At 43.3% G+C, this 72,089-nt stretch overlaps 2 protein-coding genes across 3 annotated transcripts; both read right to left on the bottom strand.

Moving 5' to 3' along the window:
* Window positions 1-33,337: 33,337 nt before the first annotated feature.
* LOC119299997 lies at window positions 33,338-38,781 on the bottom strand. Its single transcript, XM_037577088.1, has 2 exons — window positions 37,557-38,781; window positions 33,338-33,592 (listed from the first exon to the last, which is right to left on the bottom strand). Exons 1-2 carry the CDS (start codon window positions 38,779-38,781, stop codon window positions 33,450-33,452), a joined length of 1,368 nt encoding a protein of 455 aa, XP_037432985.1. The 3' UTR covers window positions 33,338-33,449.
* Window positions 38,693-40,119, bottom strand: LOC119302828. 2 transcript variants are annotated; one of them, XM_037579864.1, is made up of 4 exons: window positions 39,888-40,119; window positions 39,340-39,658; window positions 39,043-39,264; window positions 38,693-38,952 (listed from the first exon to the last, which is right to left on the bottom strand). In XM_037579864.1, the coding sequence occupies exons 2-4, from the start codon at window positions 39,656-39,658 to the stop codon at window positions 38,873-38,875; spliced, it is 621 nt and encodes a 206-aa protein (XP_037435761.1). In that variant the 5' UTR covers window positions 39,888-40,119; the 3' UTR covers window positions 38,693-38,872. The 2 variants fall into 2 exon arrangements, with proteins under 2 accessions (XP_037435761.1, XP_037435762.1); XM_037579865.1 differs by having other exon boundaries at window positions 38,693-38,928.
* Between the last annotated feature and the right edge of the window lie 31,970 nt (window positions 40,120-72,089).

The raw sequence follows: 72,089 nt of genomic DNA, 5'->3' as shown, positions 1-72,089 counted from the left end.
GTATCACCATGATCTCTTCCTGTAGCCTTCTGAGTTACCTCATGCCAACCGACTTCCGAGAGATGACGTCGAAAAAGTTGCATAGGCCAAATAGCGTTTCACGGACGTGCGCGTCCATGATCCCACAGATTGCAACTGGAAGTATCTGCGTCATCAGCATGTGACAGTCGTGAGACTTCTGTTGCGTTTCGTAGTAATTTCAAAATTTTCCTACGCACATGCAAGATCATGGTGATGCATAGCAACGAGAGGGGAGAGTGTGATCTACGTACCCTTGTAGATCAACAACGGAAGCGTTTGGTTGATGTAGTCGTACGTCTCCACGGCCCGACCGATCAAGCACCAAAACTACGGCACCTCCGAGTTCTAGCACACGTTCAGCTCGATGACGATCCCCGGACTCCGATCCAGCAAAGTGTCGGGGAAGAGTTCTGTCAGCACGACGGCGTGGTGACGATCTTGATGCACTACCGTCACAGGGCTTCGCCTAAGCACCGCTACAATATTATCGAGGACTATGGTGGAAGGGGGCACCGCACACGGCTAAGAATATGATCACGTGGATCAACTTGTGTGTGTAGGGGTGCCCCATGCCCCCGTATATAAAGGAGCAAGGGGAGGAGGCCGGCCGGCCATATAGGCGCGCCAAGGAGGAGTCCTCCTCCTAGTAGGAGTAGGACTCCTACTAGGAGGGGGAAAGAAGTGGGGAGGGAGAGGGAAAGGGGGGTGCCGCGCCCCTCTCCTAGTCCAATTTGGACCAGGGGGAGGAGGCGCGCGGCCCACCTTTGGCTGCCCCTCTCTCTTTCCACTAAGGCCCATATGGCCCATTACTTCTCCCGGGGGGGTTCCAGGAACCCTCCGGCTCTCCGGTTTTCTCCGAAATCACCCAGAACACTTCCGGTGTCCGAATATAGCCGTCCAATATATCAATCTTTATGTATCGACCATTTCGAGACTCCTCGTCATGTCTATGATCACATCCGGGACTCCGAACTAGCTTAGGTACATCAAAACTCATAAACTCATAATACAACTGTCATCGAAACCTTAAGCGTGCGGACCCTACGGGTTCGAGAACAATGTAGACATGACCGAGACACGTCTCCGGTCAATAACCAATAGCGGAACCTGGATGCTCATATTGGCTCCTACATATTCTACGAAGATCTTTATCGGTCAGACCGCATAACAACATACGTTGTTCCCTCTTTCATCGGTATGTTACTTGCCCGAGATTCGGTCGTCGGTATCTCAATACCTAGTTCAATCTCGTTACCGGCAAGTCTCTTTACTCGTTCCGTAATACATCATCTCACAACTAACTCATTAGTTGCAATGCTTCCAAGGCTTATGTGATGTGCATTACCGAGAGGGCCCGGAGATACCTCTCCGACAATCGGAGTGACAAATCCTAATCTCGAAATACGCCAACCCAACATGTACCTTTGGAGACACCTGTAGAGCTCCTTTATAATCACCCAGTTACGTTGTGACGTTTGGTAGCGCACAAAGTGTTCCTCTGGCAAACGGGAGTTGCATAATCTCATAGTCACAGGAACATGTATAAGTCATGAAGAAAGCAATAGCAACATACTAAATGATTGGGTGCTAAGCTAATGGAATGGGTCATGTCAATCACATCATTCTCCTAATAATGTGATCCCATTAATCAAATAACAACTCTTTTGTTTATGGTTAGGAAACATAACCATCTTTGACTAACGAGCTAGTCAAGTAGAGGCATACTAGTGACACTTTGTTTGTCTATGTATTCACAGAAGTATTATGTTTCCGGTTAATACAATTCTAGCATGAATAATAAACATTTATCATGATATAAGAAAATAAATAATAACTTTATTATTGCCTCTAGGGCATATTTCCTTCAGTCTCCCACTTGCACTAGAGTCAATAATCTAGTTCACATCGCCATGTGATTTAACAGCAATAGTTCACATCACCATGTGATTAACACCCATAGTTCACATCGATATGTGATCAACACCCAAAGGGTTTACTAGAGTCAGTAATCTAGTTCACATCGCTATGTGATTAACACCCAAAGAGTACTAAGGTGTGATCATGTTTTGCTTGTGAGATAATTTTAGTCAACGGGTCTGTCACATTCAGATCCGTAAGTATTTTGCGAATTTCTATGTCAACAATGCTCTGCATGGAGCTACTCTAGCTTATTGCTCCCACTTTTCAATATGTATCTAGATCGAGACTTAGAGTCATCCAGATCTGTGTCAAAACTTGCATCGACGTAACTTTTTACGACGAACCTTTTTGTCACCTCCATAATTGAGAAATATTTCCTTATTCCACTAAGGATAATTTTGACCGTTGTCTAGTGATCTACTCTTAGATCACTATTGTACTCCCTTGCTTAACACAGTGTAGGGTATACAATAGATCTGGTACACAGCATGGTATACTTTATAGAACCTATGGCTGAGGCATAGGGAATGACTTTCATTCTATTTCTATCTTCTGCCGTGGTCGGGCTTTGAGTCTTACTCAATTTCACACCTTGCAACACAGGCAAGAACTCTTTCTTTGACTGTTCCATTGTGAACTACTTCAAAATCTTGTCAAGGTATGTACTCATTGAAAAAACTTATCAAGCGTCTTGATATATCTCTATAGATCTTGATGCTCTATATGTAAGCAGCTTTATCGAGGTCTTTCTTTGAAAAACTCCTTTAAAATATTCCTTTATGCTTTCCAGAAAATTATACATTATTTCCGATCAACAATATGTTGTTCACATATACTTATCAGAAATGTTGTAGTGCTCCCACTCACTTTCTTGTAAATACAGGCTTCACCGTAAGTCTGTATAAAACTATACGCTTTGATCAACTTATCAAAGCGTATATTCCAACTCCGAGATGCTTGCACCAGTCCATAGATGGATCGTTGGAGCTTGCATATTTTGTTAACACCTTTAGGATTGACAAAACCTTCTGGTTGCATCATATACAACTCTTCTTTAAGAAATCCATTAAGGAATGCAGTTTTGTTTATCCATTTGCCAGATTTCATAAAATGCGGCAATTGCTAACATGATTCGGATAGACTTAAGCATATATACGAGTGAGAAAATCTCATCGTAGTCAACACCTTGAACTTGTCGAAAACCTTTTGCGACAATTCTAGCTTTGTAGATAGTAACACTACTATCAGCGTCCGTCTTCCTCTTGAAGATCCATTTATTTTCTATGGCTTGCCGATCATCGGGAAAATCCATCAAAGTCCATACTTTGTTCTTATACATGGATCATATCTCAGATTTTATGGCCTCAAACCATTTCGCGGAATCTGGGCTCACCATCGCTTCTTCATAGTTCGTAGGTTCATCATGGTCAAGTAGCATGACCTCCAGAACAGGATTACCGTACCACTCTGGTGCGGATCTCACTCTAGTTTACCTACGAGATTCGGTAGTAACTTGATCTGAAGTTACATGATCATCATCATTAGCTTCCTCACTAAATGGTGTAGTAGACACAGGAACAAATTTCGGTGATGAACTACTTTCCAATAAGGTAGAAGGTACAATTACCTTATCAAGTTCTACTTTCCTCCCACTCACTTCTTTCGAGAGAACCTCCTTCTCTAGAAAGGATCCATTCTTAGCAACGAATGTCTTGCCTTTGGATCCGTGATAGAAGGTGTACCCAACAGTAACTTTTTGGGTATCCTATGAAGACACACTTTTCTGATTTGGGTTTGAGCTTATCAGGATGAAACTTTTTCACATAAGCATTGCAACCCCAAACTTTAAGAAACGACAACTTTGGTTTCTTGCCAAACCATAGTTCATAATGTGTCGTCTCAACGGATTTTGATGGTGCCCTATTTAACGTGAATGCAGCCATCTCTAAAGCATAACCCCAAAATGATAGTGGTAGATCAGTAAGAGACATCATAGATTGCACTATATCCAATAAAGTATGGTTATGACGTTCGGACACACCATTATGCTGTGGTGTTCCATGTGGCATGAGTTTGTGAAACTATTCCACATTGTTTTAATTGAAGACCAAACTCGTAACTCAAATATTTGTCTTCGCGATCAGATCGTAGAAACTTTATTTTCTTGTCACGATGATTTTCCACTTCACTCTGAAATTCTTTGAACTTTTCAAATGTTTCAGACTTATGTTTCATCAAGTAGATATACCCATATCTGCTCAAATCATCTGTGAAGTTCAGAAAATAATGATACTTGCCGTGAGCCTTAACACTCATCGGACCGCATACATCAGTATGTATTATTTCCAATAAGTCAGTTGCTCACTCCGGAGAACGGAGTCTTAGTCATCTTGCCCATGAGGCATGGTTCGCAAGCATCAAGTGATTCATAATCAAGTGATTCCAAAATCCCATCAGCATGGAGTTTCTTCATGCGCTTTACACCAATATGACCTAAACGGTAGTGCTACAAATAAGTTGCACTATCATTATTAACTTTGCATCTTTTGGTTTCAATATTATGATTATGTGTATCACTACGATCGAGATCCAACAAACTATTTTCATTGGGTGTGTAACCATATAAGGTTTTATTCATGTAAACAGAACAACAATTTATTCTCTTACTTAAATTAATAACCGTATTACAATAAACATGATCAAATCATATTCATTCTTAATGCAAACACCAAATAACACTTATTCAGGTTCAACACTAATCCCGAAAGTATAGGGAGTGTGCGATGATGATCATATCAATCTTGGAACCACTTCCAACACACATCGTCACTTCACCCTTAACTAGTCTCTGTTTATTCTGCAACTCCCGTTTCGAGTTGCTAATCTTAGCAACTGAACTAGTATCAAATAATGAGGGGTTGCTATAAACACTAGTAAAGTACACATCAATAACATGTATATCAAATATACTTATGTTCACTCTGGCATCCTTCTTATCTGCCAATCACTTGGGGTAGTTCCGCTTCCAGTGACCAGTCCCTTTGCAGTAGAAACACTTAGTCTCAGTCTTAGGACCAGACTTGGGCTTCTTCACTTGAGCAGCAACTTGCTTGCTGTTCTTCTTGAAGTTCCCCTTCTTCCCTCTGCCCTTTTCTTGAAACTAGTGGTCTTGTCTACCATCAACACTTGATGTTTTTTTCGATTTCTACCTTCGTCAATTTCCGCATTACGAAGAGCTTGGGAATCGTTTCCGTTATCCCTTGCATATCATAGTTCATAACAAAGTTCTACTAACTTGGTGATGGTGACTAGAGAATTCTGTCAATCACTATCTTATCTGGAAGATTAACTCCCACTTGATTCAAGCGATTGTAGTACTCAGACAATCTGGGCACATGCTCACTAGTTGAGCGATTTTCCTCCATCTTTTAGCTATAGAACTTGTTGAAGACTTCATATCTCTCAACTCGGGTATTTGCTTGAAATATTAATTTCAACTCCTGGAACATCTCATATGCTCCATGACGTTCAAAACGTCTTTGAAGTCCCGATTCTAAGCCATTAAGCATGGTGCACTAAACTATCAAGTAGTCATCATATTGAGCTAGCCAAACGTTCATAACGTCTGCATCTGCTCCTTGAATAGGTCTGTCACCTAGCGGTGCATCAAGGACATAATTCTTCTGTGCAGCAATGAGGATAAACCTCAGATCACGGATCCAATCCGCATCATTGCTACTAACATCTTTCAACACAATTTTCTCTAGGAACATATCAAAATAAACACAGGGAAGCAACAACGCGAGCTATTGATCTACAACATAATTTGCAAAATACTACCAGGACTAAGTTCATGATAAATTTAAGTTCAATTAATAATATTACTCAAGAACTCCCACTTAGATAGACATCCCTCTAATCATCTAAGTGATCACGTGATCCAAATCAACTAAACCATAACCGATCATCACGTGAAATGGAGTAGTTTTCAATGGTGAACATCGCTATGTTGATCATATCTACTATATGATTCACGCTCGATCTTTCGATCTCAGTGTTCCGAGGCCATATCTGCATATGCTAGGCTCGTCAAGTTTAACCTGAGTATTCTGCGTGTGCAAAACTGGCTTGCACCCGTTGTAGATGGACGTAGAGCTTATCACACCCGATCATCACGTGGTGTCTAGGCACGACGAACTTTGGCAACGGTGCATACTCAGGGAGAACACTTTTATCTTGAAATTTAGTGAGAGATCATCTTATAATGCTACCGTCAATCAAAGCAAGATAAGATGCATAAAAGATAAACATCACATGCAATCAGTATAAGTGATATGATATGGCCATCATCATCTTGTGCTTGTGATCTCCATCCTTGAAGCACCATCGTGATCACCATCGTCACCGGCGCGACACCTTGATCTCCATCGTAGCATCGTTGTCGTCTCGCCAATCTTATGCTTCTACGACTATGGCTACCGCTTAGTGATAAAGTAAAGCATTACAGGGCGATTGCATTGCATACAATAAAGCGACAACCATATGGCTCCTGCCAGTTGCCGATAACTCGGTTACAAAACATGATCATCTCATACAATAAAATTTAGCATCATGTCTTGACCATATCACATCACAACATGCCCTGCAAAAACAAGTTAGACGTCCTCTACTTTGTTGTTGCAAGTTTTACGTGGCTGCTATGGGCTTAAGCAAGAACCAGTCTTACCTACACATCAAAACCACAACGATAGTTTGTCAAGTTGGTGCTGTTTTAACCTTCGCAAGGACCGGGCGTAGCCACACTCGGTTCAACTAAGGTTGGAGAAACTGTCACCCGCAAGCCACCTATGTGCAAAGCACGTCGGGAGAACCGGTCTCGCGTAAGCGTACGCGTAATGTCGGTCCGGGCCGCTTCGTCCAACAATACCGCCGAACCAAAGTATGACATGCTGGTAAGCAGTATGACTTATATCGCCCACAACTCACTTGTGTTCTACTCGTGCATATAACATCAACCCATAAAACCAAGGCTCGGATGCCACTGTTGGGTTTCGTAGTAATTTCAAAATTTTCCTACGCACACGCAAGATCATGGTGATGCATAGCAACGAGAGGGGAGAGTGTGATCTACGTACCCTTGTAGATCGACAACGGAAGCGTTTGGTTGATGTATTCGTACGTCTCCACGGCCCGACCGATCAAGCACCGAAACTACGGCACCTCCGAGTTCTAGCACACGTTCAGCTCGATGATGATCCCCGGACTCCGATCCAGCAAAGTGTCGGGGAAGAGTTCCGTCAGCATGACGGCGTGGTGACGATCTTGATGCACTACAGTCGCAGGGCTTCGCCTAAGCACCGCTACAATATTATCGAGGACTATGGTGGAAGGGGGCACCGCACACGGCTAAGAATATGATCACGTGGATCAACTTGTGTGTGTAGGGGTGCCCCCTACCCCCGTATATAAAGGAGCAAGGGGAGGAGGCCGGCCGGCCCTATAGGCGCGCCAAGGAGGAGTCCTCCTCCTAGTAGGAGTAGGACTCCTGCTAGGAGGGGGAAAGAAGTGGGGAGGGAGAGGGAAAGGGGGGCGCCGCCCCCCCCCCCCTCTCCTAGTCCAATTCGGACCAGGGGGGAGGAGGCGCGCGGCCCACCTTTGGCTGCCCCTCTCTCTTTCCACTAAGGCCCATATGGCCCATTACTTCTCCCGGGGGGGTTTCGGTAACCCTCCGGCTCTCCGGTTTTCTCCGAAATCACCCGGAACACTTCCGGTGTCCGAATATAGCCATCCAATATATCAATCTTTATGTCTCGACCATTTCGAGACTCCTCGTCATGTTCGTGATCACATCCGGGACTCCGAACTAGCTTCGGTGCATCAAAACTCATAAACGCATAATACAACTGTCATCGAAACCTTAAACGTGTGGACCCTACGGGTTCGAGAACAATGTAGACAGGACCGAGACACCTCTCCGGTCAATAACCAATAGCGGAACCTGGATGCTCGTATTGGCTCCTACATATTCTACGAAGATCTTTATCGGTCAGACCGCATAACAACATACGTTGTTCCCTTTGTCATCGGTATGTTACTTGCCCGAGATTCGATCGTCGGTATCTCAATACCTAGTTCAATCTTGTTACCGGCAAGTCTCTTTACTCGTTCCATAATACATCATCTCACAACTAACTCATTAGTTGCAATGCTTGCAAGGCTTATGTGATGTGCATTACCAAGAGGGCGCAGAGATACCTCTCCGACAATCGGAGTGACAAATCCTAATCTCGAAATACGCCAACCCAACATGTACCTTTGGAGACACCTGTAGAGCTCCTTTATAATCTCCCAGTTACGTTGTGACGTTTGGTAGCACACAAAGTGTTCCTCCGGCAAACGGGAGTTGCATAATCTCATAGTCATAGGAACATGTATAAGTCATGAAGAAAGCAATAGCAACATACTAAACGATCGGGTGCTAAGCTAATGGAATGGGTCATGTCAATCACATCATTCTCCTAATGATGTGATCCCGTAAATCAAATAACAACTCTTTTGTTTATGGTTAGGAAACATAACCATCTTTGATTAACGAGCTAGTCAAGTAGAGGCATACTAGTGACACTTTGTTTGTCTATGTATTCACACAAGTATTATGTTTCCGGTTAATACAATTCTAGCATGAATAATAAACATTTATCATGATATAAGGAAATAAATAATAACTTTATTATTGCCTCTAGGGCATATTTCCTTCAACTTCATCCCGCTAAACTTCTGCTTCGCTGGGTCTAGGTATCTGCTTATCTTCCCCGCGTAACCGTAAGGAAGTTTTACTCCTACGAGGCAGGTGAAAAACTGCTCAATCTCCTCCTGACTTAGAGTGAAGCACGCGGGAGGGTAGTCATTTCCGGTCTTCTTGGCCTTTTTGCCTTTGCGACGACTTTCTGTGTCCTGCTTCACCTCATCATCATCATCATCATCATCATCATCATTAGCGTGAAGCTCCTGCCTGATGCCCATTGATTTCAAGTCTGCCCTTGCTTTCGGCCCATCTTTGGTCCTCTCTGGCATGTTGAGCAGGGTACCAAGCAGACTCTCGCACACGTTCTTCGTGATATGCATGGCATCAAGGCTGTGAGGCACACGGTGGATCTTCCAGTACGACAAGTTCCAGAAAACAGACCTCGTTTTCCATACCTTCAGCAGCGGCTCTGACGCCTTTCGCTTCTTTCCCGGCTCTGGCGCCTTTTTCTTCTTTCCCGGCAGTGGGCAATCTTTCCAATTTTTTAACAACCCGTCTATTTCCTCGCCGCTCCTCGTACGTGGCTGTCTTCGGAGTTCAGTTTCACCATCGAACAGATCCTTGCGTTTCCTCCACGGGTCATCGTCGCGAAGCCACCTTCGATGTCCCATGAACACGGTTTTCGAAGACCCGGGTTCTCTATCTAGCTGGCGATACGTTGTGTCATCCATGCACCTGACGCAGCCAGAAAATCCGTGGACCACCTGCCCCGCGAGATATCCGTAACCGAGATAGTCGTGCACCGTCGTGAGCACCGGGATAGCCGGACTATCTCCATTGGCCGGACTGTTAAACTATGAAGATAGAAGATTGAAGACTTCATCTCGTGTCCGGATGGGACTCTACTTAGCGTGGAAGGCAAGCTAGGCAATACGTATATGGATATCTCCTCCTTTGTAACCGACCTTGTGTAACCCTAACCCTCTCCGGTGTCTATATAAACCGAAGGGTTTTAGTCTGTAGGACAACAATCACAACATACAATCATACCATAGGCTAGCTTTTAGGATTTAGCCTCTCTGATCTCGTGGTAGATCTACTCTTGTAACACCCATATCATCAATATCAATCAAGCAGGACGTAGGGTTTTAACTCCATCAAGAGGGCCCGAACTTGGGTAAAACTTTGTGTCCCTTGTCTCCTGTTACCATCCGGCCTAGACGCACAGTTCGGGACCCCCTACCCGAGATCCACTAGTTTTGACACCGATAGTGGCCCTCAGGATACAAAGGTTCATGAGTCATTCTACCAGTTCTAGTAGCCACTCCAACAGCATTATCATTATTCTTATTATTCAATTAATTGAGCAAATCATTTTGAGCTTTAAGTACTTGTTCTACTTGAGTGGTAACCATAGAAGCATGTTTACTAATAAGTTTAAGTTCACCTTTAACATAGCCATATAATCACCCAAGTGTTCAAGCATATTTGAATTGTTTTTCAATTGTCTACCAAAATAAGCATTCAAATCTTCTTGCTTAGCCATAAATTTATCAAACTCATCTAAGCATGGGCTAGCAAATTTAGTAAACGGGATTACAGCTTTATCATATCTATAGAGAGAATTTACCTTTACTACTTGTGTCGGGTTATCAAGACCATGAGTTTCTTCAATAGGTAAAGGATTAAGATCATATATTTCTTCAACAGGCGGTAAATTAAGACCATGTATTTCTTCAATAGGAGGTAAATTCTTAACATCTTCAGCTTTAATACCTTTCTCTTTCATAGATTTCTTTGCCTCTTGCATATCTTCAGGACTGAGAAATAGAATACCCCTCTTCTTTGAAGTTGGTTTAGGAATAGGCTCAGGGATTAGCTCCAGAGGTGTCCAATTATTTTCATTTGTCAACATATTATTCAATAGAATTTCAGCTTCATCCGGTGTTCTTTCCCTAAAAACAGAACCAGCACAACTATCCAGGTAATCTCTGGAGGCATCGGTTAGTCCATTATAAAAGATATCAAGTATTTCATTTTTCTTAAGAGGATGATTAGGCAAAGCATTAAGTAATTGGAGAAGCCTCCCCCAAGCTTGTGGGAGACTCTCTTCTTCAATTTGCACAAAATTATATATATCCCTTAAAGCAGCTTGTTTCTTATGAGCAGGGAAATATTTAGCAGAGAAGTAATAAATCATATCCTGGGGACTACGCACACAATCAGGATTCAAGAGAATTAAACCATATCTTAGCATCACCCTTTAATGAGAACGGAAATATTTTAAGGATATAAAAGTAACGAGTTCTCTCATCTTTAGTGAACAGGGTAGCTATATCATTCAATTTAGTAAGATGTGCCACAACAGTTTCAGATTCATAACCATGAAATGGATCAGATTCATAACCATGAAAAGGATCAGATTCAACCAAAGTAATTATATCAGGATCAACAGAGAATTCATAATCCTTATCAGTAACAAAGATAGGTGAAGTAGCAAAAGCAGGGCCAGGTTTCATTCTAGCATTTAAAGATTGCTTACTCCATTTAGCTAATAATATTTTGAGTTCAGTTCTATTTTGGCAAGCTAAAATAGCTAAAGAAGCTTCTTGATCAAAGACATAACCCTTAGAAATAACAAGTGATTCTTCATCATCACTTTCATCAGTATCATCAGATTCAATATTTTCAATCTCTCTAGCCCTAGCAAGTTGTTCATCAAGAAAATCACTAAGTGGCATAGTAGTATCAGGCATAGAGGTAGTTTCATCATAAGTATCATGCATAGCAGAAGTGGCATCATCAATAACATGCGACATATCAGAACGAATAGCAGAAGCAGGTGTAGGTGTCGCAAACTCACTCATAACAGAAGGTGAATCAAGTGCAGAGCTAGATGGCTGTTCCTTACCTCCCCTCGTAGTTGAGGGATGGATCTTGGTTTTTGGATCTCTCAAGTTCTTCATAGTGTCCAGCAGATATAAATCCCAAGTGACCCAAAGAATAGAGCTATGCTCCCCGGCAACAGCGCCAGAAAATAGTCTTGATAACCCACAAGTATAGGGGATCGCAATAGTTTTCGAGGGTAGAGTATTCAACCCAAATTTATTGATTTGACACAAGGGGAGCCAAAGAATATTCTCAAGTATTAGCAGCTAAGTTGTCAATTCAACCACACCTGGAAACTTAATATCTGCAGCAAAGTGTTTAGTAGCAAAGTAATATGATAGTAGTGATAACGGTAACAAAAGGTAACGGTAGTAAAAGTAATGTTTTTGGTATTTTGTAGTGATGATAGCAATAGCAACGGAAAAGTAAATAAGTGAAGAACAATATATGGAAAGCTCGTAGGCAATGGATCGGTGATAGAGAATTATGCCGGATCGGTTCATCGTGTAACAGTCATAACCTAGGGTGACACCGAACTAGCTCCAGTTCATTGATATAATGTAGGCATGTATTCCGAACATAGTCATACGTGCTTATGGAAAAGAACTTGCATGACATCTTTTGTCCTAACCTCCCATGGCAGCGGGGTCCTTACGGAAACTAAGGGATATTAAGGCCTCCTTTTAATAGAGAACTGGAACAAAGCATTAACACATAGTGAATACATGAACTCCTCAAACTACGGTCATCACCGGTAAGTATCCTGATTATTGTCACTTCAGGGTTAACGGATCATAACACATAATAGGTGACTATAGACTTGCAAGATAGGATCAAGAACACTCATATATTGATGAAAACATAATAGGTTCAGATCTGAAATCATGGCACTCGGGCCCTAGTGACAAGCATTAAGCATAGCCAAGTCAGAGCAACATCAATCTCAGAACATGGTGGACACTAGGGATAAAACCCTAACAAAACTAACTCGATTACATGACAGATCCCATCCAACCCATCACTGTCCAGCAAGCCTACGATGGAATTACTCACGCACGGTGGTGAGCATCATGAAATTGGTGATGGAGGATGGTTGATGATGACGATGGCGACGGATTCCCCTCTCCGGAGCCCCGAACGGACTCCAGATCAGCCCTCCCGAGAGGTTTTAGGGCTTGGCAGCGGCTCCGTATCGGAAAACGCGATGATTTCTTCTCTCTGATTTTTTTCTCCCCGAAACTCAATATATGGAGGTGGAGTTGGAGTCGGAGAGGCAACAGGGGGCCCATGAGGTAGGGGGTGCGCCCTAGGGGGGCAGGTGTTGGGGAACGTAGTAATTTCAAAAAAAAATCCTACGCCCATGCAAGATCATGGTGATGCGTAGAAATGAGAGGGGAGAGTGTTGTCTACGTACCCTCATAGACCGGCAACGGAAGCGTTGACACAACGTAGAGGAAGTAGTCGTACGTCTTCCCGATCCGACCGATCCAAGTACCAAACGTACGGCACCTCCGAGGTCTGCACACGTTCAACTCGGTGACGTCCCTCGAGCTCCGATCCAGCAAAGTGTTGAGGGAGAGTTTCGTCAGCACGACGGCGTGATGACGGTGATGATGTTCTACCGACGCAGGGCTTCGCCTAAGCACCGCTACGATATGACCGAGGTGGAATATGGTGGAAGGGGGCACCGCACACGGCTAAGGAACGATCACGAAGATCAACTTGTGTGTCTATGGGGTGCCCCCCACCCCCGTATATAAAGGAGTGGAGGAGGGGGAGAGGGTCGGATCCTATGGCGCGCCCTAGAGGAATCCTACTCCCACCGGGAGTAGGATTCCCCCCTTCCCTAGTTGGAGTAGGAGAGGAAGGGAAGGGGAGTAGGAGAGAAGGAAAGGGGGGCGCACCCCCCAAACCTTCTCCAATTCGGCCTCCTGCCCAAAGGGGGCGCACCAGCCCCTTGTGGGCTGGTGTGCTTCCTTCTTATGGCCCATAAGGCCCATAACTTCTCCCCGGGGGTTCCGGTAACATCCCGGTACTCCGGAAAAATGCCTGAGCCACTCGGAACCCTTCCGATGTCCAAACATAGTCATCCAATATATCAATCTTTACGTCTCGACCATTTCGAGACTCCTCGTCATGTCCCCGATCTCATCCGGGACTCCGAACAACCTTCGGTACATCAAAACACAAAAACTCTTATTACGATCGTCACCGAACTTTAAGCGTGCGGACCCTACGGGTTCGAGAACTGTGTAGACATGATCGAGACACGTCTCCGGTCAATAACCAATAGCGGAACCTGGATGCTCATATTGTCTCCTACATATTCTACGAAGATCTTTATCGGTCAGACCGCATAACAACATACGTTATTCCCTTTGTCATCGGTATGTTACTTGCCTGAGATTCGATCGTCGGTATCTCAATACCTAGTTCAATCTCGTTACCGGCAAGTCTCTTTACTCGTTCCGTAACACATCATCCCGCAACTAACTCATTAGTTGCAATGCTTGCAAGGCTTATAGTGATGTGCATTACCGAGTGGGCCCAAAGATACCTCTCCGACAATCGGAGTGACAAATCCTAATCTCGAAATACGCCAACCCAACAAGTACCTTCGGAGACACCTGTAGAGCACCTTTATAATCACCCAAATACGTTGTGATGTTTGGTAGCACACAAAGTGTTCCTCCGGTAAACGGGAGTTGCATAATCTCATAGTCATAGGAACATGTATAAGTCATGAAGAAAGCAATAGCAACAAACTAAATGATCAAGTGCTATGCTAACGGAATGGGTCAAGTCAATCACATCATTCTCCAATGATGTGATCCCGTTAATCAAATGACAACTCATGTCTATGGCTAGGAAACTTAACCATCTTTGATTCAACGAGCTAGTCAAGTAGAGGCATACTAGTGACATACTGTTTGTCTATGTATTCACACATGTATTATGTTTCCGGTTAATACAATTCTAGCATGAATAATAAACATTTATCATGATATAAGGAAATAAATAATAACTTTATTGCTGCCTCTAGGGCATATTTCCTTCGGTCTCCCACTTGCACTAGAGTCAATAATCTAGTTCATATCGCCATGTGATTTAACATCAATAGTTCACATCACCATGTGATTAACACCCATAGTTCACATCGTCATGTGACCAACACCCAAAGGGTTTACTTGATTCAATAATCTAGTTCACATTGCTATGTGATTAACGCCCAAAGAGTACTAAGGTGTGATCATGTTTTGCTTGTGAGAGAAGTGTAGTCAACGGGTCTGCCACATTCAGATACATAAGTATTTTGCAAATTTCTATGTCAACAATGCTCTGGACGGAGCTACTCTAGGTAATTGCTCCCACTTTCAATATGTATCCAGATTGAGACTTAGAGTCATCTGGATTAGTGTCAAAACTTGCATCGATGTAACCCTTTATGATGAACCTTTTTGTCACCTCCATAATCAAGAAACATATCCTTATTCTACTAAGGATAATTTTGACCGCTGTCCAGTGATCTACTCCTAGATCACTATTGTACTCCCTTGCCAAAAACATTGTAGGGTATACAATAGATCTGGTACACAGCATGGCATACTTTATAGAACCTATGGCCAAGGCATAGGGAATGACTTTCATTCTCTTTCTATCTTCTGCCGTTGTCGGGTTTTGAGTCTTACTCAATTTCACACCTTGTAACACAGGCAAGAACTCCTTCTTTGACTATTCCATTTTGAACTACTTCAAAATCTTGTCAAGGTATGTACTCATTGAAAAACTTATCAAGCGTCTTGATTTATCTCTATAGATCTTCATGCTCAATATGTAAGTAGCTTCACCGAGACTCACTTTCTTGTAAATACAGGCTTCACCACAACTGGAGATCAACTTATCAAAGCATATATTCCAACTCCGAGATGCTTGCACCAGTCCATAGATGGATCGCTGGAGCTTGCATATTTTGTTAGCACCTTTAGGATTGACAAAACTTTCTTGTTGCATCATATACAACTCTTCTTTAATAAATCCTATTAAGGAATGCAGTTTTGTTTATCCATTTGCCAGATTTCATAAAATGCGGCAATTGCTAACATGATTCGGACAGACTTAAGCATAGATACGAGTGAGAAACTCTCATCGTGGTCAACACCTTGAACTTGTCGAAAACCCTTTTTGCGACAATTCTAGCTTTGTAGATAGTAACACTACTATCAGCGTCCGTCTTCCTCTTGAAGATCCATTTAATATCAATGGTTCACCAATCAATGGGCAAGTCAATCAAAGTCCATACTTTGTTCTCATACATGGATCTCATCTCAGATTTCATGGCCTCAAGCCATTTCGTGGAAATTGGGCTCATCATCGCTTCCTCATAGTTCGTAGGCTCGCATTGTCAAGTAACATGACCTCCAGAACAGGATTACCGTACCACTCTGGTGCGGATCTCACTCTGGTTTACCTACGAGGTTCGGTAGTAACTTGATCTGAAGTTACATGATCATCATCATTAGCTTCCTCACTAATTGGTGTAGTAGTCACAGGAACAGATTTCTGAGATGAACTACTTTCCAATAAGGGAGCAGGTACAGTTACCTCATCAAGTTCTACTTTCCTCCCACTCACTTCTTTCGAGAGAAACTCCTTCTCTAGAAAGGATCCATTCTCAGCAATGAATATCTTGCCTTCGGATCTGTGATAGAAGGTGTACCCAACATTTTCTTTTGGGTATCCTATGAAGACGCACTTCTCCGATTTGGGTTTGAGCTTATCAAGTTGAAACTTTTTCACATAAGCATTGCAACCTCAAACTTTAAGAAATGACAGCTTAGGTTTCTTGCCAAACCATAGTTCATACGGTGTCGTCTCAACAGATTTAGATGGTGCCCTATTTAACATGAATGTAGCTGTCTCTAATGCATAACCCCAAAACGATAGTGGTAATCGGTAAGAGACATCATAGATCGCACCATATCTAATAAAGCACGGTTACGACGTTCGGACACACCATTACACTGTGGTCTTCCAGGTGGTGTGAGTAGTGAAACTATTTCACATTGTTTTAACTGAAGGCCAAACTCGTAACTCAAATATTTTACTTCCACGGTCATATCATAGAAACTTTTATTTTTGTTACGATGATTCTCCACTCCACTCTGAAATTCTTTGAACTTTTCAAATATTTCAGACTTGTGTTTCATCTAGATATACTCATATCTGCTCAAATCATCTGTGAAGATCAGAAAATAATGATACCTGTCGCGAGCCTCAATATTCATCAGACCACATACATCAGTATGTATGATTTCCAACAAATCTGTTGCTCACTCCATTGTTCCGGAGAACAGAGTCTTAGTCATCTTGCCCATGAGGCATGGTTCGCAAGCATCAACTGATTCATAATCAAGTGATTCCAAAAGCCCATCAGCATGGATTAAAATGCGCTTTACACCAATATGACCTAAACGGCAGTGCCACAAATAAGTTGCACTATCATTATTAACTTTGCATCTTTTGGCTTCAATATTATGAAAATGTGTATCACTACGATCGAGATCCAACAAACCATTTTCATTGGGTGTATGACCATAGAAGGTTTTATTCATGTAAACAGAACAGTAATTATTCTCTAGTTTACATGAATAACCGTATTGCAATAAACATGATCCAATCATATTCATGCTCAACGCAAACACTAAATAACATTTATTTTAGGTTCAACACTAATCCCGAAAGTATGGGGAGTGTGCGATGATGATCATATCAATCTTGGAACCACTTCCAATACACATCGTCACTTCACCCTTAACTAGTCTTTGTTCATTCTGCAACTCCCGTTTCGAGTTACTATTCTTAGCAACTGAACTAGTATCAAATACTGAGGAGTTGCTATAAACACTAGTAAAGTACACATCAATAACATGTATATCAAATATACCTATGTTCACTTTGCCATATTACTTGGGGTAGTTCCGCTTCCAGTGACCAGTCCCTTTGCAGTAGAAGCACTCAGTTTCAGGATTAGGTCCAGACTTGGGTTTTCACTTGAGCAGCAACTTGCTTGCCATTCTTCTTGAAGTTCCCCTTTCTTCCCTTTGTCCCTTTACTTGAAACTAGTGGTTTTGTTTACCATCAACACTTGATGCTTTTCTTGATTTCTACCTTCATTGATTTCAGCATCACGAAGAGCTTGGGAATCGTTTCCGTTATCCCTTGCATATTATAGTTCATCATGAAGTTCTACTAACTTGGTGATGGTGACTAGAGAATTCTGTCAATCACTATTTTATCTGGAAGATTAACTCCCACTTGATTCAAGTGATTGTAGTACCCAGACAATCTGAGCACATGCTCACTCCTTGAGCTATTCTCCTCCATCTTTTAGCTATAGAACTTGTTGGAGACTTCATATCTCTCAACTCGGGTATTTGCTTGAAATATTAACTTCAACTCCTGGAACATCTCATATGTTCCATGACATTCAAAACGTCTTTGAAGTCCCGATTCTAAGCCGTTAAGCATGGTGTACTAAACTATCAAGTAGTCATCATATTGAGCTAGCCAAACATTCAGAACATCTGCATCTGCTCCTACAATAGGTCTGTCACCTAGCGGTGCATCAAGGACATAATTCTTCTGTGCAGCAATGAGGATAATCCTCAGATCACGGATCCGCATCATTGCTACTAAAAAATTTCAACTTAGTTTTCTCTAGGAACATATAAAAATTAAACGGGGAGCAATGTCGTGAGCTATTGATCTACAACATAGATATGCTAATACTACCAGGACTAAGTTCATGATAAATTAAAGTTCAATTAATCATATTACTTAAGAACTCCCACTTAGACAGACATCCCTCTAATCTTCTAAGTGATCACGTGATCCATATCAACTAAAGCATGTCCGATCATCACGTGAGATGGAGTAGTTTCAATGGTGAACATCACTATGTTGATCATATCTACTATATGATTCACGCTCGACCTTTCGGTCTCCGTGTTCCGAGGCCATATCTATTATATGCTAGGCTCGTCAAGTTTAACCTGAGTATTCCGCGTGTGCAACTGTTTTGCACCCGTTGTATTTGAACGTAGAGCCTATCACACCCGATCATCACATGGTGTCTCAGCATGAAGAACTTTCGCAACGGTGCATACTCAGGGAGAACACTTATACCTTGATAATTTAGTGAGAGATTATCTTATAAATCTACCGCCGAACTAAGCAAAATAAGATGTATAAAAGATAAACATCACATGCAATCATAATATGTGACATGATATGGCCATCATCATCTTGTGCCTTTGATCTCCATCTCCAAAGCATCGTCATGATCTCCATCGTCACCGCCATGACACCATGATCTCCATCATCTTGATCTATATCAATGTGTCGTCACATGGTTGTCTCGCCAACAATTGCTCTTGCAACTATTGCTATCGCATAGCGATAAAGTAAAGCAATTATTTGGCGCTTGCATCTTATGCAATAGAGAGATAACCATAAGGCTTTTGCCGGTTGCCGATGACTTCAACAAAACATGATCATCTCATACAACAACTTATATCGCATCACGTCTTGACCATATCACATCACAACATGCCCTGCAAAAACAAGTTAGACGTCCTCTACTTTGTTGTTGCAAGTTTTACGTGGCTGCTACGGGCTGAGCAAGAACCGTTCTTACCTACGCATCAAAACCACAACGATAGTTTGTCAAGTTGGTGCTGTTTTAACCTTCGCAAGGACCGGGCGTAGCCACACTTGGTTCAACTAAAGTTGGAGAAACTGACACCCGCCAGCCACCTGTGTGCAAAGCACGTCGGTAGAACCAGCCTCATGTAAGCGTACGCGTAATGTCGGTCCGGGCCGCTTCATACAACAATAGCGCCGAACCAAAGTATGACATGCTGGTAAGCAGTATGACTTATATCGCCCACAACTCACTTGTGTTCTACTCGTGCATAACATCAACGCATAAAACCTAGGCTCAGATGCCACTGTTGGGGAACATAGTAATTTCAAAAAAAATCCTACGCACACGCAAGATCATGGTGATGCATAGCAACGAGAGGGGAGAGTGTTGTCTACGTACCCTCGTAGACCGGCAACGGAAGCGTTGACATAACATAGAGGAAGTAGTCGTACGTCTTCCCGATCCGACCGATCCAAGTACCGAATGTACGGCACCTCCGAGTTCTACACATGTTCAACTCGGTGACGTCCCTCGAGCTCCGATCCAGCAAAGTGTTGAGGGAGAGTTTCGTCAGCACGACGGCGTGATGACGGTGATGATGTTCTACCGACGCAGGGCTTCGCCTAAGCACCGCTACGATATGACCGAGGTGGAATATGGTGGAAGGGGGCACCGCACACGGCTAAGGAACGATCATGAAGATCAACTTCTGTGTCTATGGGGTGCCCCCCACCCCCGTATATAAAGGAGTGGATGAAGGGGAGAGGGTCGGATCCTATGGCGCGCCCTGGAGGAATTCTACTCCCGCCGGAGTAGGATTCCCCCTTCCCTAGTTGGAGTAGGAGAGGAAGGGAAGGAGGAGTAGGAGAGAAGGAAAGGGGGGCGCACCCCCCAAACCTTCTCCAATTCGGCCTCCTGCCCAAAGGGGGCGCACCAGCCCCTTGTGGGCTGGTGTGCTTCCTTCTTATGGCCCATAAAGCCCATAACTTCTCCCCGGGGGTTCCGGTAACCTCCCGGTACTCCGGAAAAATGCCTGAACCACTTGGAACCTAATCTCGAAATCTCGAAATCCTAATCTCGAAATACGCCAACCCAACAAGTACCTTCGGAGACACCTGTAGAGCACCTTTATAATCACCCAGTTACGTTGTGAGGTTTGGTAGCACACAAAGTGTTCCTTCGGTAAACGGGAGTTGCATAATATCATAGTCATAGGAACATGTATAAGTCATGAAGAAAGCAATAGCAACAAACTAAACGATCAAGTGCTATGCTAACGGAATGGGTCAAGTCAATCACATCATTCTCCAATGATGTGATCCCGTTAATCAAATGACAACTCATGTCTATGGCTAGGAAACTTAACCATCTTTGATTCAACGAGATAGTCAAGTAGAGGCATACTAGTGACATACTGTTTGTCTATGTATTCACACATGTATTATGTTTCCGGTTAATACAATTCTAGCATGAATAATAAACATTTATCATGATATAAGGAAATAAATAATAACTTTATTATTGCCTCTAGGGCATATTTCCTTCAGCAGGCGCGCCCCCCACCCTCGTGGAGAGACGGTGGGCCCCCTGGCCTTCATCTTTGGCGGGTATTTTTCTTATTTTCTAAAAAGTGGCTCCATGAAGTTTTAGGTCATTCCGAGAACGTTTGCTCCTGCACATAAATAACACCATGGTAATTCTGCTGAAAACAGCACCAGTCCATGTTAGTTCCATTCAAATCATGCAAGTTAGAGTCCAAAACAAGGGCAAAAGTGTTTGGAAAAGTAGATACGTTGGAGACGTATCATGATGATACCAACGATCGAATCTCGGGCAAGTAACATACCGATGACAAAGGGAACAACGTATATTGCTATGCGGTTTAACGGATAAAGATCTTCGTAGAATATGTAGGAACCAATATGAGCATCCAGGTTCCGCTATTGGTTATTGACCGGAAGTGAGTCTCGGTCATGTCTACATAGTTCTCGAACCGGTAGGGTCCGCACGCTTAACGTTCGATGATGATCGGTATTATGAGTTTATGTGTTTTGATGTACTGAAGGTAGTTCGGAGTCCCGGATGTGATCATGGACATGACAAGGAGTCTCGAAATGGTCGAGACATGAAGATTGATATATTGGAAAGCTATGTTTGGACACCGGAATGATTTCGGATGAGTTCGGGCATTTACAGGAGTACCGGGGGTTACCAGAACTCCCCGGGGAGTTAATGGGCCATGGTGGGAGAGAGGAGGAGGCGGCCAAGTGGGAGGCGCGCGCCCCCCAAGCCCAATCCGAATTGGGGGGGCGGTCCCCCTTCCCTCCTCCTTCTTCCTTCTTCTCCTACTCCTACTAGGAGTAGGGGGAAACCTACTCCTACTAGGAGTAGGAATCCCCCTTGGGGCGCGCCATAGAGAGGGCCGGCCCTCCCCTCCTCCACTTCTTTATATACGGGGGAGGGGGCACCCCATAGACACACAAGTTGACAGTTGTCTTAGCCGTGTGCGGTGCCCCCCTCCACAGATTTCCACCTCGGTCATATCGTTGTAGAGCTTAGGCGAAGCCCTGCGTCGGTAACTTCATCATCACCGTCAACACGCCGCCGTGCTGACGAAACTCTCCCTCGGCCTTAGCTGGATCAAGAGTACGAGGGACGTCACCGAGCTGAACGTGTGCAGATCGCGGAGGTGCCGTGTGTTCGGTACTTGGATCGGCTGGATCGCGAAGACGTTCAACTATATCAACCGTGTTACTAACGCTTCCGCTTTCGGTCTACGAGGGTACGTGGACACACTCTCCCCGCTCGTTGCTATGCTCTCCTAGATAGATCTTGCGTGATCGTAGATTTTTTTTTAAATACTATGTTCCCCAACACTTTTCAATCTAGAACATAAGATATAGCTTCTTTCCGATATATTCAGGTTGGTGGAAGTCGTCAACTTTATATTCATACTAATTCATGTATTTTTTTACTGACGGTAACTATTTCATCTGATGTTACTGCTATCGTGTCACACAAAACAAGTACTTTGATGATGGCAAGAAGCATAATGTCAAATGAACTGGGTAATGTTGAGGTTGATGATAGCTTGCTTGTGCAAGTTTTTACAAGTTGTACATTATATGGATGAGATGATGAATGTGGTCTGAATAAATGTATGTCCAGTGTACAAAGCCATGAAACTGGATTCGGAAATAAGAAATGGTCACTTCGACGAGGTGGTGGTGGGCACCGTGGCATGGACGACGGTGATCCCCTCGGCGGCGGCGATCTGCAGCAGGTCATGTTGGCTTTGCACCAGGCTCGCTGGCATGAATTGGCCCCCTTCCACCGCCCTACGCCCCACCAGCTCAGCGTTCACCTCCGCCGACGCTTACTGGCACACGAACTTCACCATCATTCACTTGCAGGAGATTAATGTGTTTGGTGGACTACATATTGGAAAAGTGTGTATTTTTGCAAGAGAACATATAATTGATGCAACATATATGAAGATGATCTGATATTTGGATTAAAGAGGCATACTGATTCATCTTTCAAAAAAATGCAGACTGATTCACGAAGAATAATATTTCAAATTTTATGGATGTTTGATACAATGTATGTGAGAATAATATTTCAATTTTTCTGGATGTTTGATACAATGTACATTTGTGTCTAGAAGTGTGTTGCATGTGCATGCTTACTGGTATGTGAAAGGATCGCATGATTTATATCATTTCGTATATTATATCAGCAAAAACACATTGCGGTGTTTGCCCTCGGCTATGGTGATGTGCATTCCCTGGCACTGAGAATCAGCTTGGGACACTGTGGATGGGTGAAGACAGAGTGGGCGATACCATGAAGGGAAGGGGAGACAGCAGTGAGAGGAAGGTGCATGATGAATGCCATGACGCCAGGGGGGAGCGGCAATAAGTTGTGGAGGGGAGAGATGATGGCGGTGATGCCCGTGGCAAGGATTGCAAGCTGATGGAATGAGATGTGAGTTAGCGTTGTGTCATACTAAGAGAGAGTGAATTGTACTTTCTAAGATGAGGAGAAAATGTGTGTGTTTGTCTTTTTAGGGAAAACGGCTATTTCCTATAATAGTCATTTTTTAAAGTCATTTTTGAAGAATAATTACCAGCAAATGATTTACAAGTGAGCATACAGTTTATTAAGATTGGGATGCGACTCACTCTACAAAGTATCATGATGCCACTAACTCCGACTAAAAACGGTCACCAGCTTGCATCTAGAACCAATGAATATATATGGGAAATATTTGGGACCGGGGCACCGGCCGAAGCTTCGGCCGGTCTAGTCCACGCGCGCGTGATGCGATCCACTCACAAGCAACCACGTGGCGTGATGGACCCGAGACGACTAGTTCTCCTTCCTTTTCTCTTCTTCCTCTCGCGCATCTCTCTCTTTCTCTCTCCCCGCTGCCATGGTCAATGCATCGTCCCGCGCCGCAGGCCTCCACTACTAGGGAAAAGCCTAGCAGTAGCGCGGGTTTTGGGTGTATCAGTAGCGCGGGCGCTCGCGCTACTGATACGGCGCCACAGCTAACTTGTAGCAGTAGCGCGTGTTGACACGCGCTACTGCTATACATGGTTAGCTGTAGCGTGCGTTGCAGTACAACGCTGCTGCTAATTATGTGTAGCGGGTCTTATACCCCGCGCTACTACTATTACTTTCAAAAGCAAAAAAAAATATCTCGATCCCGTGCATGTTGTCAATGGCGGCAGTTGTTCGATCCAGCGATGGTTGGGGTCGCCGGAGGCATGAACGAGCAGCGGCAGACCAGATCCGGCGGTGGCTGTTGGAGGAGGGCCTGTTTCCATGGAAGTGCAAGGCAGCGGCGTGGGGCTCCTCTTCCCGACCATGCCAGATATGGTCGTCCATGGCGACTACCTGCACGGGCATGGACATGGGATTGTGAGTCAAACCAGAGGGAGAGAGAGAGAGAAAGAAAACCAAGGGAGATAGGAAGGATATGGAGGGAGTAGCGGGGCTGGTCACCGGTGGTTAGGTCTCCGGCGTGGTGGCGCGAGGCGGCGGCTTCCTAGACGCCGGTGGAAGACCGGCGAGCTCCTAGAGGCCGGTGGCGTGAGGCGGTGCCCTCTTTCGGTGCCATGGAGGAGGAGGGGCGCATGGGCAAGAGGTCAATGTGAGAACATATGGAGAGAGAGAGGAGGGAGTGGCGGAAGAGAGGAGGGATTTGGGGGAGGGGAGGACGGGTGGGGAAAAGGTGGTGGGTGCGGATTAGCAGTAGCGCGGTACGTAAAACGCGCTGCTGCTAAGAAACTAGCAGCAGCATACTTTCGGTACAAGCGCTACTGCTAACCGGGACCAAAAGTGTGCCCGATTTGAAAATTAGCAGCAGCGACCTCAGAATTATGCCGAGCGCTGCTGCTAAATGGAGTTGGGTGGGTACTGTCAGTCGATATTTGTAGCAGCGCGGGTTATGCCGAGCGCGCTACTGCTAAGCACTTGTCAGTAGCGGGTTTTCCACACCCGCGCTACTGCTAATTAGTAGCAGCGCTCCTTTTTGAGCCGCGCTGCTGCTAAGGTTCTGTGTATAGGGTTTTCCCTAGTAGTGCTCCCAGGCGCGCCGCCGTTCAGCAGATCTGGCCGCCCTCGACCAGATCTACGCAGATCCGCGTGCATCGGGGCTCTCCCTACCTCGCCGGACCCGGCCACGCCGGAGCTGCAGCCAGCCATGGCAGGACTGCACCTCGCGGCGCAAATTTGCTGGAACCTCGACGTCACGGCGAGATGACGGATGATCATTTTTTTTGCTACAACTGTGTTTTGGTTTTGCTACTACTATAGAGATTTTTTGCTGGAACCGATGGTATTTTTTGCTTCAATCAGAGATGTGCAGTAGCTGGGGAGGCTGGCGAGTGCTGCAACCGTTGACAAGAAAGCTTCAACCCAAGATTAAAAACGCTACAACCTTTGATGAAAAAAGCTTCAACCGAACGATAGAGAAAAGCTTTCACCCAAACGCTGCTCAAAAAGGAAAAAATTTCAATCGTTTACAGAAATGCTTCCACCGTAGAGGGGAAAAGCTTCAACCATTGAGATAAAAGCTACAACCGTATCGATTTTTTGCTACTACCGTCTGTGTTTTTGCTCCATCCATTCATGCGGCCATGGTGCTTTTTTACGACCGAGGTGTGACCGGCGACGACGAGGACGGCATTTTTGTTACAACATCCTCGTTTTTTGCTACCATTGGCGTTGTGTTTTGCTACATCTGATTAACATTTTTGCTACAATGACGACGCCGATGGATTTTTTTTGCTGCAACCGTTGTCTTCATTTGCTACGACTGACACGGGAAAATGCTACCACGGGGCATCTCTGTTTTTTGCTGAAACCAATCATCGGTGAGGCGGAGCTGCATCCATGGCACTCCGATGAGCAGCGGGGGCAGCGAGCGGTCGGGGCGAGCTGAGTCCCGGAGCGCGGGGCGGCTCCGACGGGCGGCCGGGGCGGCGAGCGGACTGGACGAGCTGAGTCGCGGAGCTGCATCCATGGCGCTCCGACGGGCGGCCGAGGCGGCGAGCGGTCAGCTCCAACCGGCGGCCGGGGCGGCGAGCGGCCGGGGCGAGCTGAGTGCCGGAGCGTGGGGCGGCCCCAACGGGCAATCGGCACGGCGAGCGCTCGGGGAGACGAGGACAAGGTAAAAAAATAGCAGAGGAGCTCGGATCTGACGGTGTTGCACAGTAGATCGGGCGGCTGGGAGCAGACCGGCCGAAACATTTGACCGGTGCGCCGGCGCCTAGCAGTGCCCAATATATATTGTCTTAATTTTTTAATGTGTTTATATGTTCACTTTTGTAGATTAGAGATAACAATTGATGGCTTATTCTTTTAATATGTATATTTCTATATATTTTTTGCAACATATGAGAGAGATGGAGATGCATTATGTCATCGTTCAAAAAGAATCCCTCGAAAAGGTGTCGAGGCAATGTCGTTGGAAGGGGCCAAAAATTCACTGAGTTTTATACAAAAATATAAGTATGTATATGCAATCAAAACAAAAATTAAATGGCCCGTGACAACACACGAGCATTTTACTAGTAATTGTTGGAACCATCTTAAAATCTCTCTAGGATGAAATATGAATCAACAACGCATGGTCAGTATGACAATTGTCCCGTGTCAAACGTATGATCTGAAGTGTTTCCCAATAAAGAAATCGGTCAGAGCAAATTAATCAGTGCCTGAACTTCCTGGGTGTCATTCTGCGGAAATAATTTATTGATTGACCCAGCCAAGTTTGGAACCAAATTATCCAAGGGCGACGTATTATCCTGCCTTAATTAATGTAGACGTATATATAGCACCTAATAATCTTCAGAACTAATTGGCATTTATCTCCTACTTAATTAAGAATTTAGCCCTCTCTATATTGATCGGTTCACCACAACCATCACATCGCACGTTCTTCTCACGTTAGCCGCCCGGCAGAGTTACCTCCATCGACTAAGCAAGCAGTAAAGAGCTGACGAAAATGAGAGGGATTTATGCCATGACCTTCTTGTTCCTGGGATGGCTCATGGTCACCGCCCAGTGTTAGTACTACACTACTAAAGAAAAGCCTAGCAGCAGCGCGGGTTTTAAGCCTATCAGTAGCGCGGGTGCCCGCGCTACCAATAAGACGCTACAGCTAATAGTTAGTAGTAGCGCGGATAGACCCGCGCTAGCGTGTGTGACACCCGCGCTACTGCTATTACAGAACCGTGCTACTACTAACGAACTAGTAGTAGCGTGCTTATAATACCAGCGCTACTAGTATTCAAACTACTATTAGAGCTCAATTTGTTCCCACGCTACTACTAACTATTTAGGATTTAAAAAAATAAAATCAACCAATTTCATTTTATGCATACAATTCCGAGAAACAATAGTGATGGAAAAATGTCACTATCACACAGTTGCCATATTCCTTGTTATTGATTCTACTATCACACAGTTGCCATATCTGCTACCACACAGTTTCTCATTCTACATGTCCTCACTCCAATAGTAAGAAAAATGAAAAAGAAAAATAGAGCTAATCTGCCATTGAAATGTCCTTATTCCTGAGTAATATTCAATGAAATGGTGCAATTGCACTACAGTCTCATGGATTCACTCTGCCGCTTCAACATCTCATTATCCTGCAGCGATAGAAATGAGCATCAGCAAGGCATATAGATATAATGAATAAATGGAGAGGAAGCATAATCTCAGACGATACAGGAGAAAAGGACTAAGATTCTGATACAATGCGAATATGCACTGTAAGTACACATATGTTTCAGTTACAAAAAGATATTCAGTTAAAAAGTGACAAATAACTGAATGAAACTCAGACTATATATTTCAGTTACAAAAAATATTTTAGCTTAGGAATGCAGTGTATAAATCAGACTAAATAGATAACACTACCGAAGCTTAAATTTTAAATGTGCAGTTTAAGTACGAGCACCTACCAACTGAATATAGCTAGCTAGCATAAATGTCAATTGGCGCATGATTTTTCTTAGTGCATTTGCACTAGGAAACTAGTCCTAACAAATCAATATTTTGATCAGCATTATCCTACAGACCCTTTGTAGCAGAGTTGATGATCTTATTATCCTACAGACCCATCACTCAAGTGCATAACTAACAGTAGTAACCATCAACAGTACAGACGTATGTAATAACATTACTAACTCAAAGAAGATGCTAGGGGTTCATTAAGAATGTTAAATATCTCTAAGTTACCAAAGCTAGTGAGAATGATCTCAAATTCGTAAACCCACTTCATTTATCTTGTTCCGACTTGTGAATGGCGACTGAATTTGTTTTAGACAGTAAGTAAGGTTGGTAACGGTGCAGCAGAGTGGCAGGATTCAGATACTATTGCAGAAAGAATGGTGGTGGTAATGCAGGAACAGAAGGCGACACATCTCTAGGAGGAAGCTTAGAGGCACAAAAGTCAATAGGCCAATTCAGTCGAGGAATCTGGGCTCTAGGGGTGACTACGTTCAGTTCAGGCAACTTCATCATCCAAGACGACATGTACGCGCACAACTCCCAACCCGCCGCCTCACCTAGGAGGAGAAGCCAAGAGCGCGGAGAGAATCAACACCCCGGCGGAACAGAGTAAGTCGAGAAGGGAGCACCCACCTCCGTTCTCGGCGATGGCGTCAATGCGCCACCCTGAGGCGGCGGCGGCCGATCTCCCAATGCATCTGGCAAAGGAAAAGGCGACGGACGACCAGGGCGGACTCGCCGCGTGCCGGCGCACGGAGGGGCCGCTGGCAACGGACGGGCAGCTCATGCAGGAGAGCGCCATGGGCCCTCCCTCGCTCGCTCGGTGGCCGTCTCTGTCCCTGCCATGACCACCAACTAGCAGTAGTAGCAATCCATCAGACCGGCGATCAAATACGAAATAGAACTGGGATCAACCTCTGGATCACCTGCAGAGTGCTCAGAACTGTTCCCTCCTTTACCTGAACCCAAATGCACCATCAATCATATTTCCAAGATCCATAAAAACAGAAGTAGGTCTGACTTATGAACCCATGGCAATCTGACTTATGATGTTCAATTTTCAATATCAAATGGATAAGTTCAGTCTTCGAACAAAAAAAGCATAAGTTTCAGAAGAATCGAATCTATATAGCATTAGTTACATACTAGGTTCTTTTGGTGTCATGCCACGACTGAATAAAAGAAAATGTTTCTTTAACCGAAGAAAATGGCAGAATTTCCATGGCACGTGTCTACAGACTAGTTATGCGCTGGGGTGTTCTTCTCATGTCAGGAAATAGCATAATTGTGTAGTATGGTTTTTCTGAATCAAGATGTGATTGATTTCTGAATCAAGGTATACACAAATTGGCAATACTTATGATAGAAGGAAAGCAACCTGCTAGTGAATGAGTTTAGAAATTTTTCTACGGATGAGAAACAAGCGAACAGAAGCAAAAAGAAAACAAGCGACTCAGACATGTTGCCATGTTGGTGATTACACAGCCACCATATGCCAATGATGCTAACATGTCTAGTGTGGTACACAGGAAAGCGGCTTTAGCACTTTACTAACACATGACATGGCGAGGAATCCAAAAATGCACGAGCAAGAAAGAGACAACGTACTAGTAGCACTCAAATGATTCTCGCTAAAGAGCAGCGAACCCTGGATAACACGGAACGACAACATCTACAACCCATTCATCATCAGTGAAGTAAATGGGTGTGTATCAGACTATCAGGGCAGAATTTGACCCAACAATTTATTGCGGTGCACTGAACCTTAAAAATGTTAGCTAGCCAGCTAGAGGGAAGTAAAACTAAAGTGTTGCTGAGTCAATCCAAGTGCAACGGCCAAGAAATCTGCAATAAGTACAGAATTAATTGATGGTTGGAGTCAATGTATTTGTTACCAAAAAATAATACTTCCTCCGTCCCAAAATAAGTGACTCAACTTTATACTAGCTTTAGTACAAAGTTAGTACAAAGTCGAGTCACTTATTTTGTGACTGAGGGAGTACATCCAGGCTACTTGGGTCCATTGATGTACGTATTTGTTACCAACAAGAAGCTACGTGAGCTGCTGATGCGTTTGACACAGCAGAAGAGAAACCAAAAAAATAAGGCACCCTCCGTTTCACCCAAACTAGATGGATCCCAAAGTGTGCGTGGGTGGCCAAATCTGAACGAAGGAAGAGATGCCACCTCGGGTTACGTTACAGGCGGATTAATTGGAGCAGATGGTGGTGATGTTGAGCAGCTTCTCCTTGGCTGGCACATGGGAGCAGCTTCTCCACGGCCCCCTTCACCAGATCGGATCAGAGCAACCTGCACACACAAAAAAAAAAGCTCACGAATCAGGTATGGAGATGAAGAAGAAGACCTCCATGGGTGGAATTGTGGAAGAGAGCAGATGGGATCCGGAAGGCACTCCTCCTCTGGTTGCGGGCGTCGGATCCGGAAGCCCCACTGTGGGCATGGTGGATCCGGCCGGTCTGGGGCCTTCCCTTTGGAGGGAAAGTGAGGGGCAGAGGAGAGGGTGAGTAGAGGTCGCCGGCGGGGATTGGGGAGTCGGCGGAGTGCGGCGGCGTTTGGGTAGGAAAAATAGGGGCTTCTAGTGTTTCAGGCGCGAGGAGGGATGGAGAGCCTGGCCGGATCTGGTCTAGTCGATCTGGGAGGGGAGGGGAGAGGGCACCGGTGGTGGAGGAAGAGGAGGTCACCGGCGGCGGGGTTGGGTGGGAGGAGGCGAAGAGGAGTGGGGTGGAAGGGGGGTTCGCCATTGATATTTTCGTTTTGTTTCGTTTTGCGTCGACAGACGAACGGGAAACCGGCGCAGGAGGGGATACGGAGGTACATAGTAGTAGCGCGGGTATATAACACGGGCTACTGCTATTCATTTAGTACTAGTAAGCGTGTAAATGCACGTCTCAACTAATATACAAGTATGTATGAGCATAACATGCGTATAAAGATAATTTGGTTGCATAGAAAATATTGCAAATTAAGAAAAGACAAACAAGACTGCCTTTGCATATATAGCCTTTTTATATTTAGAGATAGAAGACAAACACGTCAATTTTTGTGTCCATTCCCTAGTCCAGACACGTACAATGTCCAGAAAGGCACATACATTAAGTACCATGCAAATTCATATAGATAGAGTTTGACGATAATGGGTCGGTGGATACCGACCGAGAGTTTTATGACGACGAAAAATATATATTTTACATGCCTTTGCATATATTTGTTACCAACCCAAAGAGCATATAATAAAACTGAAAAGATAATGAGTCCATATGTGCTGTCACGGAGCTTAATTTTTTCAGTCTCCAAAACATATTGCATCGCAAAATTCATGTTTATAAATAAATAGCCGCAACATATGGCAAATACAGTAAACAATCCATGGAGATGAAAAATAAATTTTGATTAAAAAAACTACAGTATGACTAGCGATGCGTAGATATCAAGTTGTAAATCTGAACCTTGAATTGCCGCACTTCAGAACCAGAAGTAATATATGATTGCTGTAGTTAAAAGCTATAACAAAGGACATCATGCACAATTTCTAAAGCGATATCCCCAACAACAGATAGGAAAGTTATTTGCTAGTATATTGTAAATCTGAACTGAAGGGGAAAAGACTTATATTTTATATATCTCATTACCAGCAATTACAAGAGACATACATAAGATTCTCCATTTCAAGAACAAATGAAGTCATTACAGTTAAGGAAAATCCATAAATATCTGGTTGTGTCATTTGCTGAATAGTAGTGGTAACTTGTGCTTCTCTTAGGCATGCTGCTCTACCACCTGTCGTCCAGGCCTCGCTTCTCCTAGATCATGATCCCCTTGTACATTGGTGTAGGTCCTTTTGTGCCTGCTCCTGTCCACCCTTCCTATGTTTGATGTACCTCCATATGGCCCACTCTGGCCCAGCTTGTAATGTCCAGAATATTGATCCATTTAATCGTTCAGGTGGGCGATCGCCCCTGAGTATGTTTTAGCACGAATAGGATGAAGACAATATAGAAGACTCACGAGTATTAGATCAAAGGTGACCACCTCAGCTTGTGTGATACATGGATAACAATAACCTGAAAATAAAAGCATATGCATATGAATATGGACAGCAATAACCTCTGATAGGAGGTAGGACAACACTTAACCATGCATTGCAGCGAAACCTCTATCAGGCCATTGTCCACTCATTACTGTAAACGATAGCTTGATTGTACAGAATTAGCTCACGAAAAGCAAGATGGCAGCAATGGAAATAAAGTTGTATCACTTCACATACACCAAAAGAAACAGAAATAAGTAAGGAGAACAAATTCAGTTGGCTGAACAGATCAAGCAGAGATGGGGCCTAGTATTTTAGCTCACCTACTTCTGGCCAGTACCCCCACAGATGCAGCAAAGAGTCCTGACGCTCCTCCTATTCTCCAAGCAGTAAGCCCGAGACTGACAGCAGCGACACACAGAAGGACCTGTGTATGGCAAAGAAAGTGAGTAAAGCAGCCTGGACATTGGCCTGCGCCAACCCAACCAAAGAAATGTGGCCAGCGAATCAAGGCAGAACGAACAGTGAGCTTCTTTTACTGATAAGTTAGATTGAACACCCTTAAGAAACAATCTTAAAAATCATATCGAAGCAATAAAGGGAAGTGGTTCAGTACTGGCTTCTATCCAATGAAACTGTAAACAGGGGAATACATTGGCTTTATGTGAAAACTAAAATGAAGGCACAACATGCAAGGTTTTGATACTGAACAAACTATAGTAACGATCTGCTGATTAGGACAGGTATCGATATAAAATGCTTATCTATTCCATGAAACCCTAAAGGTACTGCCGCCACCAGTGGCAGGATAATGTTGGTTGAGTAGAGTGTGATTCTAATGATGGCCAAAAAAACAGGGAAGAATAGAAGAGAAGGCAATTGACGAAAAGTTTGTAACCTGACTGACAAAATAAGACACATGGATGCTTATGAGATAATGGGCTACATGAACTTTGCTTGAGAAATTTGTATAGCTGAAGGGATTTGTTATCCAAATATAACATAAATGAAGTTGTCATGCACTTTAAATTACGACCAAATAAAAGTAAAGCGTAGATGAAGCTGAAATGAAGACGTCAACAACTCATAATAAATTATCTTCCATTGGACCATATTCTTGATTAAAAATACAGAAGTCCAACCACATACAGTTTTTATTTAGCTACCAGTTTCAAGAATGTGCTCCTAATTTGCTGTATATCCCAGCTTCTTGTCTTGTTTATGTATTGTCAATGCAAAAATCTACGAGCAATCAAAGAAGTTTAACAAAAAAGAATGAAGCAATCCACTAACTTTTATGGACAGGGAACAACAAAATGAAGACAGGATAAGCACTTGGTGTTGTTATCATATTTTTTTTTCTTTTTTTCGAAAAGGGGGGCTTCCCCGGCCTCTGCATCAGCATGATGCATACGGCCATCTTATTAAGCATAAAATAGTCCACAAAGTCTCCAAGTCTCAAGGTTGTCAACAAGAAAAGTAAGAAAAGGCTCACACAGAGCCCGAAGGCTAGATACACAAGCTAGCCAAAGCACTTATACATCACAGCCGTTTGGCTCCAAAATAGACAGGTAAACTAATTGCCTATCCTGTTACACGACCGCCATCCAAACCGGCTGAATATATCCCGAGCTACCATCTCCCATCGGATAGCAGCAGTAACCAAAAGCTCCCTGGCCTCCGTCGGAGTGAGTAGCGACCAGGAACGGATAAGAGCCGTTGCTCGGAAGATAACCTGCAAAACATGGATATTTGTTGATCTGTTAAAGACGAAGTCATTTCTGCAATTCCAAAGCGCCCACAAAAAAGCGCAAACCCCCAAGCGAATATGTTTTGCTAACCCGGGCTCTACCCTAGTTAGCCATGTCCCAAACAACATGTTAACCGACCTTGGTGGGGTAATATTGAAAGCGACTTGAATAGTCGTCCAAAGAATTCTAGCTAGTGGGCAGTCAAAGAAAAGATGTTTAATGGTTTCACCCTGATCACAGAAACTACACCTAGTAGGTCCTGTCCAATTACGCTTAATAAGATTATCCTTTGTTAAGATCACCTGTTTATGTAGAAACCACATAAACACCTTGATCTTTAAAGGAACTCTGACGTCCCACACATGCTTTGAAGTAGGAATCGAGCTGGAATTAATAACATCAACATACATTGATTTAACCGTGAATCCCCCCGACCTAGTGAGATTCCAGCGTAATTTATCAGGTTGTTGAGATAGTTGTACCTGCATCAGTCTCCTAACTAGATGCAGCCACTCTTCCCAACGATTGCCCACTAACGATCTTCTAAACTGGATATCCAGGGGTATCGAGGCGAAGACCGATGCAACCAAAGCATCGCGCCTTCGAACTATACGATATAGAGACGGATACTGGATTGCTAGGGGAGCCTCTCCAAGCCAAGTATCCTCCCAGAATCTCGTGCTTGCACCATTACCAACTAAATGCTTTGACCTCTGAAAAAATGAAAGCTTCACTTTCATAAGCCCTTTCCAAAAGGGTGAATCAGTTGGTCTAACCGACACCTGAGCCAAAGTTTTAGTTTGGAGATACTTGTTACGCAGGATTTGAGCCCACATGGCGTCAGTTCCTGAGGATAACTTCCACAACCACTTACTAAGAAGGCACCGGTTCTTGACTTCGAGATTCTCAATCCCCATACCCCCTTGGTCTTTCGGTCTACAAATGATATCCCACTTCGCTAACCGATATTTTCTCTTAGGCTCCTCCCCCTGCCAAAAGAACCTCGATCGATAGAAGTCCAGTCGTTTCCTAACTCCAACTGGGACTTCAAAGAAGGACAAAAGGAACATGGGCATGCTCGTGAGCACCGAATTAATAAGAATTAAACGGCCTCCATACGACATGAGCTTGCCCTTCCAACAACTTAGCTTCTTCTCGAAACGATCCTCAATACACTTCCATTCATTATTCGTGAGCTTGCGGTGATGAATAGGAATTCCTAAGTAGGTAAAAGGCAGCTCACCCAAACCACATCCGAACAACTGCTTGTAATCCTCTTGTTCCTCTTTGGCTCTCCCAAAGCAGAACAACTCACTTTTGTGGAAGTTAATTTTGAGCCCACTTAGCTGCTCAAACAAACAAAGCAGCAGCTTCAGATTTCTAGCTTTTACCAAGTCATGCTCCATGAAGATGATAGTGTCATCAGCGTATTGCAGGATGGATATACCCCCATCCACTAAGTGTGGCACCAAGCCCCCTATTTGGCCAACTTCCTTGGCTCTCCCTAACAACACCGCCAACATATCGGCTACTATGTTGAACAGAGTAGGGGACATCGGATCTCCCTGCCGCAGGCCCTTATGTGTCTGGAAGTAATGACCGACATCGTCATTCACTTTTATGCCAACACTACCCTTTTGCGTAAAAGTTTCAATCTGGCTCCTCCAGCCCTCGTGGAAACCTTTCATACGCAAAGCTTGTTGCAGAAAAGGCCATTTAACTTTGTCATACGCTTTCTCAAAATCTACTTTAAAGATGACTCCATCAAGTTTCTTAGAGTGAATTTCCTGGAGCGTTTCATGCAACACCACCACCCCTTCAAGGATGTTTCTGTCTGGCATGAAAGCTGTTTGGGATTGCTGCACCACAGAATGCGCAATCTGTGTGAGCCTATTAGTCCCAACCTTGGTAAAAATTTTGAAACTGACATTCAAGAGGCAGATAGGACGGAACTGCTCAATCCTGAGAGCGTCGGTCTTCTTTGGAAGCAACGTTATCGTTCCAAAGTTCAAATGAAAAAGTTGAAGCCGTCCAGCAAAAAGGTCATGGAACATGGGTAGCAGATCCCATTTGATGATATGCCAACATCTTTTGTAAAACTCCGCCGGGAACCCATCCGGCCCGGGAGCCTTATTGTTCTCCATCTGAGAGATGGCATCGAAAACCTCCTTTTCCGTAAACGGCGCAACTAGCATGTCATTATCAGCAGCAGTTAATTGAGGCACATCCTCAGTCCTGGACTCATCGAGGGACACAGCGCTATCCTCCGGCGGTCCAAATAACTGCTTGTAGTATTCGGTGATGTATAGCTTAAGATTATCGTGACCAACAATTGTGCCTTCATCTTGCTCGAGCTGAAATATTTTTTTCTTTCTGTGTTTGCCATTCGCAATCAGATGAAAGAATTGAGTGTTCGCATCCCCTTGGATTACTTTGCGAACCTTTGCTCTGAGCGCCCACTTCAGCTCTTCTTCGCGGAGAAGTTCCTTCAACCTCTTTTCCGCATCAATCTTACAGCACATATCCGCAGATTGAAGAACCGCTGATTCAGCTTTAACATCTAGGTATTGAATAATCTCCAGGAGTCTGTCTTTCTCAACCTTATAAACTCCACTTAGATGTTTAGCCCAACCTCGAAGAAAGCACCTCAAATGCCTAATCTTATTCTGCCATCTCTCGACAGGCGATCTACCCCTAGACTCTCTAGCCCACTCTGTGGCAACAATATCCAAGAAACCTTCTCTTTCAAACCATGACGTTTCAAAGGAGAAAGTATTCTTGTTTCCCACATGCCTTGGCTCCCCTGAGTCAACAAATAGCGGTGTGTGGTCCGAAATTCCTCGCGTTAGAGCCTGCACCGTGACCAGAGGGAACTTCTGCTCCCATTCGGCACTTGCAAGAACCCGATCCAACTTCTCATATGTCGGGTTTGGTAAAGAGTTAGCCCAGGTAAATTGTCTACCAGAGAGTTCGATTTCTCTCAAATCCAAACTCTCAATGATGGTATTAAACATAAAGGACCATCGCCCATCAAAATTATCGTTATTCTTTTCATCCCGCCTCCTAATAATGTTGAAGTCCCCCCCAACCAGGATAGGGAGTTGTTCGGACCCACAAATTCGAACCAGGTCAGCCAAAAATTCAGGTTTAAGCTCAGGTTGTGCAGCCCCGTAGACCGCCACCAACACCCAGTTAAACCCATCTATTTTGGACCTGACTCTGAATTTCACTGCAAAGTCACCCATAACAACACTCCGGACTTCAAGGGAATCACATCTCACACCCAGCAAGATGCCCCCAGACCTCCCTCTTCGAGGAAGACAATGCCAATCGAATTCCACCCCTCCCGACAACGTGTTAAGAAACTGAGGTGCAAAATTATCCCTACCAGTTTCAGAGAGAGCAATGAAATCTAAACGGTGCTCTAAAGATGCCTCCGCTAGAAACCTACGTTTAGCCAAGTCCTTAAGACCTCTGCTATTCCAGAATATTCCTTTCATAGGTCATCGTGGAATTTTTTGGCCTTACGAATTCTAGCACTCCTGCGTACCGCGGATGCAGGGTACACCTTCCGCTTCCACTTACGTTTAGGAATGTTATCACCTGTAGCCCGGTCCTCATAACCGTGCTCTGGTTGAACATGGGCTGCATCATCTACCTGGAGTTCATCCTCATCAGGCTCCGCAGACGGAGGAACAAGATCCGCGCAGAATTTATCAAGCACCCTAACACCCAAGGCCTCAATCTCCGCATCATTCAAAGGTTTTACAGCCGCTAGGTTTCTAATAGACTCCAAGGCCCGTTCCGCTTCCAAATCTAAAAGATCATTAACCGAGTTTTCAATTTCCAAATTATTATTCCCAAGAGACACCCCCACTTGGTTTGCATTATTAATAATCTCATCCTTAGAGAAATGCAGAATAGAATTTGAAACATTAACTGACATACCTGTTGTGCTCTCCACATCACGCAGCTTGGCCGCCCGCATAGCGCACCTCTGCTGCAAATCATCAACCTCCGGAAGGTCCTGGAGACGAGAGCTCGTCCGCCTCCCCTCGGAAGCAGGGTCTCGGATCCCTCCGAACGCGATCACCTCCTCCCGAGTAGCGGCTCCCGGAGTAGGTCTGGGAGAGGGGGACCGCGTAGGAGATGTGGAGATGCCTGACGGAGTTGGCACCAGGGCCTCCTGCCCTAGTCCGACCCCCCCAGCCGACGCCGTGGCAGCCGTGCGCTCCACCTGCAGGACCGCCGTCGGTACTAGAGGGTCAGGGGCCACCTGCCCCTGACGCCTGCCTAGCACCTCCGGCGACCCCACCACCAACGAGGCTCCCGCGAGACGGACCTCCAGGGCCTCCTGCCCCAAAGATATGTCGCCCCGGCTGGACACAGGTACCTGCGCCGCCTGCTGTGAAACAGAAGAATAAGAGGGAGTCGTGGCCACCTGCCCAGACGCCCCTCCCCTCCGCAAGGAAACCGAAGACCTAGATCGCCCTGGCGACTCCTGAGGCTCCACCTCTTGAACAACACGGGCACTGAAGCTGGCCGACTGCCGGGGTGACCGCCCAAAGTCCAAGACCGGTAGCGAATGCTCGAACGCATCGTCAGAGTCAACCCGATCACTCCACAGACGAGGAGGCGCCGACGACGGCAGAAAAGATCCAAACCGCAGTGAGTTATGAGGCAAAGACGAAGCCGGGGACTGCTCCATCCCGGCTCCGTTCTCCGGCTCCTGAGCAGCAGGCCCCGATCCATTGGGCTCCTGTGCTGCCTCATCCGCCTGCTCCCTGGGAGCACCTGTATCATCACCCCCATCGTGCATATCCACGTCAGTGCCAGCAGCAACCTCAGCAAACAACTCTGCATCCTCAAACTCAATATCAACTGGAAACACCTCGCCTCTATAGGTCCAGTTGATGACGTCTGGGACATACTCAATATCCAGAATGCTAACTCGCAGTCGAGCCACCCCCTGAGCTCTAGTGAACGCCATATCCACTTTCTCCGTCTTACCAACCATAATCCCCAAACTAGCCACCACACGCACATCAGAAAGAGCCTCAGACGGTGCCCCCGAGAAACGCAGCCACACCTGAGTAAGAGGCTTCCCCTTAGGCTCAACTTTCTTCCACTCGTGGAACTCCAAAATACCTTTGGTGCCTGGCACCTTACACATCCCAAAGCTCAACAAACGCTGCAAGTCCTCAATCGAAGGAAACTCCACTCTGAATACTCTATCCTCAACGGGTACGAGGTCCCACTGAAAATCACCCGGAGCCAACTCCTGAAGTCTCTGCACAATCTGAGCCTGGGAGACATCTCCCTGTGTTGTTATCATATATCAAACCTGTGTTATCATATATCAATCCGAGACGAAAATCACAATGATGTAGTATTGCCCATTTAAATAATTAAGGTAACATGTTGGTGGTCTAACCAGATGAAGTTTGCGAGGCAGATGATGTAGGCAATTGGACATTCACCCCGGCAGTTGCTGCTTTCCTTGCGAGTCGGGCCATCTTCTGTTTGTGTATGTACTCAGCTCGCCGCTCGTCGGATAGTCCAGCATACCAACTTTGTGGACTTCTTTTTTTGCCTGCAATATTGTTTTGGTGAAGATGAGCAGTACCCGCGGAGCTTGCCGCCGTACATACTGCAACTGTCATGTAGGAGGAGATTCAGATATGTACAAGTGATGCATCAATGCATTAGGACACAAAATGGGAGCACATACCATCTATGTGTGTGTTGGTGATGTTGCTCAAAGGGACAAATTGCTCAGACCCCACAGAAGAAGCATGTTCTTGTGATACCCGGGCATGGTTTACACTTTGTACGGCTGCAGTCTTCTTCTCACGCCGGGCGACACGACGCTTCTCGAGGAGCTCTGCTTTCTTTTCATCAGACAATCTGATGTACCATGATTGGTTACCTTTCTGTCGAGCAGCAGAACTACTCTCTGCATTTGCATTTAGAGGTGAGTTTGTTAAATACAGTGACGGGGCACGTTCGCTTGAGGCAAACCGACGTGCATTTGGATTTTTCTTCCCCATCTGAAAACACAAATGTTTGAGAAATGACAAAGAATCAAGGGATTTCTGAAGAACTTTATTGTTTGTAAACAAATTGCAAGGTCAGATGGAAAGCCAAATATCAAATCACCATTGAAAATAGTACATATAGGTTACCACTCTAGGAAAAATAACAGCGTACATGATCTATGAACAGATTCAGAGAATTAAAACATGACAAAAAATCGTAGATATTGGCTGTGGGGTGTACCTTCAAGTGATCAGAGAAGGTTTACGCAACAATACACATGGTGTGGAGCACCTATATCTCGTATACTAACTTCACACCTCACTACTTCTCTGAAATACAACCAAAGAAAATTTTAAGTCGAAGTATCTTATCAAATCTGAAATTTTCAGCATGAAAATACTACTAAGATCGCTATTAAAAAAATTAAGACGAAGTGTATTGACAAAACTGCAATTTACAGCATGAAAAGACTACTAACATCACTCCCGCTGCACCTATCTGCAAATCCGACAGGAACAAAAATCAGAATGGTACACTACCAATACAGATGATGTGGATATTCTTCATCTCGTATACTAACTTCACACCTCAATATTTCTCTGGAATACAACCATAGAAAATATTAAGTCAAAGTATCTTATCAAATCTGAAATCTTCAGCATGAAAATACTACTAAGATCACTATTAAAAAAAATTAAGCCGAAGTTTCTTGCCAAACCTGCAATTTACAGCACGAAAAGACTACTAAATCAGAGTTGGAAAGACAAATATGAAATCACCGTTGAATAGGTTAGTTTGGGTTCCTTCCAATGTTGATCCGCCACTCGATTTCCACTTTTGAAATTTCAGGGCAAGGTGTTTCGTGAGTGCATGAGGAATACAAGGGGATATTGAGTCAGAGAACACAAATCCACAACCCCACAGCCAATATCTCAGTTTTCTTCCTCCATCCCCTTCGCTTCTTCAGTGACAGAAGCGAAGAGTACATCAAACTAAAGAAGACCACCTAGAGGAGCAGCGTGACAAATTTTAAACGACTATAAAACAAAAGAAGACAGAGTCTGAAACATTTTTGCTATGTGCATGAGGCAGTCGTAATTACACATGTCTTCTAGGTGTCAGGGATCAGTTTGCTCTGACAGGAAGCTGCATATGGAAGATGTTGGGACCGGCAAAGGTTGATGTGTTTGTCTGCATACTTCTTTGTAACAAAGAGGTGTCAGTTTGCTTGATCACTTCTATGCTAATATCTTTCCCTAATAACTCTAATAATAAAGCACGGATTGACTCCGTGGGTTCACTGTCACAATACGCTTCTTTCCGTGATTTTACGCTTTCAGTTGGAATTTAAAACATATACGAGGTGGTACTAAATTTTGTTTTCTTTCATCAGTCGATCGATTCCCTCGATCTGTTTGTAATCCACGTCCTGGCCTATTTTTCCGGCCCATCCAGCCCAACCGTGCAAAAATAATAATGGTTGTTGCGAGCAGAATCGAGCTTGCAACCTCGTGTCCAACAACTTTTGACACAACCAACTAAGCTAGCTCCATCTGTGCTATAAGGAAGGTTCATTCAGGTTTCAAATAGTCCCACATCGCTCCCTCCAAACCAAACTTCGTAATTTAAAAGGATCTTCGAGTTTGCTGGGAATCAAGGAGCAGTTTCGGGAATCAATAAGGAAGGAAATAAATTGCCTCATAAGGAAGGAAAAGAGGAGGAAATAATGATGGAAAGAGAGGGAAAAGAAAGGAAAGAGTGGATAGGTAAATAAGGAAGCAAATGGAGAAGGAAAGAGGGAAGCAGATAAGCAAATGGAATTGAATTCATAGAAGGAAAAAGAGAGAGGGATTTCGGTCTTGAAGAAGGAAAGAGGGAAGCAAATGGAATTGAATCCAAGAAGGATAGAGGGATTTCGGTATTCAAAAAACAAATGGACTGCTGGTGGTTACTGTTTCTCGTAAACGCCTAATCGGCCGGACGTGCTCACTATGGCCACCGGCTCCACCATCCCTTTTCCACCTAAGCATGAATTTTTTTTAATTAGAGAACATTAATTGAGATATCTTTTTACTTCTTTTAGAAACACCTCTGATTTCAAATATTTTTCTGAACTTGGAGCAGAGCGAGCGATCCGTCTACAACTCGGAGTAGAACATAGGATTTGGAGGAGAGCGAGCGAGCGATCCGTCTACAACTCGGAGTAGAACAAAGGACTTGGAGCAGAGTGATATCGATGGAAGCTTTGAGGTTCAGCTTCGATCTAGAAACGCCGCCCACTTTCAAGCTGATGAAATTTAGCTTTCTTTGAAATATGAAAATATTGTATTGCTCCTTTTCTTTACAAAAAAGTTTAAATTCCTCTTGTCATGCCTATTAGTAAGGTTGTGAATTTCGTAGTGTCCACTATATAAAAACAATAGTTTGACATATGTGAGCAATCTTCACTATCCAGACGCCTAAACAGTAATCAATGATATATCTAGCACGTACTATGTTTGACCGATGATGTCAAGTTGCATGACACAAAATCTATTCAGGCCGTGGCATCATAAGTGACAATGAATAATGTTATTTCTTCGTATTATAATTTTAAATTTCAGTATGCACTAACAATCTGAAGTTTGTGTTATTTATCCAGATCAATTGACTCGGGTCATGTTTCATGTTCCGAACTACCATTTTGAATAGCCCAATTATCAATCGGTCCATTGTTATTGTCATCAGCAACATGTCTCCCGTGACCCAGTTTGTCGACCTTGCCACTCCTGATTCATAACAACATGCATTTGCTTTGTACAAAAGCACATACATCCCCGAGCTTCAACCTTGCCACCCCTGACTAACTGTAAATGAAGACCAACAATGCTATCTGATGTGCATAGGATCCTAAAGGCAGTTTGACATGCTATCTAAGGAAGAATAGGATCATATGTCTCCGAGCCTTGATTCACATCCCGTTGCAACGATGTATATTCAGTCTATTCAGTCAATGCAATCTGTCACTGTTACTTTCATGGCCCCTTTTCTGCAAGGAACGAGGGAGATTTAGAATTCTATATCTATTTCTGAAGTGCCTTGGGAGGGTTGGTGCTTCATTAACCAGGAGGCGGAAGCTGGAGCGACAACCGTGGTACCGTGGAAGTGGGGTGTCATGGCGGCGTAGTTGGTCAGTGCAAAGTTGTGCGAAGCGAAGCCAGGCTGCGCAGACAAGCAGGCCGAGGGCGAAGGCGGCCGGGTGCCACAAATGGAGGCGCTGGGATAAGGTGGTGAGGTGAAGAGGACGGGGTCGAGAGCAGCTACAGTGTGTGCATCTGTCCCCTCCGTTGTTTTTCACCAAGCCAACATAAAATCTATCAAATTATTCAGGGTAAGATAGCTCAATACATCTACCTCTGGTTAATTTTATTTGTTAACATGCAAGTACTTTGTTCAGCTGATTGGGTCTTCTTTTACTTCTGTTCCGGTGCTGTCCTGATGCATCTATCAACATGGGTTATAGACTGAATTATCAACAAGTATGGTGTTAGCCAGTGTTACCGTGCTCTAAAACTATGCAATAGTGATCTCAAAGAACCATAAATATCCAACATAGTGGTGGACTTTGGCATTTTGTGTTTTTGTTATGACTTTTCTTTGGATATTTTGTTAATTTTCTAATTATTAATCATTCCTTACCAGCACTATCAGAGTACCATTCACTATAGAATATTTGATTGAAGATCTCAATGATGGTAATTCTTTACGTAATAGTTGTTCAGCTCCTGCTTTCTGACAACTATATATGAAATTTGATTGAAGACCTGATTGATGGCGATTCTAGGTACATTTGTTCAGCTCCTGCTTTTTGACCCATCAAATATTTTGGTATGCATTTATGTTCCCCTCATTTGCCAGATGCTTGCTGCCATTGGACTTACATTGACATCGTTCTTTATTTCAGAAAAGTGATTGCTCCATCAGATTCACATTAAAAAAAATTGCACAACTGCACCATGGCTGTCCAGTATATGAAGGATGCTCTGGTTCTGATATCTGATGCACATTGCAGTCACAGTTTCAGCAGAATTAGTTTTCATGGTGACAAGGAACTAATTCTTGCATTTCTATGGAATATGTTCATTCATATATATGCAGGTTAATCTAAACATTTCGTTCAGTATCCCATTACTCATGTTGAAGTTTTATACTGTTATATTTCACCTTTCGTTTGTACTAATTAAAGAGGTGGAGTAATGGACTGACTTTTTCTTTTCACTCACTTAATAGGCAGCATTACAGTAGAGATATGTTGTAATTCTCAGCATTATGTTCTTCCCTCAGTCTAAATAGTTACTGTTCCTAATTATTATATTCTTCCCTCAGTCTAATTAGTTAGTGTTAGTTGCCTAAATCAGAAGGGTAGCGAATTTATACTTACTAAGCAAGTGTATTCTTTGGGCTTTTTGTCATTTTAAAATTGCTAATGCATTTCTTTAACCCACTCAATTATGGCGGTTTCTCGAACCCGTTGCAACGCACAGGCTCTTTTGCTAGTGATGACTAAAGTACAGATTTTGTGGGATCATATGTGCAATGTGTTCATCAGGTAGAGCTTACACCTAAGGGCAGGATCATATGTTGTTTATATATTATCTATAAATATCTGTCAGCCATATTCTGTTTGTAGCTGTACAGAAGTTGCATACAAAACTATTTGTATATGAGAAAAGAAAAACAGTGCTTTAAAAATTAACTTATGTGTACAGCTTATGGGTCACCTGATCCTCCTCCGCAGGGTAGGGGCAACGGATGGGGGGCGACGGCCGCGGGCGGTGGGGGTGTCCGGCAGAGGGCGGTACGACCACAGGGGGATCTACGGCAGCGAGGCGGGCGGTCTCCGGCAATGAGGCGGGCGGCGGCGGCCGGCGGATCGGGGGCAGGAGCTTGCGCGGCCGGGCGAGCGGGCGGCAGACTCCGACGGGTCGGGGGAAGGAGCGTGCGGCGGCGGACGGGCGGGAGGAGCAGCCAGCGGGCGGGCGGGGGTGGCAGCGGACTGGCCAGCGCGCGGGCGGGGAAGCCAGCGGGCGGGCGGCGGCGGAGGACGGGTGAGCGGTTGCGGGCAGGAGGGAGGTGCGGGACTCGGGTGTCGGGGGAGATGGCGAGCGGTTACGACGGGAGGGGCGGCACCCGGGTTTTGGGCTGAGATGGCGTGTGCACTCGCGTGGGGGCGTACGGTGTTTTTTTCTAATCATGTTTTAGTAGCTAATCTGAACCGTGTAGACCTGATTAGATGGCGGCGAGGTTGTAGGGAAAGAGGTGGGGCGAGGCGCGGGGTGTGGCTGGCGGTGAGGCGTGGGCAGCGGTTTTGGTTTTGTTCCTGGGTGATGAAAGAGGAGAGGATTAAGGTAATGGCATGGTGGGTAATTAATTAAACATAATGGCATGGTGGGTAATTAAAGCATAAAACGTGTTTGGTGTTTTGAAGCGATGTAGACCATCAGATTGCAGGTTTGAATGGATAGGATGATTTGGTTCTCCGCCCTCTCTTCCTTTTATAGGGGTAGTAGACTAGCACGGGTTTTACATCGCACGCTACTACTACTGCCTATTTGATGAGGCATGATGAAAACCATTTAGTAATAGCGTGGTTTAAAAACCCGCGCTACTACTATCAACTTAGTAGTAGCGAGGGTTAAAAACAAGCGCTACTAGTAAATAGCAGTAGCGAGGGGTATAAACCCGCGCTATTAGTAAGCGTCTGTGTATAAGCTTTTCCTTAGTAGTGCTACTTCTTCCCTTGCTTTTTTCTATAAAGTTTTTACATGTATGAACTTAATTTGTACTAACAATTTAAACACTACATGCATGATTTTAGGTCGTCTCGAAGCAGGAAGAAGGAGCTATCTAGACGGTGGCGATAAGAATGCTATTGTAGCCAAATCGACATCATCGTTAGATGATGGCAAGTTTAACCTGAATTTGTGTGGGGATTATATCTGTGACTATGGTACCTGTTACTGTTGTGACAACCTGAGGGCTCAACCATGCTTCAAGACGTTTGCTGAGTGCGATGCTAATTGCCCTACGTGCAATCCCAAGTGCCCAGTTGAATCGACGATAGAATTACAAGCATGAAAGAATGGCATGCTCTCGTCTCTAGAAAAACGAACAATAATAGTAGATTCTTGTAATAAGCCGTTGTTGAACGGCCATTGCAATACCCGTTGACACCTTCTATGATATACCCCCTCCATTCCACAATATAAGGTGTATTGATTTCCGTGCAAGTCAATCATTTAAATGTTTAACCAAGATTATATATAGAATAAAACAATAACATCTGCAATACTAGTGGTTTGTCCGCTACCTGGGCCTTGCTGCCTTCCAACCGGTACCCAGCCCCGCCCAGTTTGAAGCCACAAGGACTACATATACCAAGGGGAGACAACACGCACAGGTCGGCTTGGAACAGAAGGCTTCGGCCTGGCCTTTTTGCCAACATCACAATCTCCAACAGATTGATGTCCCCATCAGATCTAGCAAGAGGGAGAGTTGCTCCAAAACAGCTACAAGAACTTTCAGAAGACCTCACCTGACGTGAATAGAATGGAGAGGCAGCAGATTGTTCAGAACTTGAGGCCGGGTGACAAGAAAACTTTCAGTCCCTCAAAACTTTGAGCAGAAAACGTCATGTAAAGATGTTTTAGAAGCCTCACGTCACTTGATACAGCGGTGATGATGACCTTCAACAAGCTCCCAAAAGACAAGAACCAACAAGATCCCAAAGTAGGTAGCAGAACCAAAACCGATAGACAATATTGCAAAAAAGTATCTGCTGCAAAACAGATGCCCAGTCTGCTGAATCTTCCTCACAGATCAAACATTTGCAGCCACAATCAATAATGTACAATCTTATCCATCAACTGCATAATAAGGTTCGGAAAATAGACAAACAGAAGTCATGGGATCATTCAGATTTCAACAAAATAGCAAGACTCCAGGGTTCCACAACAGACATTCAGAAACCTGGCATCACAGGACAGAGCGCCATTCCAGCGACAGAGTGAATGAAACAGAAAAACATTTCAGAGTGACAGGAATCAAACAACCACGTATCGAGACTATTTTCCTTCTTTCAACAGCATATATATATTGAGATCTATGGTAGGATTCTTAAAACAGCCACGGGCACGACACTAGGTACACTCGACAGAGACTGAATTAACATAAAAAAGGAAGCAACAGAGGACGGCTAGCAACTTCCCCACTTTGATACAGGACAACGACTACATGGACTAGGACTAGAGCTACCATTTCTACCAGCAGCAGCCTGAAAGAGAGGGAGGGACTGCCCAGGAGCTAACTAACAGCGAACATCCATCATCGATCAGTGACAGTGGCAATAAGCGGCAACGGCGACGTTCCAGAGACCCCCTCCCCCCTGCTGCTGCTGCTTGGCGAGCCGCTTCACTCGTCGCCCTGCAGTGCACACAGAAAGTTTCAGACATTCGCGTCAGTGTTCGAAGTACCAGAAGTTCAGAACAGATAGACAAGTTCAGCAACGAACGGAAGGACAGGAAACAAACACGAAGCAGTACCAGAATGTTTGTTTGTTCATCTCGCGTGCTACGATTCTGACGGAGGTGTTTGGTGACGATGTGAAACCTGCGGGTTGTTGTAGGCCTCGATTTTCTTCAGATCACAAGAACATCTCGAGAAATCAAGACAATGTATAATCTTGTCCGTCAACTGATTAAGACTCAGATAATAATGGACAAACCAAACCAATCATGGGAGAGGAGATGGCGCATAATCATTCAGACTGCACCTTAGAATTCAGGGTTCCACCACACAAATTCAGAAACACTTCCAGCCAAAAACCTAATTTTGCCTTGCATCTTGTGTTCGGGTTGTAAATATTGAATCTTAGGAAGGACAGCAAGGTTTAGAACGCTGCCATACTATCTGTGCAAAGATGCACAATCTTATGTATGTTCCATTTGGTCTGTTACTCTTTTTTTTCGCTTGGCCCTACTACAGGTGCAAATTTTGGTGTTCTAGAGAGTGCATTATTTATTTACAAAAAGTCCAATAGTTCCCTAGTAAGTTAATAACAAAGCCAATGATTTAAGAATTCCTCTATAAGAATTTTTTATTTGTTTCTTAATTTTCAAAAAAAATCGCATTTCCAAAATTATTTATTTATGCACTGAAAATGCCACCGCATGTGCAAAAAAATTATCATGATGTCTCATGGAGTATCACATTTAAAATGGGGATCTGTCAACCATCTCTAATGTTCAATGCTTCATCAACTATGTCATATAAATATAATACCTAGAAAATAAAGTGATTTAGTCATGACACTCCCATTGCCAAAACAGGCCCTCAATTTTGAAGGACACTATAGGCAAAGCAAGTCATGAAAATTCTCGACGATGCCAAACAAAACCAAATCTCAACCAATTGGCAAACTGACTTAGGTCAAATGGCGACATGACATGGGTGGTCGCAATTTTCTGGATTTATTCCAGGATTTCTGGCACTACACTTTCAGCGGTATGGCATGTCTTGTCAACTACGAGGCATCTATGACGAATTCATCAGTCTCAAGATTTGTCGGCTCAGTCTCTCGTAGGTAATCGTAGGGGTATGGTGTGCGTAAGTGCCTTCATAAAGATGAGTGTGTGTGCGTGTATTTGAGGGTATGTGTCTGTACTGTGTTTTTTTTAAAAAATCTCAACCTTGCAAGGCTTTCAGTACCATCGCCTTAGCCTTTAAATGGCGTACATGTCTCTCTTCAATTGCAATGCGCTTACATGCACTCATTCACAAAGATACCAACCAAAGCACATCATTCCACCCCGGCCACCTCCATATGTCAATATAAAGGTGTTGGGAGTTTGAGATTTACACTAGTTTATAGACAGTCATATTTGATATGTTGCTAGTGTGGCCAGCTACCTAATCGTATCAAATGGTCTCAAAGTTTAGGATCTGATTTGGCCGCATGTTCACCTGGTTTTTTAGGATCTCTTAACGAGTGTCTTATTTGTGGTGGTCCGAAGTTTGTATCTATTTTTTGTTTTGTTGGTGATAAGACTATCATCTCGTTGAGTTCATTCGAGATGGGCGGAAGTGATTGGAGTTGGAACTCGGAGAGAACTAGGCATGGAAGGCATACAGGAAGATGTATGAGCAATTTTGTTATATCTCTCAAGCTTACTTGAGCAACTCAGTAGTTGTTAACCAATAGCAGTAACAACAAAATGGAGAATTTGAAGATGTGTCCAGGGTCGTCGCTCGGCCCCTGAAGTCGTCATTTGCAGAAGAGAAATGTCCAACAGCTCTCAGGTGCCCCTACACCCTTATGAACAGTAAATCCATATAAAATTGAGAAAAAAACAAAAAAATCTGAAACTTTCAGGGATCAAATATTATCAGACGTTTGATGTTCCTGCAAAGTTTCAGCAACAAATAACCTTCGTGGAGCCCTCACCAAAAAAAATCACTGCTCAAAAATGTACATAAACTTTGAACAATGATTTTGTTTTTTTTATTTGAGTGCTTTTCGAATATTATTTTTAGCTAAAACTTTACAAGATCATCAAAAGTTTCATGATGTTCGATGTCCCAAAGTTTCAGATTGTTTTGATTTTCTTAATATGTTTTGAATCTATATCTATACCTACTAATAAAGGGGTTATTGCTTCTTACCACCGTAATTTGGTCCGTTTTTTGTCCGTCATCGTCCATCCACTTCATCTATATTTTTTCTATACCCGAGGTGGTACTAATCTCTGCTATCTAAAAACACGTAGCTTTCCTTTGCTTAGTACCTCTCCCTGCCTGCTTGCGCCGCCCTGCCCCACATCCCCCGCCTCCGAACTATTGTGATGGGATCTCTCAACTGCTGGATCGATAAATCCGGTGACCCGATGCCGCTGGCCACCGCCTTCTCGATCGGTAGGGCCACCGTCGTGTACCTGGCGAAGAGGCCGTCGGGAGCTGTGCCTCGGGCACGCTGGTCAAGGATGGGATCAGCCTTCATCGGAGAGCGGTGGTCAACAACGAAGATGCAGTAAGTCAAGACGTTGTTGCTTGCTGCATCGTTGTCTTTGGCTTGCTGGCAATAAGACTAGATGAAGCCGATATTGGTGACCAGCCATGAGCATCACGGCGGTGCTGCTCCTGCCTGGAATCACTGGTGGCAACCATGACACCATGTGCAGACAGCCTGATGGTGTGGTGTGGAGCTGGTTGTTTGGACATCTTCATGTATTTCACGTCAGGCGCACGTCAGTACAGCTGGTGGACGCTTGGGTCCATTGTCAACAGTGAATCCCATAACAAATCTTGAAACCTGACGAACCCATATCCAGGTAGAAATATAGGTGTTCTGACTCTTTGTGCGTTTACTGAACCTGGACTTTCCTTCCTTTTTCAGTTTTCATTGAATTGGCCGTAGTTGTATAGTGACCCAAAAGTAAGTTATCCCCCACAAAACATTTCAGAAATGAATTAGATATTGGTATATTATGCAGAAACATCTCTAAATTTTCTATATGTCGCTGTTAAGAAAGAAGATATTTTCTATATGTTCAACAAGTCGTTACCTCCGGGCATAATTCACCAGTCCAGAGCCTATAGAGAAAATCCCTGAATATATTTTAAGACCCCACTGTGGCTCGTAATCAGCTGCATTTTAATGGATTTGCAGGCAGCTGCTGTCTCGGCTACTGCTGTGTATGGTATGTCTCCGTGTTGCTTGCTACTTGGTCACACCTGGCATTTTTACTATTGTGCTCTCTCCATGCATTGATTTCATAGTTACTAGACCAATATTCTTCTCTCTTTTTTGCGAGAAAAACTTTCATTCTATTCATCTTCAATCATGATAGTACAACGAACAGTAGAAATAATAAAAATTACATCCAGATCCGTAGACCACCTAGCGACGATTACAAGCACTGAAGCGAGCCGAAGGCGCGCCGCTGTCATCGCCCATCCCTCGCCGGAGCCGGGCAAACCTTGTTGTAGTAGACAATCGGGAAGTCATCGTGCTAAGGTCCCATAGAACCAACGCACCAGAACAGCAACCGTCGCGGATGAAGAGTATAGATCAAAAAGATCCAACCTGAAGACACACGAACAAAGACGAACGGTGAACAGATCCGAGCAAATCCATCAAAGACAGATCCGCCGAAAACACACCTCCACACGTCCACCGATGATGCTACACGCATCACCGGAACGGGGACTAGACGGGAGACCTTTATTCCATCTTCAGGAAGTCGCGCCGTCTCGCCTTTCTGAGCAGGGTACAAACCCTAACAAAGCTCGAAAAAAGATATGAAAACGGAGCCCTCCCACCGGCAAGGGCCGAGATCCACTGCGCCTCCATGACCCTAAGGCCACCGGAGATGGGACAGACCGGCGCCGGTGGGAGGCAAAGAATTATCTGAAAATTAGTTATTATACTAACGGCAATTGCCGGTGGGTGACCATACACACATTTTTAAGTTCTTAATCTGTGGTCGCTGATAACATGGTTGGTCGGCTCAGTTTCAAGATGATGAAATCCGGGATGGGAAAGAGGTAAACTGCATTCTACTATAAGCGCTTGTGGTGGCATAGATAAAATTCCCAATACAATTTTAAAGCAATTTACAGCATTGAACATAGAATTCAATTGAATGTGCAACCTGCCATCTCTAAAGAGTAAATCCTATCAACTATTAAAATGAAAACCCTATAGCAATCCGTCATTTGTAGGATATCCTATATAGCTTGCAATATTACAAAAAAAATGTGTTTGAAGGTACTAAACTCGGATCTTGCTTCTTGAAAATGTCCTGTAGGAATTGATATCATAAGCTCTAATTTCTCCATAACAGGAGTATGCATGTATCTTATTTTCTCCTACCATTTTAATCACCTGTGTCAACTGAAAATTGATTGTTTCATATCAGTTGGTTGAAGCGAAGTTTGTTTCTTCGTGTTTTCCACCTCCAAGTGGTTTTAAATAGCGGATAGCGGACTTGTAGCGGATTGGGGTCCGCGTAGCGGAATGCGAATAGCGGGCGATATTTGTGGGTCTGCCGAGCGGATTTGTAAAAACACTATATTGTTGTGCATATTTCTATATCATTAAGAAAAAGTAATGCCATTTAATTTGAGCAGTAGCGGACGCTATTGCAGATGCAATAGCGGATGCTATCTTCTCTATTTGAAATTATTAACTCATTATTGTCTTATATATATATATATATATATATATATATATATATATATATATATAATATCATAGTTACATCATCTTAGTCAATGAAGAGAAAACCCAGTCATAAGTCCATATAACTCATAAATATCATCGTTACATAAGTACACATAACTCATAGATATCATAGTTACATAAACCCACACATCATCTTAATTAATGAAAACAAAACCCACATATAAGTCCACATAACCTATAATATTTATGTCCCCGTAGCAACGCACGAGCATTTTACCTATATTATTCATAGATAGACTGGATCATAACCCACAATTCATCGGTCTCAACAAACACACCGCGAAAAGAAAATTACATCGAATAGATCTCCACGAGAGAGGGGGAGAACATTGTATTGAGATCCAAGAAGAGATAAGAAGCCATCTAGCTACTAACTATGGACCCGTAGGTCTGAGTAAACTACTCACATTTCATCGGAGGGGCTTGGATGATGATGTAGAAGCCCTCCGTGATCGATTCCCCTTCCGGCGGAGCTCCGGAACAGGCCCCAAGATGGGATCTCATGGATACAGAAAGTTGCGGCGGTGGAATTAGGTTTTTGGCTCCGTCCCCGATCGTTTGGGGGTATGTAGGTATATATAGGACGAAGGAGTACGTCGGTGGAGTTTTGAGGGGCCCACGAGGCAGGGGGTGCGCCCTCCACCCTCGTGACCGCCTCGTGGCTTTCTTGACGGAGGGTCCAAGTCTCCTGGGTCTTATCTCCGAAACACTGAAATAGGCAAAAAAATAGCAATTCTAGGCTGGGCATCCGGTTAATAGGTTAGTCCCAAAAATAATATAAAAGTGGAAAATAAAGCTCAATATGGTCCAAATCAGTAGATAATATAGCATGGAGCAATCAAAAATTATAGATACGTTGGAGACGTATCAAGCATCCCAAGCTTAATTCATGCTCGTCCTCGAGTAGGTAAATGATAAAAAGAGAATTTTTGATGCGGCATGCTACTTGGCATAATTTTAATGTAATTCTTCTTAATTGTGGTATGAATATTCAGATCCGAAAGATTCAAGACAAAAGTTCATAATGACATAAAAATGATAATACTTCAAGCATACTAACTAAGCAATTATGTCTTCTCAAAATAACATGGCCAAAGAAAATTCATCCCTACAAAATCATATAGTTTAGTCATGTTTAATTTTCATCACACAAGAATGCTCTCATCATGCACAACCCCGATGACAAGCCAAGCAATTGTTTCATACTTTAGTAATCTCAAACATATAAACTTTCACGCAATATATGAGTGCGAGCCATGGACATAGCACTATGGGTGGAATAGAATATAATGAAGGGGGTTATGTGGAGAAGACAAAAAAGGGAGAAATTCTCACATCAACGAGGCTAATCAATGGGCTATGGAGATGCCCACCGATTGATGTTAATGCAAGGAGTAGGGATTGCCATGCAATGCACTAGAGCTATAAATGTATGAAATCTCAACAAAAGAAACTAGTGGGTGTGCATCCAACTTGCTTGCTCACGAAGACCTAGGGCACTTGAGGAGGCCCATTGTTGGAATATACAAGCCAAGTTCTATAATGAAAAATCCCCAGTAGTATATGAAAGTGATAACATGAGAGACTCTCTATTATGAAGATTATGGTGCTATTTTGAAGCACAAGTGTGGTAAAAGGATAGTAACATTGTCCCTTCTCTCTTTTTCTCTCATTTTTTTAGGCCTTCTCTTTTTTATGGCTTTTCTATTTTTTGGGGGGCCTTCAGTTTTTTTATGGCCTTTCTCTTTTTTTTATTCCTCACTTGGGACAATGCTCTAGAAAATGATGATCATCACACTTCTATTTATTTACAACTCAATGATTACAACTCGATACTAGAACAAAGATGACTCTATATGAATGCCTCCGGCAGTGTACCGGGATATGCAATGAACCAAGAGTGACATGTATGAAAGAATTATGAATGGTGGCTTTGCGACAAATACTGCTAAATGATCATGCTAGGCAATATGACAATGATGAATGTGTCATGATGAACGGAATGATGGAAAGTTACATGGCAATATATCTCGGAATGGCTATGGAAATGCCATAATAGATAGGTATGGTGGTTGTTTTGAGGAAGATATAAGGAGGTTTATGTGTGAAAGAGTGTATCATATCACGGGGTTTGGATGCACCGGCGAAGTTTGCGCCAACTCTCAATGAGAAAGGGCAATGCACGGTACCGAAGAGGCTAGCAAGGATGGAAGGGTGAGAGTGCGTATAATCCATGGACTCAACATTAGTCATAAAGAACTCACATACTTATTTCAAAAATCTACAAGTCATCAAAAACCTCGGTACTACGCGCATGCTCCTAGGGGGATAGATTGGTAGGAAAAGACCATCGCTCGTCCCCGACCGTCACTCATAAGGAAGACAATCAAATAACACCTCATGTTTCAAATTTGTTGCATAATGTTTACCATACGTGCATGCTACGGTACTTGCAAACTTCAACACAAGTATTTCTCAATTTCACAACTACTCAACTAGAATGACTTTGATATTATTACCTCCATATCTCAAAACAATCATCAAGCATCAAACTTTTCTTAGTATTCAACACACTCATAAGAAAGTTTTATTATTAATCTTGCATACCAAGCATATTAGGATTTTAAGCAAATTACCATGCTATTAAGACTCTCAAAATAATCTAAGTGAAGCATGAGAGATCAATAGTTTCTATAGAACAAATCCATCACCGTGCTCTAAAAGATATAAGTGAAGCGCTAGAGCAAAATTATAAAGCTCAAAAGATATAAGTGAAGCACATAGAGTATTCTATCAAATTCCAAATCATGTATGGCTCTCTCAAAAGGTGTGTACAGCAAGGATGATTGTGGTACACTAACAAGCAAAGACTCAAATAATACAAGACGCTCCAAGCAAAACACATATCATGTGGTGAATAAAAATATAGCTCCAAGTAAAGTTACCGATAGAAGTAGACGAAAGAGGGGATGACTTCCGGGGCATCCCCAAGCTTTGGCTTTTAGGTGTCCTTAGATTATCTTGGGGGTGCCATGGGCATCCCCAAGCTTAGGCTCTTGCCACTCCTTGTTCCATAATCCATCAAATCTTTACCCAAAACTTGAAAACTTCACAACACAAAACTTAAAGTAGAAAATCTCATGAGCTCCGTTAGCGAAAGAAAACAAAAGGCCACTTCAAGGTACTGTAATGAACTCATTCTTTATTTATATTGGTGTTAAACCTACTGTATTCCAACTTATATATGGTTTATAAACTATTTTACTAGCCATAGATTCATCAAAATAAGCAAACAACACACGAAAAACAGAATCTGTCAAAAACAGAACAGTCTGTAGTAATCTGTAGCTAGCACAAGATCTGGACCCCCAAAAATTCTAAAATGAATTGATGGACGTGAGGAATTTATCTGTTAAACATCTTCAAAAATAATTAACTAAATATCACTTTCCAAATAAAAATGACAGCAGTTCTCGTGTGTGCTAAAGTTTCTGTTTTTTACAGCAAGTTCAACAAGACTTTCCCCAAGTCTTCCCAACGGTTGTACTTGGCGCAAACACTAATTAAACACAAAAAACACAACCAAAAAAGAGGCTAGATAATTTATTTATTACTAAACAGGAGCAAAAAGCAAGGAATAACAATAAAATTGGGTTGCCTCCCAACAAGCGCTATCGTTTAACGCCCCTAGCTAGGCATAACAAGCAAGAATAGATCTAGGTATTGCCATCTTTGGTAGGTAATCCATAAGTGGCTCTCATGATAGATTCATATGGAAATTTTATTTTATTTCTAGAGAAGTGTTCCATGCCCTTTTTTAATGGAAATTGAAATCAAATATTCCCTTCCTTCATATCAATAATTGCACCAACCGTTCTAAGGAAAGGTCTACCGAGAATAATACGGCAAGAAGGATTACAATCTATATCAAGAGCGGTAAAATCTACGGGCACATAATTCCTATTTGCAACAATAATAACATCATTAATTCTTCCCATAGGTTTATTAATATTGGAATCCGCAAGATGCAAGTTTAGAGAGCAATCATCAAAATCACGGAAATCTAGCAAATCACACAAAGTTTTGGGAATAGTAGAGACACTAGCACCCAAATCACACAAAGCATAAAACTCATAATCTTTAATTTTAATTTTAATAGTAGGTTCCCACTCATCATAAAGTTTTCTAGGGATAGAAATTTTCAACTCAAGTTTTTCTTCATAAGTTTGCATCAAGGCATCAACGATATGTTCGGTAAAGGCTTTATTTTGACTATAAGCATGAGGAGAATTTAGCATGGATTGCAACAAGGAAATACAATAAAATAAAGAGCAATTTTCATAATTAAATTCCTTGAAATCCAATATAGTGGGTTTAGCAACATCTAAGGTTTTATTTCTTTTAATCCCACTTTTATCAATTTCATCATCAAGATCTAAATACTCCGAATTCTTAGAACGCCTTATAGGTAAGGGTGGATCATATTCAGTTTTATCAAGATTTATATTGCAAAACAAAGATTTAATAGGAGACACATCAATAACTTTTAGATCTTCATCTTGATTTTCATAGGAATTGGAAGAACACGCTTTAATAAAGGCATCTTTCATAGCACGCGTCCTAGCGGTTCTTTCCTTACACTCATCAATGGAAATTCTCATGGCTTTGAGAGACTCATTGATATCATGCTTAGGAGCAATAGATCTAAGCTTTAAAGAATCAACCACAAGATAAATTCTATCAACGTTCCTAGACAAATCATCAACTTTAAGCAATTTCTCTTCAAGCAAAGTATTAAAATTCTTTTGTGAATTCATAAGCTGTTTAAAACTACTCTCAAATTCAGAGGGCATCTTATTAAAATTTCCATAAGAGTTGTTGTAGGAATTTCCATAATTATTATAAGGATTACTAGGATAAGGCCTAGGATTAAAATTTCCTCTATACGCGTTGTTACCAAAATTATTCCTACCAACAAAATTCACATCCATAGATTCATTATTATTCTCAATCAAAGTAGACAAAGGAATATCATTAGGATCAGAAGAAACACTCTTAGTAGCAAATAATTTCATAAGTTCATCCATCTTTCCACTCAAAACATTAATTTCTTCTATCGCATGCACTTTTTTATTAGTGGATCTTTCAGTGTGCCATTGAGAATAATTAACCATAATATTATCTAGGAGTTTAGTAGCATCTCCTAAAGTGATTTCCATAAAAGTGCCTCCCGTGGCCGAATCTAAAAGATTTCTAGAAGCAAAATTCAATCCGGCATAAAAATTTTGTATAATCATCCACAAATTCAAACCATGAGTAGGGCAATTACGTATCATTAATTTCATTCTCTCCCAAGCTTGTGCAACATGTTCATGATCAAGTTGCTTAAAATTCATAATATCGTTTCTAAGAGAGATGATCTTAGCGGGAGGAAAATACTTAGAGATAAAAGCATCTTTGCACTTGTTCCATGAATCAATACTATTTTTAGGCAAAGATGAAAACCAAGCTTTAGCACGATCTCTAAGCGAAAAAGGAAATAGCTTCAATTTAACAATATCATTATCGACATATTTCTTCTTTTGCATGTCACACAAATCAACGAAGCTATTCAGATGGGTAGCGGCATTTCACTAGGAAGGCGGAAAACGGATCTTTCATGACAAGATTCAGCAAAGCAGCATTAATTTCACAAGATTCAGCATCGGTAAGAGGAGCAATCAGAGTGCTAAGGAAATCATTATTGTTGGTATTGGTGAAGTCACACAATTTAGTATTATCTTGAGCCATCGCGACAAACAAGCAATCCAACACACGAGCAAACAAAAGGCAAACGGGCAAAAAGAGGCAAAGAGAGAAAGAGAGGGAGGATAGAGAGAGAGGGCGAATAAAACGGCAAGGGTGAAGTGGGGGAGAGGAAAATGAGAGGCAAATGGAAAATAATGTAATGTGGGAGATAGGGATTGTGATGGGTACTTGGTATGTTGACTTTTGCGCAGACTCCCCGGCAACGGCGCCAGAAATTCTTCTTGCTACCTCTTGAGCACTGCGTTGGATTTACCCGAAGAGGAGAGGATGATGCAGCAAAGTAGCGTAAGTATTTCCCTCAGTTTTTCAGAACCAAGGTATCAATCCAGTATGAGGCTACGCGCGGGTCCCTTTTACCTACAAAAAAACAATAGCTCAACGCAACCAACACGCTTAGGGGTTGTCAATCCCTTCACGGTCACTTACGAAAGTGAGATCTGATAGAGATGATAAATAATCTTTTTGGTATTTTTGGTATAGAGATGCAAAGTGAAAAGTCAAAGGCAAAGTAAAAGCAAAGCAATAATAAAGTGATGGAGATTTATATGATGAGAAAGAGACCCGGGGGGCATAGGTTTCACTAGTGGCTTCTCTCAAGAGCATAAGTATTCTACGTTGGGTGAACAAATTACTGTTGAGCAATTGACAGAATTGAGCATAGTTATGAGAATATCTAGGTATGATCATGTATATAGGCATCACGTCCGAGACAAGTAGACCGACTCCTGCCTGCATCTACTACTATTACTCCACTCATCGACCGCTATCCAGCATGCATCTAGAGTATTAAGTTAAAAACAGAGTAACGCCTTAAGCAAGATGACATGATGTAGAGGGATAGTTTCATGCAATATGATAAAAAAACCATCTTGTTATCCTCGATGGCAACAATACAATACGTGCATTGCTGCCCCTTCTGTCACCGGGAAAGGACACCACAAGATCGAACCCAAAGCTAAGCACTTCTCCCATGGCAAGAAAAACCAATCTAGTAGGTCAAACCAAACTGATAATTCGAAGAGACTTGCAAAGATAACCAATCATACATAAAAGAATTCAGAGAAGATTCAAATATTATTCATAGATAGACTGCATCATAAACCCACAATTCATCGGTCTCAACAAACACACTGCAAAAAGAAGATTACATCGAATAGATCTCCACGAAAGAGGGGGAGAAGATTGTATTGAGATCCAAAAAGAGAGAAGAAGCCATCTAGCTTCTAACTATGGACCCGTAGGTCTGAAATAAACTACTCACACTTCATCGGAGGGGCTTGGATGATGATGTAGAAGCCCTCCGTGATCGATGCCCCCTCCGGCGGAGCTCCAGAACAGGCCCCAAGATGGGATCTCGTGGATACAGAAAGTTGCGGTGGGGGAATTAGGTTTTTGGCTTCGTATCTGATCATTTGGGGGTATGTGGGTATATATAGGAGGAAGAAGTACGTCGGTGGAGCAACAGGGGGCCCACGAGGGTGGAGGGCGCGCCTGGGGGGCAGGCGCGCCCCCCTACCTCATGGCCTCCTGTTAATTGGCTTGACGTAGGGTCCAAGTCTCTTGAGTTGTATTCGGTGAGAAAATCACGTTCCCGAAGGTTTCATTCCGTTTGGACTCCGTTTGATATTCCTTTTCTTCGAAACCCTAAAACAGGCAAAAAACAGCAATTTTGGGCTGGGCCTCTGGTTAATAGGTTAGTCCCAAAAATAATATAAAAGTGGATGATAAAGCCTAATAATTGCCAAAACAGTAGATAATATAGCATGGAGCAATCAAAAATTATAGATACGTTGGAGACGTATCATAGGGGTCGGAGACTACTGACACGGTACAGCCTCTCATGATGGAGGGCGCGGTTTCTGTCGTAGCCGATCCTACTCTCCCACAGGGTGTTGGGGAAAAGCCCAAACGATCCTGGAAGCGGAAAATTTATCCTACCTCGGCGATACGTAGAAGTGCTCGAGTTAATCTTAAGAAAAAAATTCATGATGACTTATGAAGGGACTCTTTTGGAATAGCAGAGGTCTAGCTGACTTGGCTAAACAAAGGTTCTTAGCGGAGACAACGATAGAAAAACATCTGGACTTTATTGCACTGTTGGAAACAGGACGCGATAATTTTACTTAACAATTTCTTCAAAATCTATCCAATGGTATCTATTTTGACTGGCACATCTTACCTCCTAGAGGAAGATCCGGTGGGATTTTGCTAGGAGTGCGGTGTGAGACGCTTGAGGTACTTAATGTGGTCCAGGAGGACTTTTCGGTTAAGTTTAGGGTGAGATCAAAACTAGACGGGTTTCGGTGGTCTCTTGTTGCTCTTTACGAGGCAGCACAACCTGAATTCAAACCAGACTTTTTAGTTGATTTAGTGCGGATTTGTGGAAATGAAAATCTGCAAATCCTTGTGGGGAGATTTTAATATTATCAGGAGGAGAGATGAAAAGAATAATGACAATTTTGATGGTCGTTGGTCTATGATGTTTAACATGATTATCGAGAGTCTTAATTTGAGAGAAATTGAACTCACTGGTAGACAGTTTACATGGGCCAACTCGTTACCCATTCCGACTTATGAAAAGTTGGATAGGGTGCTTGCGAGTGTGGAGTGGGAACAAAAATATCATTTGGTGTCGATTCATGCGATGCAGAGAGCGATCTCAGATCATACACCATTGTTTTTAGACTCGGGTGAGGCTACCCATGTGGCAAACAAAAATGTTTTCTCCTTCGAACAAAGCTGGTTTGAGAGAGAAGGATTTTTGGAACTCATTGCACGTGACTGGGCTAAGCCGGTTAGTGGAAGGACGCATGTTGAGAGATGGCAAAACAAGATTAGACATCTCTGACAGTTCTTGAGAGGTTGAGCCAGAAATGAGAGTGGGATTTACAAACACGAAAGAGAGTGTCTTACCAAATTAATTGAGGCAGTTGACTTAAAGGCTGAAGCCACTATTCTTTCGGTTAATGAGCAAACATCCAAGTCTGAAGCTGAGCAAGGCCTACGAGCTCTGTTGAGAGAAGAGGAGCTCAAGTGGGCATTGCGTGCTAAAACACTTAAGGTTGTCCAAGGGGACGATAATACACAATTCTTCCATATGGTTGCAAATGGCAAACATAGAAAGAAGAAGATTATCCAGCTTGAACAGGACGAGGGGACACTTGTGGGGCACGAAAATCTGAAAGCATATATCTCTAATTATTATAAGCAACTTTTTGGACCCCCTCTAATACAAGCAAGGTGACACTGGATGAATCCACGCTTGAGGACATACCTCAATTACAGGCAGCGGAGAATGACTTCCTCTCTGCCCTGTTTACTGAAAAAGAGGTTATTCAGGAAATTACACAAATGAAACCGAATAAAGCACCGGGACCAGATGGGTTCCTGCTGAATTCTATAAGAAATGTTGGCATATTATTAAAGATGACCTTATGCCTATGTTTCATGATTTCTTCAACGGTCACTTGGAGTTGTTCCATCTCAACTTTGGTACGATAACGCTTCTACCAAAGAAAGAGGAGGCAATTCGGATAGAACAAAGGCCCATTTGTCTGCTAAATGTGAGTTTCAAAATTTTTACAAAGGTTGGAACCAATAGATTGACACAAATTGCTCAACATGTGGTCCAACCAAATCAAACAGCGTTTATGTCAGGGCGACACATACTAGAAGGGGTGGTCGTCTTGCATGAAACAATTCACGAGATCCACTCGAAGAAACTAGATGGGGTTATCTTCAAAGTGGATTTTGAAAAGGCATATGATAAAGTCAAGTGGCCTTTTCTTCAGCGGGCAATGCGCATGAAGGGCTTTAGTGAAACCTGGAGGCACCAGGTAGATACCCAAGTCCAGAAAGGTAGTGTAGGAGTCAAGGTGAATGATGACATAGGTCATTATTTCCAGACTCATAAGGGGCTGAGACAAGGGGATTCCATGTCTCCTCTTCTATTTAATATTGTGGCTGACATGCTAGCCGTCCTTATTGGCAGGGCCAAACAGCATGGCCATGTAGAAGGCTTAGTTCCTCATCTAGTCGATGGATGGGTATCCATTCTACAATATGCGGACGACAATATTCTATTCATGGAACATGATATGGCTAAGGCACGTAATATGAAACTCATCTTATGTCTCTTCGAACAACTGTCAGGATTAAAAATTAATTTTCATAAGAGCGAGTCATTCTGCTTTGGGAAGGCCAAAGACGAGGAACACACTTATAGACAATTGTTCGGATGTGAATTAGGTGGTTTACCATTCAATTACTTGGGCATACCGATTCATCACCGTAAACTATCCAATAAAGAATGGAAGTGTATTGAAGAACGGATTTAAAAGAAACTAAGTTGCTGGAAAGGCAAGCTTATGTCATATGGAGGTCGGCTAGTCCTGATTAATTCAGTACTGACTAGTATGCCGATGTTTCTTCTTTCGTTCTTCGAAATTCCGAAAGGAGTCCGGAAGCGTCTTGATTTCTTTAGATCTCGTTTCTTTTGGCAGTCCGATGAGGCCAAGAGGAAATACCATCTTGCGCGATGGGATATTCTTTGCCGACCTAAAGACCAAAGGGGTCTCGGTATTGAGAATTTAGAGATTAAGAATAAATGCCTTGTGAGCAAATGGCCTTACAGGCTAGAGACAGAGCCGGAGGGTATGTGGTCACAAATCTTGCGAAATAAGTATCTACAATCCAAAACATTAGCCCAGGTTACCATGAGACCAACTGATTCGCCATTCTGGAAAGGACTTATGCGAACGAATGACTTGTTCTTTTGTAGGGTCAAATTCTTGGTTGGCAATGGGATGTCCACAAGATTTTGGTAGGACACTTGGTTAGGATACACGCCTCTGGCCGTCCAATACCCCACCCTTTATAATCTTGCGCAACGTAAGGAAGATTACGTAGGCACAGTTCTTCAAACTATTCCCCTGAATATCCAGTTTCGACGTGCGTTAGTTGGTGAGCGATGGAATGCCTGGATGCACTTGGTTCGGAGATTGATAGAAGTTCAACTCTCTGACCAGCCGGATTCGATACAATGGAAGTTAGATAAGAACGGGATCTTTACGGTGAAATCTTTCTACTTGGATTTGATTAATTCTGGCCCAATCTCAAGATCACTACACATCTGGAGGGTTAAGGTTCCTTTGCGGATTAAAATATTTATGTGGTTTGTCCACAAGCAAGTGATACTCACAAAGGATAACTTAATTAAAAGGCGATGGGTAGGGAGTTCACGGTGCTGTTTTTGTGATCATGATGAAACAATACAACACTTATTTCTTGAATGCCTACTTGCCAAATTACTTTGGAGAACGATTCATATAGCTTTCAACATTACTCCTCCAGTCGGTATTGCGTCGTTGTTTGGGACGTGGTTAGTTGGGGTTGAACAGATTACTTCCGCTTGTATTCGGATTGGAATATGTGCGCTATTATGGGCTATATGGAACTGCAGGAATGATATGATCTTTACAAGACAACACTCTTTAACTTTCTTGCAAGTTATCTTCAGAGCTACAGCTTGGATACATGTGTGGTCCTTACTCACTCCTATGGACTCCAGAGAGCCTTTGGTTACTGGGTACAACCAATGGGAGATGGTAGCTCGGGCTATATTCAACCGGTTCGGATGGCGCTCGCATAACAGGATAGGAGTCTAGGGAGCTTAATTATCCTACATATTACCGTATCGGCTGGTGTCAGCATGTAATTTTCTTATTTGCTTTGCTCCGTTTGCGAGCTATTTGGACCTTTTTTGTCGCTACTTTGTGGATTCTTAATAAAATGGTTGCATGCATCTTCATGATGCAGAGGCCGGGGGCTTGCCTCCATTTCCAAAAAAATCATCAATAGTGACGCCACTTGGTGGTGCATTCCACACTTGCTTCAAGCATCTGGCCCAACGACCGCTAGCTTTGTTGATGGTCTCCCAACGGCCTTGAAGGCCCTTCAAGCTCCGGCTTGATGGGAATGGCATCATTTAATGAAATTTGTCCTTGATCCTTTTTCAATAGTTGCCATAGGTTTGATCCTTTGCCAGCAATGAAGTCGAGAGAGATGTTTTCCCATGCTTTAACATTCTCCGTCTCCGCGTAGTTACCGTTCCTCCCCACCCTAGCATCATAGACGGCCTCCTCGATCTCTTGCACTTCATCATCATCTTCATTCTCATCATTCACCTCCGCGTCGACCTCGACGTATGATGCATCGAAATCGCCAAGGGGGGCACTCAAATTCACCGTGCTCTCGGCTAACATCTCTGTATATGTGTAGGACACATTTTGGCTACAAAAATCAATGGCCAAAGCTCAAGCAAGTATTCCAAACGGCCGAAGCATAGATGAACGGAGCAAAGCAAGCAAAAGAAAAAAATTACCTCCCGGCCATTTCATCGAACATGTTTGAGGCGTGGCTGGCCGCTTCGCCGTCAATGTGGATGACGGGGTCGGCCGAAGGCGGAGGAGGAGCCCGACCCCTTGCCGTGATCGCCTTTGTTAAGATTGTTTTTTTTCATGGGATCATTAAGACTTGAAGCAAACATCCGGGTTGCCCCACAAACATTCAGAAACTTCTCATCATCGGACAAGGCACCATCCCAGCAAGGGTGTTAAGCACTGAAAAATTTGGAAGTTCAGCAACGAAGGGAACGGTCGGGGTGGGTGTATATGGTCAGACCTCGCTGCCGGCGTCGTCATCGTTCACCAGAGTTAATTCCGGCATGAGTGCAGGTGCAGTCTGACTCCCTAATGTTCAACGCTTCATTTACTAAAATATGACAACTAGAAAATAAAGCGATATAAACATGGGACTTCCATATGCCAAAACTAACCTTCCAATTTGATGAAGCACACGATAGGGAAATAAAAACTCTGAACAATGCCAAGCAAAACCAAATCGTAATTAATTGGTGACAATGCAGGGCTTTAAATACACATCGCCCTGAGCCTTTAAATGGTGGCCATGTACCTCTTCACTTGCAACGCGAGTGTGTTCATGCATTCACTAACACAACAACCAAAGCATTATCCCACTCCTGCCACCACCATATGCCAATACAAAGGTCTTGGAATTTTGTGAATTACACTAGTTCATAGCCAGTTTGATTTGATGCGTTGCTAGAGTGGGTGGTTGCCTAACCGTATCGATTGTTCTCATAGTTTAGGATCCGATTCGATCGCATGTTCATTTGGGCTTTTAGGATTTGTTCACATTGTGGTGGCTCTATGCCGTTTTCTAATTATTATTTTTAGTTTTGTACTTTTGTTTGTTGTTGATAAGACTATCATCTTAGCGAGTTCATTCCGAGATGCCAGACTACCTCAAAATGTTCGCAAGTGGTTGGAGTTGAAACTCGGGCAATACTAGGCATTGGAGGCATACAGGGGGATCTATGAGCAGTTAAGGGAAATGCAACTTTGGTAGAGATCATTGGATCGTTATGCCATGTGCACCAAGGAACAGTTCCGAAGTCGATACAGTCCCCACGAAGAACAGAACCAAGTTGGAATGGGAACTCGGTATGATTCATTACAACGGGCAAAGCCCCTCAATCATCTATCGAGGCAGGATATTCTGCATCCGATCCAAGTACAAGCCGTCCACAGTGTCAGACCTTCTTTTCTTTTCTTTTAGTGAAAAAAAGTTGGACTGCAGTGGCCTTGGGCCGTAAGTGTGTGTGCGCTTGTAGCCCATCTAGGTGAGGCAGATGTCCCAGCCTAGTTCAGGAGAGAACGGCATGAATGAGGAAGTGGCATTCTGAATATCACCTCTCTGTCTCTCTCTCTCTCTCTCTCTCTCTCTGTGTGTGTGTGTGTGTCTCTCTCTCTCTCTCTCTCTCTCTCTCTGTGTGTGTGTGTGTGTGTTTCTCACCTTCTTCCTCAAACTCACCCCCTCACGTGCGATATGCACAGATGCTTTAGAAAAACTTTCGTTAAAGAAACTTGCAGACAACTCTCACCACCTTTTGTTTAGCCAGCGGTGCATCCCACGAGTGAAAAAACAGTAGACCATCACCTTTGATTGATTAAGATTCAGTCGGAACAATCACATGGAGGACAACTTATCCAACAACTGCAAGGGCTCTGTTACTGACAGAAACCTCAGACTGCCGCTCCCAAAATTCAGAAAAACTTTCGCATGACATTGCCGCTCCCAAACCTCAGACTGCCTTATACCATTTTCTTTCAACAGTTCGACAACAGACATTGATATCTAAGATCCCAACTTCTGACAAAAATACAAAGTCCCACTGTACTAACATAACCAAAAGCAACCGCTGACAATAGAAAAAATCCCAACAAAAAAAACTCAACACAACCAAGAGCAACTGCCGACAGAGGATGACCAGAACACTGAATTTTACTGACACCTCCAACAATTGCTGCCAAGGAAAAAAATGGTCAAAATCTGTGCAGATCACAACAAGGAATCTGATCCAGAACCAGAATAAGAAAATGTAGAATCTTATCCATGAACTGATTAAGATTCAGATAATGGGCAAGTCAGGAAAACCATGGGAAATGGTAGACAAGTGAGAACAATCATGGGATATGATGCATAATAGTACGTACTTAAGACTTGAAACAAACACAAAGACACTACAGATTTCAGGATTCCGCTACAAAAATTCAAAGACTTCGCATCAGAAGATAAGCAGTAGGAGTAGGAGTAGTACAAATAACCAATATACTGAAACTTCCCAACATCAGAATCTCCAACAATCGCTACCAGAAAGGGAGAAGACGTAGACTGTCACTCCAAACTTTCATGTCGCATCAACAGGAATAAATTGCAGAAAGCAAACAAACAAATTGGAGTAGTCTGCAAATATGTCTTGTACCATGATTTTAGAACGCTACAATACTATCACTGCAAATATGCAAAAACTAGGGTGCTTTACAGGGTGGACTTAAGCCGTAGTTCCTCCAATAATTTCGTAAACAAAGCCTAGGATTTATAGTTCTTCTTTACACATATATATTTCCTTGATTTCATAATTTAAAAAATAATATATTTTTTAGATCTCCTAAATTAATTATTTATGTGTTGAAACTGCCGACGTATGTGCAAAACAATCATCATGTTGTCTCATGGAGAATCATAATTAAAATAGTCACCTGTTGACCACATCTATAGTTCAGTGCTTTATTGACTATATTGTGCAAATATAACAACTGGAAAATAAAGTGATGTAAACATGGGACTCCTATATGCCAAAACTAGCCTTCCAATTTGAAGGAGCACATTATAGGAAAGCACATCATGAAAACTCCGGACGATGCCATGCAAAACAAAATCTCAATCATTCGGTGATGCTGCTAAGTTTTAAATGACCATCGACCATAGCCTTTAAATGGTATGTGTCCCTCTTCACTTGCAACACGACTACGTGCACGCATTCACTAACACAACAACCAAAGCAGCATCCCACTCCCACCACCACCATATGCCAATATAAAGGTATTGGGAGTTTGCGATTTACACTAATCCATAGCCGGTTTCATTTCAGAAGTTGCTAGAGTGGGTAGGCTGCCTAATCATATCGAATGGTCTCATAGTTTAGGCTCTGATTTGATCGCGTGTTCACTTGGTTTTTAGGATTTGTTAATGATCAGTGTTTTATTTGTGGTGGTCCTAAGTCCTTATCTATTTATTTATTTAGTTAAGACCATCATCTGATGACTTCATTTGAGATGTACGTTGGACTACCTCAAACGGCCGAAAGTGATTGGAGTTGGAACTTGGGCAAAACTAGGCATTGGAGGCATACAGGACGATCTATGAGCAATTTTACTATACCCCACAAGGTTAAAGGTACTTCAGTTAACTGGTAGTTGGCGACCGATAGTCGTAAGATCCAAACGGTACACTTGAAGATCTGGCAATCCGATCTGGTTTAATAAGTCCACCACCATATGCCAATATAAAGGTCTACTTAAAGATCTCAGAATGCTGCTACGAAAATTCATAAACTTCCGCATGACAATGCAGAGAATCAACCAGTCCAGAGATAACAGAGGAACGCACAAGCAGAATTAAACGAAGGAAGAAAACTATTAGCCTTATGCCATTTCCTTTCAAGAGTTTGACAGCAGGTACGGAGATCTAAGACCCCAACTACTGACAAAATATAAAGTCACAGGAGCAACTGGTGACAAACTGACAATAGGCAAAATCCCCCAAAAATACTTAACAGAACCAAGAGCAACTGCTGACAGAAGATGACTAGAACATTGAATTTTACTGACAACTCAAACAGTTGCTGCCAGGCAAAAGTATGGTCAAAAGCACTGCAGATCACAACAAGGAATCGGATCCATAACTAGAATAGGAAAATGTAGAATCTTATCTATGAACTGATTAAGATTCAGATAATTGACAAGTCAGAAAAATCATGGGAGATGATGCATAATAATTCAGATTTCAAGCAAACACCCAGGCTTCAGGGTTCCACTACAAAAATTTCAGAGACTTGGCATGAAAGGACAGAGCACCATCCCAGCAAAAAAAAAGGTGAACGGAGAAGCAGAAAAAAGGTCAAAAGCAGTGTAAATCACAACAAGGAATCAGATCCAGAACGAGAATAAGAGAATGTAGAAACTTATCCATCAACTGCTTGAAGATTCAGTTGGTGGACAAACGAGAACAATCATGGGAGGTACTGTAATAGACAAGTGAGAACAATCGGGGGACATGACGCAGAATAATTCAGGCTTCAAACAAACGCCCAGACGCTGCAGACTTTGGGTTTCACTTCCATTGCAATAATTCCGAGACTTCGCATGCCAGCACAGAGCACCATTGCGGACAAAAAGATGAATAGAAAAACATACCAAAGGGCCAGGATTGGAGTACTCCAATGTGTCCAACAATCGTAGGCAGACAAGACAAAACGGATGACCCGAAAGCAGCTAAGAGAATCGTATCCGTAGGCAGCAAGAAGGATCAGACTGCTGTCCTGTCACCCGCAAATCGGCCAAAAAAGATGGATCCAATCCAGGTGCAGTTGGAGGCACTTTCAGTCCCCTTTACAGGCAACTCAAAACTTTCAGAAAACGTCATATAAAGAAGAGAGAAATTTTAGAAGCTCACATCACTTGATACAACGGTGCACAACCACAAACAAAGAAACGACAAAGACCCCAAAATACTCAATAGAACCAAAAGCTGTAGAAAGAAGTCCCAAAAAACTTGGAAGAACCAAGCAAGATCAACCTGCTGACACACAAACACATGACAAGATATAGCGCCGCGGCCACCACCACCACCCAACGCAGGATCTCTCCTCCGCTGCCACCTTCCCGCCGACGCATCTTCCTCCCCAGCAGCACCTTCCTCTCCTCGCCGCCCGCCCGAGGCGCCCTCCAGCGAAGTCCAGATGGCTCCAGGGAAGGCGGCAGCGAGGCCCTTTTCTAGCTGATCGGCGCGGCTGTAGCGGCCGTGATCCATGGATCCGGGGTGGCGGCCCCACAGAGAGGCGACGGCGTCCTCATCGGGACGGCGCCTGTGGCGGCGTCGGGTCAGATCAGATCTGGCCTCAACTGTGGCGGCGGCATGGTAGGCCTGGTCACCGGTCAGATCTGATCCGGCTGATGCAGCCTGCTCCATGCGCGGCGGCGGTGATCGGTGGCGGTCCCCTGCACACGATGCTGGATGAAGGGTCCTCGAGCAGATCTGGATGAAAACCCTACTCTTGGCACGTTGCCAAGGTCGGCGACGGCGGCATTTTTCTGCGTCGTCCCCTTTTTGAAGGCATCGTCGTGAAGAAGCTCTAGACCCCTATCCGCTATCTTCGGGGGGAAACCCTAGATCAGTCGATCGGATGACGGCGGCGCTCACGTGTCGTACCCCTCTCGAGGACGTCATTCTTGGAGGTGTGCATAGGCTCGAGGGGCCACTGAATTTGTGGTGGATCGGCATTCACTGTGACGCATCGACATCGTGGAGTCTCGGCGGTGAGGCCTAGCAAAGTCTCAATGGCGGATGCATGATGATGGACGCACGTAGGGAGGAGGCATTGTCTGGCGCCATGGGGGCGTCGACGACAGGCTGGCAAGGTCGATGTATCAGTACCTGCTCTGAAGATGGATTGATAGAAGACGGCGGCGACAACCTATGAGTGCGTCGAACCGGTTTGTGCCCCAGACCAGGTATGTGGCTTGGTCGGGGCCACCGGCTTTATATGTTAGGCTAGGTGAGAAGTCTGGGCATTCGGCTCACACTTTCTGCACCTAGACCAGGTATGTGGATTGGTCGGGGCCACCGACTTTATATTTTAGGCTAGGTGAGAAGTCTGGGTATTCGGCTCACACTTTCTGCATCCTTCATCAATGGATAGGAGTAGCGACAGATGTTGTGAAGATACTGGCTTCTGACGTATTGATGTATAACTTTGTAAGGTCTTTATGAATAATTAATAAAATGGTTGCATGCATCTCCAAGATGCAGAGGCTGGGGTCATCCTCTTTTTCTAAAAAATGACAAGAATATTGAATCTTCCTGGCAGCTCCAACATTTCCTGCCCCACAGCAAGTGGTCAACAGCACTACAGATCACAATTCACAAGGACGAACCGGATACAGAACTAGAATCAAGATTGTATAATCTTATCCATCAAATGATTAAGATTCAGACAATCAACAAAACAGATTGTTTTTTTTTTCATGGGATCATTCAGACTTGAACCAAACATCCGGGTTGCCCCACAAACATTCAAAAATTTATCATCATCGGACAAGGCACCATCCCAAGTTCCCAACAAGGGTGTTAAGCACGGAAAAAATTGAAAGGGACAGGATTAAACAAGCATGTATCGATGCCCATTTCTTTCTTTTCAACACCATATATATTGAGATCTCCGTGGGATTCTTAAAACTAACACGTGGAGATTCCACATGATATTATCCATCAGCTGATAAGGCACGGTTACTGACAAACATCATAATGTTACTTAGAAAATTCAGAAACTTTCGCAAACAGTGCAGAGCAGGGCCGTACCTCGGAAATTGAGGCCCCGGAGCGAAATCACAATTTAGGCCCCATGTATAAGAAAGTCAAGTAGGCAATTTAAACATTATTTTTATTAGTCACTACAGCAGGACAGCTTTCTCAAGGAACTACATAATACAAGAGAAAAATCTTAGAATTTTGAGCTACAAGTCCATCTTTTACTCTGTTAGCCAAAGCGTGCAATCCTTTGAGCATTTCTTGATACAAAATCTTCAATTAGATCTTCATAAGCAACCCCCTCCAGTATATCATTTTCAATTGCTATAGTAGCCAACCCACTGAGCCTTTCTTGTGTCATTGTTGAACGTAGATAGGACTTCAATAATTTCAATTTGGAGAAACTTCTCTCAGCTGATGCGACAGTCACTGGAATAGTTAACAAAATTCTATATGCAATAGTTGCATTAGGGAAACAATCTAGCCGTTTAAGAAATTTCAAGATATCAACCGGCCCCATATTATCATTTGGAATGAAACTTTTAAGTAAATTTAGCTCAACATATAATTCACTACCATTAATGTCCGATTTCGCCCCACTCTTTAGTGCAGCCTCAAGAACACTACAAGAAGATTTTAAGCTCTTCTCATCCAATGATTTTAGTGCATCAGAAGTAAATAAGAAACCAAAGTTCTTTTGGAATGATTCATATTGCTCAAATCTTGTTGTAAGTGAACTGATAGCCTGATCAACAACAGGAATAAAATATTTTCTCCTAAATGATTCATGTGCAGGTTGTGAAGAAATTAACACATCATCTGGGTTTTCGTCAAATTGTTTCTTTCTTTTAATCTCACGCTTTTGACGAAATGTAGGATCGATCTCCATTTCAAGTGCAATTTCTTTTGCTGTTTCCAATGCATTACAAAAAGCAGTGTCTCTATACCCATTAAAAAAGGTAATTAGCCCCTACACTTGCTCAATAGCAACATCAATAAGCATATCCTTTGATTGTAAGTTCTTGCTGACCAGATTGACGGCATACAGTATTTCATACCAAATAACAATAGCTACTAAAAATTCAAAATCACCAAGTTCATTATTCGCGAGAGATTTAGCTTCACTGCTAGTTTTTGGATCATTATCAATATCAGATACTTGCAGTAAAGCTTCTCGTATGTTCGAAATCTGAAATCTTATAGCTTTAACACTATCTATTTGACTCTCCCAACGAGTAGATGACAACGACTTGAGAGTCAATCCTGTTGTATCATCTATATTATCTTTCAAGATCTGCCACTTTTTAGTTGAATTAGCAAATGTTGTGTAGATGCGTTGTATGATTCCAAAAAAGTCCTTTGCTTTACCACAAGTTTTTGCCATGTCACAAAGTGTCAAATTA

The sequence above is a fragment of the Triticum dicoccoides genome, chromosome 5A, assembly GCF_002162155.2.
Source record: "Triticum dicoccoides isolate Atlit2015 ecotype Zavitan chromosome 5A, WEW_v2.0, whole genome shotgun sequence".
Lineage (NCBI taxonomy): Eukaryota > Viridiplantae > Streptophyta > Magnoliopsida > Poales > Poaceae > Triticum > Triticum dicoccoides.
The sequence above is the reverse complement of the archived record's forward strand: the minus strand, read 5'-3'. Positions and strand labels throughout refer to the sequence as shown.

What these genes read in the sequence shown, in the direction of transcription:
- LOC119299997 (XM_037577088.1), bottom strand. Translation starts at nt 38,781, where the DNA reads ATGTGTAAGGTGCCAGGCACCAAAGGTATTTTGGAGTTCCACGAGTGG. An exon ending in TGATGTGGAGAGCACAACAG is followed by an intron (nt 33,593 to 37,556) that starts GTATGTCAGTTA and finishes CATGTTTTGCAG; the next exon opens with GTTATCTTCCGAGCAACGGC.
- LOC119302828 (XM_037579864.1), bottom strand. Translation starts at nt 39,658, where the DNA reads ATGGGGAAGAAAAATCCAAATGCACGTCGGTTTGCCTCAAGCGAACGT. An exon ending in CACCAACACACACATAGATG is followed by an intron (nt 39,265 to 39,339) that starts GTATGTGCTCCC and finishes CCTACATGACAG; the next exon opens with TTGCAGTATGTACGGCGGCA. An exon ending in TGCCTCGCAAACTTCATCTG is followed by an intron (nt 38,953 to 39,042) that starts GTTAGACCACCA and finishes ATGATAACACAG; the next exon opens with GTTTGATATATGATAACAAC.